This window comes from Alligator mississippiensis, chromosome 4, assembly GCF_030867095.1.
Source record: "Alligator mississippiensis isolate rAllMis1 chromosome 4, rAllMis1, whole genome shotgun sequence".
In the NCBI taxonomy this organism is placed as follows: domain Eukaryota; kingdom Metazoa; phylum Chordata; order Crocodylia; family Alligatoridae; genus Alligator; species Alligator mississippiensis.
The window spans coordinates 148,558,834-148,630,597 of record NC_081827.1 but is presented as its reverse complement, the minus strand read 5'-3'; the positions used below and the strand labels follow the sequence as shown (position 1 = coordinate 148,630,597).

The 71,764-nt window shown below is 47.6% G+C and overlaps 1 protein-coding gene across 1 annotated transcript; it reads left to right on the top strand.

Moving 5' to 3' along the window:
* Positions 1 to 27,779: 27,779 nt before the first annotated feature.
* LOC106737846 (C-type lectin domain family 5 member A) lies at positions 27,780 to 59,728 on the top strand. The gene is made up of 9 exons (XM_059726787.1): positions 27,780 to 28,212; positions 33,262 to 33,330; positions 36,083 to 36,139; positions 38,238 to 38,327; positions 40,922 to 40,978; positions 42,418 to 42,474; positions 48,395 to 48,537; positions 49,104 to 49,213; positions 54,843 to 59,728. The coding sequence occupies exons 1-9, from the start codon at positions 28,122 to 28,124 to the stop codon at positions 54,964 to 54,966; spliced, it is 798 nt and encodes a 265-aa protein (XP_059582770.1). The 5' UTR covers positions 27,780 to 28,121; the 3' UTR covers positions 54,967 to 59,728.
* The last annotated feature ends 12,036 nt before the right edge of the window (positions 59,729 to 71,764 follow it).

Sequence of the window (71,764 nt, the reverse complement as noted above, 5' to 3'; positions counted from 1 at the left end):
CTGGAAGAGGGTGGGGCTTAGAGGGTATATAAACCCAGGGCCTGAGCTGGGCAGGTAGTCTGGCCCTAGAGGACATGGAGGGAAGAGTCTTTGAGCAGGAGGATTGTAAAGGACCACCTGACTCACACCAAGGATACACTTGAGCCTGGGAGCAGGGCAGGCAGGTAGAACATTGTGGACTTCTCTGGAAAACACTGGAGGTTTGGGATTGGGACTAATGGGAGAGTTTGGAAGCCCCAGCAGGCCTGGGAGCAAGGCCAGAGCCTGGGAGTAGGGCAGAGGTAGAATTAGAGATGGGGCTAGGGAGAGCACCCAGTGCTCAGAGAGGGGCAGAGGCAGGGCTACAGAGCCTATTTAATTGACTAAGGCCAGGAGCAGGGTATGAATTAATTGATTGGTAACATTTGTGAGGGCTGGGTATGGCTAGAAGAGGAGACCAAGAGGCTACAAAATTAGTCCTTAAGGCAATGAGCCATTAGACCATAGATCACAAGTGCATGAGATCTCACTCGGGGATCTCTAGGGCACCTTCCCATCTTTAAATACATATTTATATCAAGGAATGGCAGCTGAGCATAAGGTGAGGTGGATTCAATACAGTAGAACAGGCTAAGGGGCTACTAAGGGGTATCACATCTGCCCCTAGGGCAGGGCTTTTTTTACACATAGACAAAAGCCCCTGAGCACCAGATGACCTGTCTCAGGGGGGCTGGATCTAGCCCATTGGTGTATATTTGTTACCCTTGATACTTATGCAACCCCCTTTAGGTTCTGTATTTCTCAGAACCAAGGTGAGGATTTATAATATTTTGCAAACTGAAGGGACCATTCCAGAAGCCAGCAAACTGCTTCTATTGGAGTTTCAAGCTCTGGTCTGGGGCTGGGAAAGACTGAAAGTGACTGGGATGAAGAGTTACCCCAACAGCAAAATATAGTCTGTTCCCTGAAGACATGCAGCAGAACAGGGGAGAGTGGCTTAAGGCTGAGAAGCAAGGTTCCCTCTAAGGTGCGCGCGTGCGTGGATGTGTGCAACTTGAAGTGTGGCTGCGCACAGCCTCTTCAAGGCCGCGCACCAGGAGAGGCTTGGGCAGGAGCCTGGCACGGGCTCCGCCGGCTCTGGGGAAGTGCTCCACTTCCTTGTGTCAGGGCCGGGGAGTGGAGAACTTCCCTGGAGCTGGCGGAGCCCACGCCAGTCCCCCACCCCAGCCTCCCTCCCTGCCTTGCCTCACCTCAGGGAGAAGCCACTGCCTGCCCCGGGTGAGGCTCTGCCAGCTCAGGGACACTACTCCACTTCCCTGCGTGGTCTGGGAGGGCGTGTCTCGCAGTGTCCCAGAGCCAGCCGAGCCTCACTTGGGGCAGGCAGTGGCTCCTCCCTGAGGTGGGGAAAGGCAGGGATGGAGGATGGGGTGGGGGGCTGGTGCAGGCTCTGCCAGCTCCAGGGAAGTTCTCCACTCCCCGGCCCTGATGCAGGGGAGCGGAGCACTTCCCCAGAGACTGTGCCAGCCCCTGATTCCTGGCTCTGGCCCTCTGGCCCCCAGCCTCTCAGCTCCAGCCCCCAGGCTCCAGGCCCTGGGCCCCAGCCCTTGGCCTTCAGCTCCCAGCCACCTTCAATAAGTGTCCCATGCTGGACCGAGGCGGTGTGCTTATGGACTGCTACTCCTTAGAGGGAACATTGCTGAGGAGTCACTCAGACACAGCATAGTTTGTCACACAGTGGCTCCTGGCAAATGTTACGTTTATTGTTCAATCCATGCATTAATCACCCGATAAATGGAAATGTGACACATGTGCAAGATAATTAGGAAACAATAAAATGGCAAACCAGTAAAAAAGATATTCCACATTTTAAGTGGAACATCTTTGGGGCCAGTTTATATTGCACTTAATTTTGAATATGTGGCATTTATGCATCATTGAGGAGTACATGCAGCTTGGCTGTAGGCACACCCTTTGAATGTGCCAGTCTGTGGAGAGCATGTTCAAAGGCAGAGTGTAACTGGATGCATGGCTCTGGGGTGGGATCCAAGCTGAGCAGACTTAATGATTAATTGCCTGCCTGCCTAGGAATAAAGGCCAGCTCACAGAGATGGTTGGCTGGCCCTAGGGGAAATTAAAAGCCAGCAGGGAGGGCAGCTAAGGGAGAAAGGAAAGGTTACAGTGTTGAGGAGGCAGCATAGAGCTGGGGTTGCCCTCTCCAGGTGTATAGAAGGACTGCAGGGTTTCAATTAAACCTTTGTTGTTGTTATTTTATTGGTGATGCTGCTTTCTCTGGGGGCAAGTTTACCCCAGGGAAAATAAATTCTGAGTGATAACCCATTATAGGAGCAGTGCTGCTGGGCCACACTGTACTTTTTAAAAGCCTTTAGCTTGGAGAGCCTGAGATTGTGGAGGCTCTCCCCAGCATTAGGCTTCCAAGATCCAGGGGCTTCCTTTTTTTTTTTTTTCTTTTACATTTATTTATTTATAAATAAGTGTGCAGCTGGTCCTGGGGTGTGCAACTGTATCCCTGGCCTTCAGGACTCTGTTCACTCCCAAGGGAACTACAAGAGTAGTAAGCTTAAAACCTGGGCTGAGGGTCCAAAGGCTCCATCCAGTATCACAGAGGTTCATGCAGTAACATAACTGAGGTGGAGTAATCAGGCAGCAGGCCAGGTTGTTACCTTTGGGATCAAAAATGGGTGCTGCTGCAAAAACAGCTGGCCACACTGCCACCATTAGCATAGGCTGCCTCATGCATCACTGCTGCCCAGAGCACGAAGCTGCCCACCATATCTCTAGGCTCACAGCCTAGGCTACAGGGCATGGAGTGAATCCAAGTAAGCAGATCTCCAAGAGAATGACAGTCTTTGTTAATAAGGTGTACATCATACTTCCCCGATGGGAGCTACTGGAATCCACGAGCACTCACCGGAATGAGCTTTGTTGATCCTCCCTAAAGCTGAAATCTCCACAATACAGTTAGGTGATCCAAGTGCAGAGTGCACAGCCTACTGCTGTGCCTGTGCAGATGGGCTGGAACTAACTGAAGCCTCCCCAGGGATTTGCAGGTACTGGACAGGGTCTGGCTGGACCTTTTAAAGGTCTTCTGGGTGGGACCTGAGTGTTCATCTGAGACCTCCTGATGGTGAAAACCCACTCTGGGGGTGAAATAAGAAGCCCCATTTCAAGCCTTTCTTTTGTATTTGATTTGTACTTTTTCCAGCATGATATTTCACCTGGTCCTGGCCAGAAGTAGGACTGACAAAGTGCTCTTACATTGAATATGCCCTACCTGCTTGCTTCCAGGGCTGGGCTCCAATGCCTAGCTTCAGAGACAGCCTACATGTCTGACCTAGGGACAATCACAGCAGGAAGTGCTTTGAGTGGGAGAGAGAAACCTGTCTCTGAGATGTATAACTGCACAGACATTCCTGTCTGGATTCAGGAATGGCGTCCTTTACCATGCTGCAGTGTATGAGAGAAGACTTTCAGCAGTTACAAATATGCTAACTTGTTAGCTGTTCACTGGGGCTGTGTAAGTCTTTGGATCCTGCTTCAGATCCAGAGCAGCTTTGGATGTTTTGGCATCCGAAGCAGCACTTCCGGATCGAAGCGGGTTCCCAGCAAGGGTGTCCAGAGTGGGTCGGGGGCATCCGAAGTGCTTCGGATCTGCTTCAGAGCCTTTGGACCCGCTTCAGCCACTTTGAGGCAATTAGAAGAGGGAGGGGGAGCGAGGGAGGGACGGAAAGTGGGAGGGAGGGGAAACGGGGGTGGGGGGAGACTGACGTCTGTAGGCAGCCAGTGAGAAGGATTTCTTTACCTTTCCAATGGCAGCATCTGTGGGACTAAAAAAAGCATAAAAGCCTCTGTTTCCAGCCTTTCTCTGCCTTTTGCAGCTCATTCCCTGTCAGTGACTGCGAGAGAGGAACGCTGAAACTCAGACCAGCCAGCTCCTTTTTCTTGTTATAAAGGAGTGGTTAGGATTTAGTTTAGCTCAGCTTTTCTATTCAATTATTAGTAGTATTACAATTCATTTTATTTCTTTGAATTATTTTTTTGGAAACTTGTTTTGCAAACTTTGCGAAAAGAAAGTTGTGTTTTCCCAGCCAGTGTTATCCATCACTGTGCAGGGAGGCACAGATTGCTTGCATGCATACACACATGAATGCAAAGACCCAGAATATAGAATAAAAATCACAGTGGAAGAAGACAAACAGATATATACAGAAGAACAAGACACAGACAATATATTGAGACCCACAAACACACACAAATAATTTTATTCAGAGCAGAAGACAGACAATATATTGAGACACAGAAAGACACGCAAATAATTTTATTCACAGGAGAACAAGACAGACAGATATACAAAAGGATGTACACGCACACGCACGCAGCTTCTGCAGCACAGGAAAGATCAATATGAAACGTGCTGGAAAGGCAGGTGCCAGGTCTTCTGGCAGGGAACGGAGAGGGGGTATGGGGAGAGCTAGATCTGCAAGCCCGCCCCCCGTCCCAAACAGATGTATTCTATTCCTGAGCAACCATGAGATCAGTGCTACCAGTGGAAGCCAGGCGGTGGGAGCAGTGTCTGCACCTAATGTCCCTGCACCTGCACCACCTCCACTCAGTCCAGAAGTGGGCATCAGCAGTGGAATCACTGCCTCTTCCACCCCAATTTCAGCTCTGTGAGCCTTCCACTGTCAGAGGAGGAGCTGGAGCTGGAACCAGGGACACTGAGCACGCTGGCTCAAGCAATTTTGGGAACTGAGGGGGAATCAGAGTTTGTGCTTCACACCCCTCAAGTTTCCCCTAGACCCAGGTCTGTTCTACAAAGCAGCACCTCAGAGGAGGCTGGGGTTGTGGAGCCAAGTGGCTCATCTGGGGCAGCTCCTCCTGCTGTTCAGCCTCAGCCAGCTGAGAAGGGGGAAAAGGAAGGATCCTCACCCTCAACCCAGAAGCGGGGGAGCAGTGTAACGTGGGATCATTTTGAGGTGGCAGATGATCCCAGGTTTGCCATCTGCCAGCACTGCCGAAGGCACGTGAGCTATGGCAAGAATGTGAGACACTTCTCAGATGCAGCAGTATGGCTGTGGTGGAGGAGGCACTACCCCCTTGCCCTTCTTCCTGCTGCTAAGCCTGGTACCAGTGCGAGTGTGCCGAAAGCAAAGTCCCTCTCTTGCTCCAAAACCTCCTTACTCTCAAAACAGAGGTAGGCCACCCTAGACCAGTGGGGGAAAGGTGGACAGAAAGCAGGGCGCGTTCCCAAGACGAACCAGATCACACAGAGCATTGGGGAGATGCTTTCTCTGGAGCCAGCTCTTCTCCCTAGTTGAGTGACCAGGGTTCAGGCGTTTCGTAGCACTTCTGGCCCCATTTTACAAAGTGCCTGCACACACCACCTTTAGCAGAACAGTGGTGCCCTCTCTATAGGAGGCATGCACAGAGTACTTGAGGGAGGAGCTGCGCAAGGCAGGGCCATAGGTAGCCTTGCACATCACCTCTGACATCTGGAGCAACTGTGGTGGCGATCACACCTACCTCTCCCTCACGGGGCACTGGTGTGCTCAGTCAGGCCATTGGTGGGCTCTACTGCAAGCTCAGGTGCTGGATGAGTCCCACATGGCAAGGGAAATCATGGGGGCCAGGAACCGCATGGTGCAGGGGTGGCTCGTTGGGCAGACCAAGCTGACCCGCGGGTTCATGGTCACCGACAATGGGGCCAATATGGTGAAGGCTGTGTGTGATGCCAACTTTGTTGGCATCTGCTGTGTAGCACACAGGCTGCACCTAATAGTGAGGGATGCCTTGGAGGGGGACAGGGCTGCCGGTGACGGCACCACCACCGGTACTGCTACAAGCCAGCTGATTTCAAAATGCAGGAAGGTGGCAGGCTACTTCCACTGCAGCATCAAGGGGAACAAAATGCTGCAGGAGAAATAGGCAGAGCTCAGCATCCCACAGCACAGAATCATACAGGATGTGGAGACTCGGTGGAACTTCACATACCTGATGCTCGAGAGGCTGGTGGAGCAACAAAAGGCCATCCATGAGATGGCCTGGCTTGGGAAGATGAGGATCAGCGGCCCCCTGAACAGAGCTGAGTGGGGTACTGTTCCAGTCGCCTGTGGAGGGTTTCCGATTGAGAGTATGGTCGAGGGTAGAAAGATAAGAAAGATGTATTGGCTTAACAAAAACATAACTACATGTAGTAACAAAACAAACAATGACAGACAAAAGTAATTCGCGTTGGCAACTTATCGGGAGTCCCCTCTGATGCCTGATACACAGCAAGCTTCTCTTTCCGCAAAGTTCAGCGAAGTCAGGTGTCCCCGAACAACACTGTCCAAAGGGGTACTGGGAAGGACCCTGGAATGCAGTCCTTGGGCTCCTCGAGGTCCACGGGCCCACTGATCCAGGCAACAGCTGACTAATCCTTTTTACAGAGCTGTATCTTCCTTTTGAATGGTTTCCAGATATTCCAGCCAATGTAACAAACGATCACTCAGATTCCTTTTACTTTAACTGTCCTTAGACTGACCAATTAGCAGTACAAGCCTTGCATTCTTTTGATAAGGTAATTTTAACTGCGCCACAGGGCCTTACCTACTTCTAGGCTTTGCTAAATTGACTAGGCCTTACTTTATACAAGGCCTCACTACACTTAAACTTGAATTAGGCTTTTAGCAACAACATATAGCTTAATATCTAAACAAATACAGAAAAACACTTGGTCTAATCTTCATAGAGCCTTCAGCAAGCACCTTTATCACACAGGCTCACTTTTCAGCTGTCACAGGGTACCATCTCCCAGATCTTGGTGGTCCTCAAGCCCTTCCTCAAGGCCACCGAGACCCTTAGCAATGGTGATGCCCTCCTCAGCCAGGTGATCCCCCTAGTGAGGGAACTGGAGAACCAAATGGAGAGCTTCCAGGGGATCAATGTTCCTGGCTGGGGCAGGCTGCTGTCACCAGGCATGCAGGCACTTGTGAGGCGATTGAAGGAGGGCATCAAGAGATGGCTGGATCCCTTGCGGTCCACATGATGGCAGGCATGTGCGACCTGAGGGTGAAGGGAAGCATGTGCACTGGCTGCCCCCAAAACCGTTGATCACTGGATGGAGGTGCTGGTGAACAAAGTCAGGGAGGCCAAAGTGCAGGGGCGAGGGGATGTGGAAGAGGGTGATTCACTTTCCTGTGCCAGCATTCCCAGGAGCAGCACCGGTGCCAGCACCAGCCAGTCTCCTCTACGCCAGCTACTGCCAATGTGGGCCATGGGCATGGCTTCAATGCTGGGGTCCAAATGCAGCAGACCCCAGCCTCGGGTAGGTAGCGCTGAGGCTCTGGTGGCTGCCTATCTCGCTGAGGATGTGGAGCCACTGGACTATTACCTCTTGGCCTACTGGGCAAACTGCAGCCAGATGTAGCAGGATCTGGCCACAGTTGCCTGACAACACATGTCCTGTCCACCGACCAGTGTTCTAAACGAGAGGGTGTTCAGCATTGCTGGGGATGTTGTGACACCCCACCGCACCTGCTTGGATCCTACGTTGGTGGAGCAGTCGGTGTTCCTAAAGGTGAATGTCCCACTGCTGGGGTTCCCCAAGCTCCACCTGCAGATGGACTGAGTGCCACCCTCCTCACTCAGTCTGCACCAATTTCCTTTTTTGAGGTTTTTAAAAGCCAAGTCATGCCTCACTCTCAGCTTGAGGGGGCACTCACTGCATCACCAGCCAGCAGGGGAAGAACATGTCCCTGCTGAGCTCATTCCCCTGCCAGGATGAACTTGGAGGTATGGGATTGGGGCTATGGGGAAGGAGGAGGCCCCAGGTCCAGGGCAGGACCACTAAAATTGCACCCTGCCAGGGTAGGGAGAACTGGTGGGACTGCTGGTGGTGCAGCAGCCCCTTAAATGCCAGGACCAATGATCCCCATGTGAAAGGCAGATAGGAAGTGCCATAACCTCCAGCTAATGCACGCACGCACAAAGTACTGGGTGGGGAACGCCCAGACCTGTCACGTCTTTGACAGGCCTAAGGCTTGCTGGTTGCAGAGCAGTTGTGAGGCTCCCAGTGAGCTTAGCTTAGCTGCCTGGGATGCCAGTTTTAGGGTTGAAAATCCTTTGTCAGGCTGAGGAAGTATCTGCAGTTGGTCCTGGATGGAAGGAATAGTAAAGAAGCAAGAGGCTGGCCTGGCCCACAATGCAGGCAAGAAAGCCAGTCAGTGAAAATGGAAATGGTGGCATCAGGGGGTGAGGGACAGGCTGGGGTGGGGGGTAGGGGGCAAGGGGGATGTAGCAGCGCAGGTAAAAGTACAGAGGTGCCTGGGGTGTCAGTTGTTCGGCCGGTCGCAGTGTGCCAGAACTCCACTGTCTATATTAAGTCCTTGAGTTTCTGTACCTACTACCTAGGAGGCTGATGAAATGCAGTTCATAGGCCTAGCTCTGAAAAGTGGTTTGCATTGTAATTTGTTCCCTCTCGGTTATCAGGCCTGGGAGACTGGAGGCAGAGTGTTTTTTTGGTGAGGAATGTGCCCCCACAGGTAGCTGGGTTTTGCTGTGTTTGATAGATTCTGGTGTGCAGTTTGTGGGGGTACTGGAGATAGTTGGCAGGTTTTGTGTTTTGAGCTGTAGGAAGTTGGCTTCAGTTCTGGTGATGGGGTTAGGTGCTTGTGTGAATGTACAAACCACTTTTCAGAGCTGGGCCGATGAACTGCACTTCAGCCTCGTAGGTAGTAGGTACAGAAACTCATGGACTCCATATACACAGTGGAGTTCTGGCACGCTGTGACTGGCTGGACATCTGACACCCCAGGCACCTCTGCACTTTTACCTGCGCTGCTACATCCCCTTTTCTGCCGGGTTCTGCAGGGTGCCCCTGTTCTGCAGGGCTAGGATGGAGAGATTCTGTCCCAAAACTTGAGAGCACAGCTGGGGGGAGGAGGGGTTCTCATCCAAGCTGCATGGGGAAGGGGTGCTGCAGGGTGCATGGCCTGGCTTTGGATGGGTTGGAATGGGCACCCCCACTTTGGGCTCCAGGGTCCAAGCATCTGCCTCAGGCTAGATTTGGAAAGTACCTCCCCACTAAGGATCTGGGCCCAGAGTGCAGTCCTGAATGATGGGGATCTATATTCACCTCCATATCCAAGGGTTGCTTTTGTGAGGCATAAGACAGGGCTCCATGATTATCAGCTCCCCACAGACCATGATGGTTACAGCTGGGAGGAAAATAGCAACAGTACGTTTCGTTCAAACGCCCTTGCTATGAATTGTTTCCGGGGTTTCAGTGACTGTGTGTTTTGGGATTTGAAAGCTCTTTTAATCCAATCACATTTCTGCAGATTCTTTTTTTTAATGATGAATTTTGAAAGTTTCAGAAAAAAAAATTAGGCCATTTTGTCATTTTGAAAAACAGGGAAAAGTCAGAATAAAATCAAGATGGGAAAATAGAATGGCTGAAACATTTCCCAGGAAAAAAAGAAAATGAAAAACAAATGTATTAGACGGCCTCAGGAAATCAAGCAAACTACCCAGAAAAATAAATTAAATAATAATTAATATATGCTTCAAGAAAGGAAGGTAGTAAAAAACAAAATATTAACAATCTTCAAAAATATAAATAAATATTCTACCAAAAAGCCAACCCCATTCCCTCACCAAAAAAACACATATTTAAAAAAATAAAAAGCTGATGGTTTGGGGGAAAAATGAAAAGCTGAGAAATTTACAACATGGAAAACAGTTCAAAAACTTTAAAAATTAGTACTTCCCAAAAAAGTACATCAATCAAAACAAAGAAACACGGACACTTGGAAAAAATGATGAAGTAAACATCACTTGAGAAATGAAGGAAGCAGTGGAAACAAAGATGAAGAGATGAAGATGATCCCAGATTATGGTATTTGAGTCCAAACTAGGATTATTATATAAGACTGTCAGAAGCTAGAACTTCTCTTGTATAAGAAATGTCAGACTTTCAGGCTTGGTTTTTATTCCCAAAGGGAACAAACAACGTTTGCAATTTCCCGTAAGATGAAACATTCAAAATAAAAAAAGGATTTGGGGGCTGATGGAATTATTTTGTTTTTTAGATAAAATGGTGTTTCAATTCCAATATTTTCATTTCTTGCTTTAACTCATCATTGTATAAAATAGGTCCATTTGCAAAGGAAAAATAGTTTTGAAATTGAAAATTGAAACCTTCTTTCCCAAGAAGGTTAAAATAGAAGTGTTTGACCTCAAATGTTTCTCTGTTGTTTCTGTAGACTTTTGGCCAGAGGGAAATTTCTCTGGAAATGCTTCAATTTGGCCAAATGACATTTTCTAACCAAAAAATGTTGTGTCAGAAAACCCCAACTGAGACTGAGCATCTCTTAAGCCAGGAGCTCAGCTCCTGTGAGATTTGGGTCCACATGAGCCCCTTAGACAAAAATAAATCTTTTTTGGGGACTGTAAACATTTCGTTCTTAGTTATAAAGCTGCAAACTCCAGAGTTGGGGAGGGGTTTGTAAAGCTGCCACATGCAATGATGGCCTTGAAATGACTCAGGCCTCATGGTAATGGGGCAGAATGACAACCCTCCCTCCCCCACATCTCTGGTCCTGACTGTTGGAATGGACCTGGAAGCTAGGGGTGTGCAAAATGGGCCTGGTTTGATTTAGATTCAGATTTGGCCCAAATCTGGGATAGTGATTTGATTAATTGATTCGGATCGTTGTTCCTGATTCAATTCGGCTGAATCCAAATCTGGAGATTCGATGCTGATTGAGAGAGAATCAGCTATTCGACCATAGACACAGCTGTAAATGTTTTTTTTCTACATACCTTGAGGTACCAAGCATGGCCCGTGAATGCTGTGATGCTGGGGCAGATGATACATATATATTCATTATAATATATCTGATGTAATATATATGACAGGATAGCACTCTGGAGAGGTCCCTGAGGACTGGAAGAGGGCCAGTGTTGTACCCATCATGGCTTTGTCATGGGCAGGTCTTGCCTTACCAACCTCACTTCCTTTCATGACCAGGTAACTTGCCACCTAGACAAGAGAGAGGAGTTTGACATTGTATAACTTGACTTCCAAAATGCCTTTGATCTGGTATCCCACGATGTCCTCGCGAGAAAATTGGAGGATTATGGGCTTGACTGAGATAGTCAGGTGGGTGGGAAACTGGCTGTGGGATAGGACCCAGAGAGTCCTAATAAACGGATCTGTGTTGTCCTGGTGAGAAGTAGCCAGTGGTGTTCCACAGGGGTCGGTGCTTGGTCTAGAATTCTTCAATGATTTAAATGTGGGGGTGAAGAGATCACTGGCTAAGTTTGTGGACGACACCAAGTTATGGGGGGAGCATGGTCATGCTTGAAGATAGGCTACAGATAAGGTGGACCTAGACAGTCTAGCAAGCTGGGTGGATCAGAACCAGATGAAGTTCAATGTTGAGAAATGTAAAGTGCTCCACCTGGGGACAAATAACCTCTTGCACACCTACAGGCTTGGCGGTGCCAAACTCACTAGCACCACAAATGAAAGGGACCTGGGGGTTATAATAGACCACAGTATGAATATGAGCCAGCATTGCAACACTGTAGCTAGCAGGGCAAATAATACATTGGCATGCATCAATCGATGCATCTCCAGCACAGCCAAGGAGGTGATTCTTCCACTCTACTCAGCACTGATGAGACCACAGCTGAAGTACTGTGTCTAGTTCTGGGCACCATACTTTAACAAGGACATGGCCAATCTTGAGAGAGTCCAGAGAAGGGCTACCCATATGATCAGAGACTTGCATGGCAAGCTATACAAGGAAAGGCTGAGGGACCTGGGACTCTCAGCCTGAAAAAGAGAAGGCTGAGAAGGGACTTGGTAACAGCTTACTGCTACATCAGGGGAATATATCAAGGGCTCGATGAACAGCTGTTCACCAGGGCACCATTGGGGAAAACCAGGAGTAATGGGGACAAACTCCAGGAAGACCATTTCAGACTCAACATTAGGAAAAATGTCTTCACAGTCAGGGTGTCCAGACTGGATTAAGCTCCCTCCAGAGGTAGTGCAATGACCTACTCTGGAAATCTTCAAGAGGAGACTGGATGGTCACCTTGCCTGGGTCACTTGACCAGTTGTCTTTCCTGGTTGGTGCAGGGGACTGGACCTGATGATCTTCTGAGGTCCCTTCCAGCATTACGATCCATGAATCAATCTATGGATATATAATTAGATATAATAAGTCATGCCATATATATTATATATTTAGTGTTTATTTGTTATAATTCTTACATAAGATATATTAATATACTATGCTATGCACATAATTGCATCATAGTGCCATTATATATTTCTCAGTTGCTTTATATGATTATGATACTGTATATGACCGTAAATAGGCATTTAGTGTACATATAAATATGAACAATATGCATACAAATTGTAAAAATCTGGCATTATTTCAGAATGGAAAATCAAAATATTTGGTTCTGAAAATGTTAAAAAAGAATGTTTCAGTCTTATAAAAGTGCTTACATTTGATTCTCTTAATCAAGTTTTCAGCGTTGTTCATATGGGATTATGTCAAGAGGCATATGTCTATGGAAATGATTCAGTTTGGCCAAATGGCATTTTCTAACCAAAAATATGTTGTGGCACAGGGTTTTTGCCCAATTCTAATGGTAGCACTTCATGAGACCAGTAGAGACCAAGGCCCTTTTCTGCCAGGCTCTGCACAGACACCTATAGAGAGACAGGCCCTATGGCCTAGGCTGTTGATTTTATAACCTCAGTGGAAAGGGCAGACTTGTACACATGGGGAACTGAGGCCCAGGGATGTGCAATGACTGGTCCAGGGTTCCCCTGAAAGTCTGTGGCAGAGATGAGACCAGATGCTAGGTCTCCCTTCCCCTCAAAGCCTTTCTGCTGTGCCACCAAAACCCACCCAGCATAGCTCAGGGGGATTTGACCTGAGAATCAGGACCTGAGATTGCTTCCCTGTCACGTTCTGGAACTGTCCCCAGGCTCCTTTCTCCCACATCACACACAACTCTGCAAGAGCTGCACAAAGTTTTCAGTTTCTAGGCTGCAGTCACGTCTGAGCTCTGCAGCTAGGACAATGCTGCACTAAGGCAGCATTCCCTCATCCCCACTGCTCCAGGAGTCCCTAATATGAACTTCATGTCTCCCTGGACTTTCTAGACTTGAACCCTGGCTAATGTTAATCCCACACACCTCTCGCCGAAATCAATAATGGGCACGTCTACATGTGTTGGGGAAAACTAGTCCCCGGGTTCATTTGGCGGAGGCTCAGACGAACGACAACATAAGTTTAAAGACTTGATTTATTAAAGAATGCATTCTGAACAGACAACTGCCCCGAGAGGAAACTGTCTGTTGTTCTACTTTGCACGCAACTTGATTATATAGGAAGTATGACATCATACGCATAGTAACAGATACACCAATCCATTAATAGCCACACACTTCCTATACTAGTATCCTGTTTTTACTAAACTAGAATAAGATTGTTCCAGTTTGTGCTTAGCCTAGCAGTTTGGGGTCATGCCCTTTGACTTCCTCATAGCTTAAGCTGGGTAAATGATCTGCTCGCTTACACATAATGGGGATTCGACTCTGCTCTGTTCCCCTTCACATGTGCTCTTTAATGTGTAGTAGCCTATTTTACTGTGCATTAAAGCATCAAGTAAAAATCCATGCTAGTATGTCAATGGGCAGTAAAACAGGCTACTGCACATTAACAGTCACTTAAAAACCATGCACATTCATTACTGCACATTAAGGCAGCCTAACACACATTTGTTTAGTACCTCACATTGGAAGTATTCAAATTAATGTGCATTAGGTAGTGTGCCTTAATGCACGTGTCGATGTGCACAATGAGGGCCAAACACCCCAACTGGTGTAAGCCAATGCGATTTTGGGGATTCCTTGGGTTGTCTGTGATGGCAGGAGACTGGACTTAATGGCCACGGAGATCCCATCATGGTCTGTGCTCCTATGCTGAGGGTGCTGCATATCTGATCTGAGTGACCATGATGTAAATCTGGAGTGACCCCACTTTAGTCAATGGATTTAGGGCCAGATACTGATCTTGGCAACCCCTGATGTAATTCTGGTATAAGGCAGGAGTGACTCCACTTCAATCTACAGAGTTAGAGTTGGATTGTGATCTCAGAGAACCCTGATGTAAATCCTTAGGGGTCCCTCCCTTAATCAGCAGAGTCAGGGGCAAATTTTGGTCTTAGAGCAATCTCTGTTTTCACCAGCTGTGGATCGACCCTACCCCCTGACTCCAATACAGTGACATCACTTTGCCCCCCCTCTAGTTCCAACAGCTGTGCCTCCCTGTGGCAGATGCACCTGCTATGCATGGGGGCTTGATGCCTTCCCCTCAAGTTCAGTGGAGTGCTATCTGATTTATGCCTGCTGGGAATCCTCTGGGGAGATGTAAATGGAACACATGAGCTCCCTAGTGCTGAGATGCCAACGGCACAGTATGGATGGGGAAGAACAGATCACTCCCTCCACAGAACTGCTCTGGCAGCTCAGCCCAAGTGTGCTGCATGGCATAGACTGACGGGCTGCGGCTAGGGATTGAGGTTTGCCAGATGAGATCTCCCTGCCACTGGCAGGGTGCTGAGCATTGCAGGTGTGTGTCTGTCTGCAAAAGGCATATCAAACCTGTTATTTTCCACCCTGACCTCCATAACACCAAGCAGATGTACTTATGGCCTGAGGTGTGAAAAGCTGATGAGATCTGCAGGACAAATTGGAGAAAAGGCCACTTACGACCTAGATTTGTTATACTCTTACTTTCAGGGTTCATTTCAAAGGATAGTTTTCATATCTAACTGCCAAGCTTCAGCATGTTGTATTTTGATGCTCACCTCTTGCTCTGTAGGGTTATTGGTTCTTTCTTTCTTTCCTTCCATTCTTTTCCCAGCTTTGTTTTTGGGGGGTGGGGGGGGTGGAGAGGGAGCAAGGTTCCCCCCATGTTTTCAATGTTTTAGGTTTATTGAAGGGGGGGGGGGGGGAGTTGTTCAGATTTTAAGTTTGTTCTCATATTTTCCAGTTTCTCAAGATTTTTTATCCCTTTTCCTCATGTTTTCCCTTTCTTTACATTTTTAGGTCCACTTTTTTCTTTTTTATTAGTTCTTTAATTTTCTTAAACCGTCTATCTTTTTAAGTTTTTGTTTATTTCACATTTTTGACAATGTATTTTTCCTTGTATTTCCTTTTGGCATTTTTAGCATTCATCTTTTTGTCATCTTTTTGTCATCTTTTCCTGCGTTTAATGTTGGCATTTGCTTGGGTCATTCCCCACCCCATTGCCACATCACTACCTTTTTCTGCTTATTGCTTTTCCTTTCTCTTTCATTTCCCCTGACACAGTTCCCTTCCTAGAAAATGAAAAAAACTCTTTTTTTTCTCTTCCTTGCATTTCCAAACATCCTCATTCTTTTAAAAAACAAAGTGAAAAGCTAACTGAAAAATTTCTTTAAAAGAGGTCAATAATACATACATTTCTGAAGTATGTGAAATAAGAAAAAAAAAATAAAAGTGAAAATTTGGCTTTATATTTTTCACCTAGCTCTAGTCATGACAAGGTGCTACAGTCTGGAGGAATGGTTCTACTCTGGAAAATGAAGCCCATGGAGCCTCCATCCTGCAGTCTAGGCAGGTGTTGACACCAAGGCTTTTAACAAGTCTTAAGAACCATTAAATCTGGATATCAAGTACACACCATAGTCTTTGTGGCAACATTACTGGTAATAAGTGCACTCTACAGATTAATATAGTTAATGTGTTGCTTAATTAATAATAATTATTCTGCCCAAATTTCCCAGGATCCCCTGGGACAGGTGCTTAAGAGCTAATACATTTTGTAGGGGAGCCCCGTATTAATTCTTATAATATAATTAAATTCAACATGCTTCTAGTCAAAAAATGCCTAGAGGCAACCACATTAGTGTCACTTGAAAGGCATGAACCAACACTACTGCACAGTGGTGCCGGTTACAGTGCATTGAGTAAGTACCTGTTATTACAGGTACTAACCTTAATGTGCCATAACTATGGCACATTAATGTACATTCAGATGTGCCCAATCTGATTTTCAGAGGTGCTAGGCACCTGACAGCTCCTCTGTCCTCCTCACCTTTGCAGAGGTAGCAGTGCCTTTTTGAATAGACCACATTCTGTGGCCTTGCACAAAAGGCCAGGAGTATCACTGCTATAACCCTTGTCCAACCACTCCCAGACACTCCCTGTAATTGTTTTCTGCTATCCACTTTGCAATCAGACAGTCATATCAGGGTTACAATCTATCAGATACTTGTGAAATCATTTATTCTTCACTTTTTTCTGTGATTTGTAAGGGAAAAAATACACAGCAAGTAAAAGAAAAATTACAATACAAGAGCAGAATATATGTATGTGTATATATATATGCAGGGACATAAGGCCTGGAATCCTTCCTAACAGTAGGAAACCTCTATGCATATGATTCCATGTGTAAGCACATCTTCTTCTTGTTCATGATTACAAAATGCTCTACTGCAATTAGAAAGATCAAGGTTTTCAAGATTTAGCTGGGGGGGGGGGGGGTTGTGTTTTGTTTTGGTATCGGTCTTTTAAAAATGTCTACCACTACATTTTATACACATTTAAAAAAGGGGAGTTTCAGAAACATGGATCTCTGGGCCAGATTTTTCCAAAGGGGGTTGCTAAAGGGTGCAGCTCAGTTTCCGGTGGGATTTTCAAAAATGCCCAAGCAAATTAAGATGTTAAAATGTGTGATCACTGGCTATGAGGTAAAACTACCATTAGGAGACCAAATGTTGGTCCTAGGTCCAACATTTTCCCAGGATCAGAAGGCACTGAGAGATGTTACCCATACTGAGACCACAAAACACAAAAAACATGGTAGTTCTAATGCATGAAAGTAAGAGACATTGCATTTAACAACAGATTTTGAATAGTTAAGGGTTTACCCTTAGTGCAGGTAAAGCAGGGAAGACCCAGGAGTTAAAGATTTCAGTAGAGGATAGAGGGAGGGAAGGGTTAGGGAAGGGGAACAGAAATAGGGCAGCAGGCTTGTGTCAAGACCATCTCTTTGGCCAGCCGTTGTGTGCATTTGTCTTTTTATGTCCAGAGCTCTTCAGACTGGGGATCCACCTTCCAGGGTTGTAATGAGTCACAAAAATTGGGACTCAAGTCAAGCCATTTGGGAGTAAAGACTCGTTGATTCAAGTCATTGACATGCCAAGCTCAAGTAGAGTTAAGTTGCTAAATTTCCTTGAGTTGAGTCCAAGTCACTTATCTGGCTTGAGTCAATTCTAGTAATTAGTCCTGACAGATTAACATGGTTTGATTTATTCAGATGCTGCTCTCTGATTAAAGTTGCTTTGCTTCTTTTCCCTGTGCTCTTGAAGCCTACCAGTGCCTCAGTCACTATAATAAAATAAGTTCTAAATACCTATATATTTTGGCATTAGATTTTTGGGGTTTTTTATCATGGAAAATCAGACTTTTCCCTGCCAGCTTCACTCACTAGGATGCAGGTCCAGCTGCAGCTGTCCCCCTGCTACATTGTGGCACACATCAACTGTGATATCCCTGCCCCTGGCATTGCTGGTGCCCCTCACCCCCAAGCCACAGCCCCTTGGATCCTGCTGGTGCCCTTCACCCCTGCCACAACCTCCTGGCATTGCTGGTGCCCCTAAACCCCAAACCACAGTCCCTTGTCCCTCCAGGCCATGCTGGTGCCCCTTGCTGCTAATCCACAGTCCCCTGCCTGCATCCCCCCACCCCAACCCCCAGCCCTGCCAGAGCGGGCCTCCAGCTGCCCCTGTCCTGTTTGGGCTGGAGCAGTAGCAGCGAGTGTGAGCCCCTGTGTGTATACATTCTGGCTCTGTGCTGCTGGGGCACACATGCAGCTCCCCATCAAGAAGGACCAGACACTAGGGCTGTGCAAGGCTTCGGACTGTGCTTCAGATCTGGAGAAGCTTTGGATGCTTTGGTGTCTGAAGCAGCATGTCCATATTGAAGCATTGGCTTTGTTAGGCTTTCCAAAGAGCTTCAGAGCCGCTTCGGAGATCCCTCCATAAGATATAATGGAGAATTTATGAAATTTCTATAACTTTGTTTTTTGTCTGATTTGGATGAAACATGCAGGGGTGGTAGCCTCTGCTGAGAGCATGAAGCCTTACAAGTTTCAAGAAGATCAGTGCAGGGGTTTGGGGGGAACTGCACCTCAATTCTTGAAAGCAAAACTCATGTCACATCTATGTATTATAACACAGGGGAATGGAAGTTGCAGGGATGGTGGCCCCTGGTGAGGCCACAAAGCTTGCCAAGTTTCAAGAAGATCGGTGCAGGGGCTTGGCAGGAACTGCACCTCAAGCTGCTGACAAGCAAAACTCATGACATGGGTGACCCTGTGTGTGTCACCCCTGCACTGATCCTCTTGAAACTTGGTAGGCTTCATGCTCTCAGCAGAGGCTACCACCCCTGCAAGTTTCATCCAAATCAGACAAAAAAAAACCCAACAATGTTAAAGATATTTAATTGAATCCCCATTATACCCTATAGCCAGATCTCTGAGGCGGCTCCATAGCTGTTTTGGCCGGATTGAAGCAGAAACCTGGTCCGTTGCTCCAGATCGGATCCCTGGCATCCGAAGCAGCTGGATCCAAAGCCAGATTGAATAGCTACCTACTCATACAGGCCTACCAGACATCTTCTGCCCCAGCTCCCCATGCCCTGGTGCAGCCCCAGGCCGGGCCACTGTTCCCAGAATGTGCAGGCATGTGCAGTCACACATACTCATGCCCACGCATCCCCTAGCCCTCTGGACAGTTCCCCAGACCTCCATTCCCCCTCTCCCCACACTTACCTATGTCCAGTGATTGGGGCTTCTCCCATGACCCAGCCTTGCTCTATGCTGGCCACGTGCATCTGTATGCATAGACTTGCATATGCCAGCTGCCTCCAATTATCCCAAGCAGCCACTTGCAGGCTGAAAGCTGCAAGCCTGTGAGGGGAAACCTGTGCTTTCATGTTTTTTTTCTGGGGACCTGCTTGTGACCCTTTCAACTATTCTTGTGACCCACCTTTGGGTCGCGACCCACTGGTTGAGAAATGCTATAATAAATTACTTGAATCAAGTGTACACTTCTGATCAGGACTTGAGTCAAGTCACAAAATTTTGAATTAATGACTCAAGTCTAGTCTTTTCTTGCAGGGACTCAAGTAGAAACTTAAATCGAAGAAATATTACTTTTCCCGCATCATTCTCTGTTGGACTTTCCTTCTAATTCCACCCAGAAAAACAGTAGTGAAACTGAATGGAAGAACGTTTGGAAGCAGTGGACCAAGGAAGGGTTTGGATGAGACCTTCTTTTGGGGCTCCAACCTCCCCTATATTCCACCCATGTGCAACCCTGATGTTATGGCACAGATCACACCCTTTGATCTTAACAGGCAACTTTTTTCTTTCTGTTTTACTTTATAGGCTCGTGGTTGTCTTGAGCCTCTTAAGTTTGTTATGAGGGACCTCAGGGCCCAAATAGTCCCCTGGCTGAGGGTTGCAGTTAGTCAACAAAACCAAAAAAGAAGATTGGATGTTTAAGTGACACCCAATTAAGTCTCTCTGAGTTTTATGCCTTGCAGCTTATAGTCGGAATTTATCCGTAGCTACCTCCCTAGACAAAAGGGCGGAGACACCTTTTCCCTCTTCCTGGGGCCTGTCCTCGGTAGATTAAATGGAAAAAAAAAGGAACCCCTCCTGCGTTGTTTGCAGAGATGCACAATTCCTTTCAGCGCTGAAGAGTTCAGTGCTACAGTGATGTGCCCCAGCTGAGCCCTTGCCCTTGCCCTTGCGTGGAACTTTTTCTTGTTCCTGTCAGGCTAAGCGTACCTGGGCACTTGAGCTTCTCACCCCACCCACTCAGCCGTATTTCTCTCTTGGCTTGCAGCTGAATTTTATTAAGTCCCAGGGTCGGAGTCAAGCCTTACTGGCAGTCCTCCAAGTAAACACCCCTTAAGTCTCCAGTAAAGAATAATAAAAAGTAAACAACTGAACCTTTTGGAGTCTGTCCGCTGCTCCCGCGGTCAACTCATCTTCCAATGAGGCTCCCCACTGTTTGCACTGCTTTTCCCCATGGCTGCTCTCATGCCGGCATCTCCTGGCTCCTCTGAGTTCTTTCGCTAGCAGCCATCCAGCTTCCCAAGCTCCGGAGCTTCTCCTCCCGCATCTCGGGGCTCAGGACACACTCCTCCCCTTCTTAATTCTTCTCTTTCTTCCTCAGATCCTTCTGGCCACGCTGCAGGAACTACACAGCTGTGGGGCTGCTCTGGTTGGACCAAGCAGCTGCTCCAGAACTGAGGCTCCCATGGTGCCCTTTTCTCTTTCTGTGATGCTGACTCCCACAAGGCAAGTGGATCTCCTCCTGCTGCAAGTTTAAATACTTTTTTCTCTTCCCTTCACATACCTTTAATCCAAGGGTTTTCAGCCTTTTTAAATAAGTGTACCCCCAAGCAGGGGGTGGGGGGGGGTGGAAAGTAGCTGGATGCTGAGCGGGGGGTCAAGGAGGCAGGGTGGCAACTGGTGGCAGCATGGTGTCTGTGCAGCCCTGCTCTCATCCTGCCCCAGCATTGCTCCTATGAGGCAGTGGTGCGGGGTGGCAGTGCTTGGTCCCCACTCACCCTCGCATACCCGCTGGCACCTTTCAAAGTACCCCCAGGGGTATGCATACCCCTGGTTGGCAACCCCTGCTCTAATCAACAACATTCACAAAGCTGATGCTAACTACCCCCCCAGTTGATCAATGGGACCATTCTAGTCACAACTCAAAAGCTTTATTAGGATACACAATAGCAAAGACTTATTGGTGTTAATAAAGAAAAAGCATACCCAGCCTTGGATTCAGGAATAAAAGGTCTGTTGGCCAGGTATCTCTGCTTTCCTGAGGACTCTTGCTGAGTTGCCTTTTTCTGCTGAGCTTTGGAAAAGTTCCAATTTGTTGCTTGTCCCAGGCCCAATACTTATAGATGGTTGATTTGACATGCTACTAATTGATCTCTGATTAGTTATATGTAAATTTCTTCGTTTCACTGAAACTTTTGGAACTGGATGGAACCAGATTTTAATGGTCCTGGGAAAGGAATCTAGGGATCAAATTATCTAAGGCTCCTTATTTTTAGGTGTCTGACCCCAGTCTGTTAATCATCTGGTAATTGCTTTAATCAAGATCTTGTTAATCAGTTGAAATTTATATAGAGCTCTGGTGAAAGCTGGCAGATTTTTGGTTTTAGCCCTGGGATCACACTAAGCTAGTTTAAGACTCTAGTGTGGTTCCAGGGCTGAGACTGAAAAAAATTATCATTAACATGCAACTGCTCAGAAAAATGTTAAAGCTGTATTAATGTTTTCTATGATCTAAATATAATGTGCTAAATGTAATGTGTAGCAGTACCTTTAGCTGCAGAACATGAACAGAAGTTTCCTATTATGCATATTCTAGTATTTTGTCTAGTTTTAAACAGATTAAGCAACAAGGATTCAGTATTCCTGGGTGTGGTGTATTCAGTCTAGTCCATGGGTGTATATAAATCACAGTCTCCCAGATTGGGCCTCAAATTACATGGTTATTCCCCGTGATTTTCCCCGTGGTTTTTCCTCAGTGATGACCCAAATCTTTCCTGCCATGTCTTGATGTTAAAAGGTTTATAGTGGGAGGGTGTAACTTAAACATCACTGGGTGATGGGACACTGATTAATTCCCTTGAGGTTTTGAACTTTTTCATAAAATGATCTAGTAGACCATAAAAGATGAAACTCACAGTGTGTTCTCTATGATAAGGTTCTTTTTATTAGGTATCTATCTCCCTTTTTACATTGTTTTCTCTAGTTTCTTAGTTTTCGTGTATCCAGGGATGAAAAAAATGACAGAAGCCTGCTCCTCAAGCTACTGATTGAAGACTTTTCCAGTGGCGGTAAGAATAATGTCCAATACCTCTCTCAAAGCATCCCAAAATAAAGTCAGGTAAGCTCAACAAAGATAAGTTTCAGTCCTTTGGGCTGAATTAGCCTAATTTTTTTTTTTAAAGGTATAAGTCCAACAAAAAAAGGGCATCTTTCCCTTTAAGCACACTAAACAGTGTCGGACATATTGTCTTTGTTTCAGCTTTCTAATGATGCTCCAGCCTGGTCCAATCTAGTTATAATAATAATAAAAAATAAGAGTTTTCCTTGTCACTGTGAGGCTCAGCAGCCTCTTCCTGGCTAGCCCGCTGTTTTCTGGAGTTGTGTCATTTCCCGGATCATGCTTCTAGCAATGCTTTTTCAGTTGGTATCTCTTAGCTCGACACCGATCTCTCTCTTTCCCAGCCAGCTGACAGCCAACTCCTCCTCTCCTCCGCCACCCCAATCAGCTCTCCTCATGTTCCTCTGCATCCTGTCCCTCCCTTGTTTTCATCGGGGTCTCTCCCCTCCTCACTCTCCCTCCAGGGCCACTCTATCTTCATCGAGCTTCTGCTCCAGAAATGCGGCTCCCTCTTTTCCTTCACTGGTTCCTGCTGGTTTTCACTTCATGCTGTCGCTGGCTCTTTCTCATCTTGACACTGGGAAAGAGAATTTTACTTCATGTCTCACTAGTCATCTCCTTCCTTGATATTCACTTTTCAGGAAGGCATAATTTAGAAAAGCTGAACATTTTTTCTTGAAGTAGAGTTCCTATTTAGGGGACTAGCTAATATCATCATACTTTATTATTAGCCTTATACAAACAGTTTAGGAACACTAAATAATGCTAACCTTGATAGAAACAATTCATGTTAGTTGTTAAACGCTAACATGCAGCATCCGCTGGCAGTTGCAGCTGACATCCTCTATCTCTTCGGTGTGAACACTTGTCTATACATTGAGGTGGCATGTTCTACATCCACTGAATTGGTTGAAATCTTAAGGCGTTGTTTTGCCAAGTTGTAGAGATGTGAAAACTGATCAGAAACAGAGTTCCAAAAAAGTCACAGTCAAAGGCATCTGGCACTCTTTGACAAAGTTTACATAGGCAACACGTTCCTTGTCATGCTCCTTCTGCCAACCAGGGATAGATTTCAGTAGCCGAGGGTCAAAATTCAGAAAAGACACCTCATTTGGTCAAAAATGTGAACAGCATTAAAAAGGAGGCAGCAGGTTGTTTAAACTATGGTAATAGTGACTGATCATACTTGTACTAATTCAACTTTGCAACTGTTGCCTGGAACACTTCTTGTCTCCACTGCTTTTTATGTTGACAGTTTGAAAGTTGTTGTGCTGTTCAACCCAGTTTAACAAATCCATCAGCTTGTTCTGTGCTTTGTGGATCAAAACCTTCCAACTTTCAAACCATGTTAGAAGCTCCATGAACTTGATTGCATATTTCAACTGCAAACTTAACTTGATCTTCAATGTCACCCCGTCTTAAGAGATCACATCATTTAAGCATGCACTGTCTGTCAAGTGTGACTTCACGCTCCTTGCACACAAATTGCTCATGATACGTTCTATTCTTTACACGGGAACAAACTGAGTTAAACTACAAATTCCACCTTGTAAGCACTGGTTCCAGTGGAAGTGATGTAGTCAAATGCAGATCCTCTCTTTAATTAATGATAGACTCCCTGTATCAAAGCTTATGGCCTGCTCAATGTTTGAACACCTTTTAAAAAAGAGGAAACCAGACTATCCACATCAGGAAAACTTGTGCTTCAGATGTCACTTGCTAAAGAAATGATGTGTGCAGGTGACATGAATTGCATTGGGCATCACTCCATGAACCATATCAGAGAAAGCTTTGCACGTATAAAATGCATTATCAGACACAAATGCTGAGATCTTGTTAAATTCTAAGTCACAGTTTATAACAGCCTTCATTACATCTTGTGCCATGGAAGAAAAATGGATAGACACAAAATGAACTGGCTCTGTTTGAAAAACTGGAAGGTGGTGGTCTCTCCTAGTTCCCAGGAATGAAAAAAATGCAAACAAGCAGAACATAAATATCTTGGGCATCTGTTTTGTTTGCTACAATTAATATTTATTAATGTTCTGCCAATACAGATTTTGTAGACTGAACATAAAAGCAGTTACTCCTGGTAGATGCTCTTGACAAAGCTTGTTTGCACTTGGGAAACTGCCAGCATTTGGCACTTGTTTGTTCAAGTAGTCCCTTAACTTAGGGATATTAATTGTCTCCAAGGGAATGTTGGCACCTGTGAATGCCTCCACTAGCAGCCTTTTCTTTATATGTGATTTGGACTCTAAATGCTGATCAGTGCTGTTTTTCCTCAACATATCCAGAGTCACAATGCACAATGAACAAGACAATTTACCACGATATGCATGCAAAGCTCCTACAGGGAACTGCCTTATACAATCCTGAGCTGAAATGTATTTGGCTTTCTTGGATTTATTTTCACTCATCATCTTCAGACTGCAGCATTGGTGCATCATTGCATCTGGCTTCTGAGAAGATGGCTCTGAAACCCTTTTGCTTTCCAGACTGGTGCCTTCACTAAATATATGTCGCTTAGCCTCTTAGAAGCTCTCTTGCAACCCACCTGTTCTGTGGCTGCAGGGATTGCCTTTCTTTCTTTCTATTCTGGTAAGCTTTTTTTTTTTTCTCAGGTGATTATGCACAAAATTGCCAGAAATACCATTTTACATGGTGACTGCAGGAACCACCAGTTGTTGTGGTTTGTGGTTTCCGTGAAAATCATAAAAAAGCAATTTAAGTAGGTCCCTATATGTCATGAGTATCTGCTCACATCTCTATAATTTGATATCACTTTTGAGTCGTTCTGCAGGAATTACATTGCAGCTGCTTCTACAGTCAAACTGGAATCTGACTGATTGCTGCTTTATTAGCACAGCTGCAAATATAGCTGATGACTATAAATGGGGGAGGGGTGGTGCAAGAGAAGCTTGAGCTCTACTGACAGCACAGCTGTAGGCTAGAACCCATGCTCCCCGTCTTTTCCAGCCTCACCCTCCTGGCTGATGCTCTATATCAGTAGTTTTCAACCTGTGGGAGGGTCCACAGACTATGTGTAAGGGGTCTGTGAAAGATGACTATGACCTTGGAAAGCTTGGACTGGACAGGGGTTACCTTTATAAGCCTGATTTTTTTAATTTTTTTTTTTTACCTGCCCATTTTCCTGTGCCTTTAAAACCTAGAGCTATTGGAAGGTGCTAAACTTATAGATCTTTGTTCCCAGAGCAGTGAGGATGGGACTAAATCAGCCCACATGCTTCCTGTTCACACATGCACACTCAACCCATGAGTGAAACACAGGTCTGCAGGTACTCCCTCATAAGGGAAAGACACTCCAGAAAGGCTTTGCCACTCCTGGCTCTGGCAAGGTTCTCAGTTTTACCTACCAATCAATGACACTGTGCTAGGCAGTTCGTGCTGAATGGTAGAGATGGATAAAGTAGGAAAGCGTGAATCTGAACCAAGTCTCCCACCAAATATTTCTAGATTTTGAGGCATTCTGAGACAGATCATGGCTTGGGTCAGTCAAAGAAATGGACTCAAATATGTAGTAGATCATCTTGAATCTTGTTATCTGTGTTGCATCAACCTAAAGTCCAGAACATGGCCCCTGAATGATGGTTATTAACTCATGCCACTGAGCAGGTAGGAAGAAAAATGGGGACGAGTGAACATCCATGTGGTAACTCCCCCAGGGCAGAAGTGAGCACCACTTCCCTACAATTTTGTAGGAAGCCCTACAGTTTTCTAATGGTAAGAGTAGTAAGAAGCCAAGGTGGTAGCTCCTAGCTCCAAGTAGCATCTATCAGGGCTGCTTGGGGAGGGATGGATGGGGGGGGCAACTGGGGCAATTTGTCCCAGGCCCATGCAAAGTGAGGGCCCCCTGCCTCAGCTCCTGTGTGTACCGCTGGCCCCATGCCCTGTGACATTGCTCAGCAGAATTCTTGGTATTTTCTTTTCGTAAAAAAGGGAAATTGGTGTAGTAGAGTGTAAGATGACACTGAGTCATTCTCAATTTGTCATTGTGACATTATGGGACCCGTCCCTGACCATGAAGTAAATATTACACATAGTTGTGTGTGAAACAGATGTTAATTTGAGGCTGAAGTGATTGTTGCATTGATGTCAAAGGGGGAGTCTAAACCAATCATGGTGAGGTAACATCTTTCTTTATTTCTGGGCAGCAATAGACACAAGATTGATCAGGAAGGCTTCTGATTGGCCTCACCAAGGGCCTAGGCCAAGGAGCCCTGGTTACAGAGACTGCTGAGAGGAGAGAAGGAACAGGGAAGGTTTAAGGAGGGATCTGTGGCAGAGCCGGCCTGTTGTCACAGAAAGACCTCCAGGGGAAAGAGTTCAATTGTGAGTGAATGTCAGCTCTGTGGGTTCTTAAGGGCCAAAGTCAGAAATGTATTTGCAAGGATATAATAATTAAAATGATATACATTGTTTTCTTTATATTTGACAAGCAAAATAACAACATTGGACATGACACATATTCAGGTTCACATATTTCCCCACTTCAAAAAGTACTTAAATGGAAAGTGTGTATATGTCTCTTGGGGGAAAAAAATATTAAAGTCCTTCTTGATTGAAGAAGCCTGTGCTCCAAACCGCAAATCTTGCTTTCAGTATTGCAGAGATTACTTGCTCCCTTTTTGTCCTTCAAACAGCAGCATTTGCTTACTAAGGCCCATAAGAATATGAACAGTCTCACAATGCCCTTAATCAAGGGGTTAAAGGCTAAATATACAAGTTTATTCTCCAGCAACAGAACCAAGTACAGCCCAGCTTATGGGGGTTACATGAGCACCAGCTAAGATTTCCAGGCAAGGTCCCACTGGACAATTTTTTGTGGCAGTTACCACAGGGAAAAGGCCTAGGAGTGGTGTGAGGCCAGGACTTAAGGGAGGCATCCTTCCTTCCTAAGTAGTGGAGGAGGCCAGCCAACAGGCCACCTGTGGGACTGAGCAGGGCCCCAGGAAACTGGTAGGAGAGTGAAGCTCTGTCAGAAGTGGTTTGGAATTTGGAGATGCTGAGAAGAAGTACAACCCTATTCCTATCCCCTTATCCCCATGTAAGAAAAAATGAAGCACACCTATCAATCCAGGGCATCAAAAAGAAAGGAGACAAAGGAGAAAAAAGCTCAGGATGAAAAGGGGAGGCAGACACTGGATCAGTTTGGATGAGTGGTGAAAATAAATAAGGAAGTTGGAAGTGGAACAGGTGATGCAGGTGGCACATCACTTGCAGGAGATGAAGAATATTCTGATTGTGAAAACATCACAAGGGAAGCAAGCAGTGATGTGGTAGGAGAATGTGAAAATGAGTCAGGTTTGGTGGTGCAAGCTGAAGCAGATATAGTATCAAATGAGAAAAATGAGACAATTGATCTGGTTTCCGGATCTGCGCCTGAGCTTCACCAATTCTGGTCATCTTCAATATTATTTACAGTGGAAAGATCTTGCAAATGCTCTTTGTGGAAAAGGAGCCATTGATAGTGCCCTTGAAAAAGGTATACATTCAGAGAAGGAAAAGTGGCATAAAGTGTTGCAAGGTCTGGTTGACGTTACTGTGTTTCTGACAGAGCGAAATTTGCCATTCCGAGGATCACATTCTACCCTAGAGCATGACGACTGCAGGTTCTTCCTTTCTACTCTACAGTTCATCAGGAAATACAATCAAGTTCTGATCTGTGACCTGGAAACTGTTACAGAACATCCAACGGCTGGGGTGTATCCATTGAATAGGAGACCAAGTGGAAGTGGGGAGTCTAAATGAGAGATAACACCATATTTTTTTTCCCAATGCATTCAAGAAAAAACAATGCCAGAAAAGAGGCTTGTGAACCAAAGATGAGACTTCGTTTCTAACTACCCTGTTTTTGGTTATGTTCTATTACAAGATCAGTATGAAGCTAGATTTCCTCTTTCTGCTGCTACTCAACTGACAGAGCATAAAAAGGACACCACTTCCTCCCTGAGGACAGAAAATCATGACAGTTTTAGCTGAAAGTATTTTGAGTTATATCTGGCCAGGAGTCACATTCTGGCATAGCCAAGAGATTTAAGAAGGGAGAAAGAAGGAAGATGTCAGAAAATATCATGTATGCTGACCTGAACTTTCCTGCAGTAGCGGGGTTGGGTTCAAGGCTGCCAAAGGACAATGACACTCAGGCAGGTAAGTCAATGCTTGGTGTACTGTGTACTGTACCTGGGTCACATTTTGGGATGCTACAAGTGTAGTGGAGAGACAAAACCACAGCTCGTGGGATAACAGGAAAGGGAAGAAAAGGGACCCTGATGAAGGGAGGAAAAATGAGGCACCATGCAAACTTGCTCCCAAATACATAATGTTGTTTTAATTCATGCGGCTAGTAATATCTGTTCAAGTCTGAAAGTGAAATAATCTTATTTCAGATTAAAGATGCATTATATTCAGTTAGCAGAAACAGATTTTGAAAAAGTACAATGCATTACAGTAAGATCTTGTTAATTCTTCACTGGGCTTGGTAATGATGACTACTTATCCTTAGGAGCCTGATTGTCAGTAGTTAGCCATTTTTTAACTTTTTGTGATCTGTATTATGCATGCCATTTCAAGGCACAGCAGATTTTTCACATGTATAGTGATAAAAATACATATCACAAACATTCCAGATATAAATTGCAGATATTCTGATTTTCTATATGAGAACTGAATAAATATAAAGGCACAATATATAATGTCTTATCATAAAAATGTAGTTGTTTACTACATAAGAATTACATGATTATGATCGGTGCAAATTTTGCTTTGCACCCTTACATAGACTCATCACCAAAACATAAAAATAATTCTGCAGTATGGAACAATTGATCATTAATGCTTTTTGTGCCATAAATTGGTGGGGGAGGGGGCGATTTATAAGGTGCTCTGAAGGACAAGGTCGGCACTTTTTAAGATGACTAATAGTAAGAATCAAACTCCATGATACGTGTGTACATTTGGAAGTGTCTAATTAACAGATGATGAATTATCCAAAGGGTTTTGTGTACTAATCAGTATGATGCTGGTGAGTGTTTGAGGGATTTTGGAGATGTGCTTTGGGAAGGATGGGGAGAAGACAATTTAATTAGCACAGAGCTGAGAACACTCAAGTCTGCTTTGATGTACTGTAATTACAGCGTAGCAGAGCAGCCTCCCTGCATGTCTATAAGACCCCTATGTACCCTGAGTAATAAGGCCATAATGACTAGTTATTCCAGTGACTAAAAAACACTGTATTCTGAAATAAATCATCCCCATACAAACCTTCACTGAACTGATAAACCATGGAGGGAATTCCAAACAATTCTATTCCTCACCAAGAATAGGTGGGGGTATAGCTCAGGGGTAGAGCATTTGACTGACCAGGTCACAAAATGCTTAGATGCAGGGGTCAAGGTAGATGTCATTTACTTGGATTTTAAGAAGGCCTTCAATATGGTATCTCATCCTATTTTCAGAAATAAACTGAGTGTCTGTGAAGTAGATGATCACACAATCAGGTGGGTGGCAAATCAACTTAGGGGTCACACCCAGAAAGTGGTGGTAGACGAGTCAGTATCAACCTGGAAAGATGTGGGCAGTGGGGTCCCCCAAGGCTTGGTCCTTGGACCAGTGCTGTTCATTGTTTTCATCAGTGACTTAAATGAAGATATGGAGAGCGCTCTGTCCAAATTAATGGATGATACCAAATTATGGGGTAAAGTTAACACACCAGAGGGTAGGGAATGAATCCAGGCAGATCTGAACAGGTTGGAAAAGTGGGCAGAACAAAATAGGATGCAGTTAAACAAAGGCAAGTGCAAAGTGCTGCACCTAGGGAGAAGGGGTCACCAGCACACTTACAGGCTGGGGGAAGACCTTCTCAGCAGCACAGCAGCAGAAAGGGATCTCGGAGTCCTTGTTGGCACCAGAATGAATATGAGTCGTCAATGTGACGAAATGAGCAGTAAATGTAACCGCACTTTATCATGTAGGTGCATGATAAACAGGTCCAGGGAGGTGATACTTCCCCTCTATGTGGCATTAGTCAGGCCTCAGTTGGAGTACTGCATCCCGTTCTGGGTGCCACACTTCAAGAGGGATGTGGACAACCTCAACACGATTCAGAGGAGGGTATGATTAGAGGCCTGCAGGCAAAGCCCTGTGAGGAGAGATTGAGGGACCTGGATCTCTTCAGCCTCCACAAGAGAAGGCTGAGAGGTGATCTTGTGGCTGCCTACAAATTAATCAAGGTGGGGGCAGGAGGCAGCAAGGAATAGGAGATGCTGTGTTTAGCAGGGCACCCCTTAGAGTAACTAGGAACAATGGCCACAAACTGACGGAGAGCAGATTTATGTTAGACATCAGGAAGCACTTCTTTACAGTGAGGGTTGCCAGAATCTGGAATGGGCTTCCAAGGGAGGTGGTGCTCTCACCTACCTTGGGGGTCTTTAAAAGGAGGATAGACATGCACCTAGCTGGGGTCATCTAACCCCAGCACTCTTTCCTGCCCAGGGCAGGGGGTCGGACTCGATGATCTACTGAGGTCCCTTCCAACACAAACATCTATGAATCTATGAATGCTTTAGTACATCTTTCTATAATGATCTACCTACCTGAGAGAGTAGTAGAGACTGCCAGCTTTGTTCTCTGCTGTTGTCTACCAAAATTGAAGTTTTTTTAAAAAGAAAGTTAGAAAAAACATTTGTCCAGAAGGGTTTCCACATTCTGGTTTACATCACTTAGCAGAGGGTTGGGCTAGATTTGAACAATCTCCTAATGTCCTTTCTACCCCCTACTCTTCTTCGATTCTGTGATTCTACCTCAGTTAGTTTGACTATATTCCTAATCATTTAGGAACTGAACCCTACTTAGGTTTAAATGGAAACAGGAACATCTTCCCAGCTTTCTGTGTCAACGTAACTACCTCATTTTAAAATCGTGCCTTAGACTGGCCCCAGTGAAGCTCTACTCAGACAAACTTCTTTTGCCTCTCTTTCATTTCCTACTTCTTTCTTCTCTTGACAGATAAGTTAGTTCAGTTTCCATCACACCCTCACTCTTCACCTTGCCTGACCCATGACTCTTCACAGCCCATTCTGAAGGGTGTTGTTCAGTTTAGTGTTAAATGACTCAGGAAACTGGGGTCTCCATTGCTGCACCAGATTATTCTAGAGTCTAATAGACAAACTAGTCTACATTCCTCTGCTTTTGCTTTTCATGTGCTAACAGCCCATCATTATGAAGTTTCCTCTTTGTGGTCCTGAAGCTAATCTATAAATAGCCCACTTCTCACCATTTTGTTTAAGAGGAGAGCAGAATAGGTGCAAAACACAGCCCTTCTGGATTTGTTTGTGCTTTGCACAGGTCTGTAACTAACTATACTGGGTGCAGGGAGAGAAGAAGCAGACGCTACATTTCTTTGTACTTTCTGGACATGAGGAAAATCAGGCAACATGAGGAATTTCACAAAGCATCTAGATTTCTACTTTTTTGATTTGTTTTCATGACATTTTCCCCTTTCAATTAAATTATTTGTTCTTCTCAAAGGGAATCTAGTAATTGAAATGCCAGAAAGCAATGTAGCCGTTAGATAAATAGAAGACCTTCCTGAATACTGCAGAGTGTAGCCAGTGGCTTGGAGATGCAGCAAAGTAGGTTTAAATTGGGTATCAGGACGTCTTGCTGGTAGGTCTTGCTGCTTCTCTCAGGGTCACGCCAGTCCCCACACTTGGGGTCAGGAATTGATTTTATCCTAGAGCCAGATTGGTGTAGATTGTAGGGGAGGGGGGTCTTTTGTAGCTGTGGACGTGCCCTCTTAGATCTCTTACATGGATTTTAATTCCCTGTCACAATGGAACACTACCTGCTATTATTCCCCTGCTTTACTTACTGCATGTGAAGGTGTAATTCTTGTGGTTGTGTGTCAGAGCCAGCTGTGTAGGTTTACTAATACATTAGATGACGCTGTATGTAGGAAGGTTTGGGTCAGGAAAATCCTTCCTTGGGCAGGGGATTGAACTAGATATGACCCGTTGAGGAACCTTCCTCTGCTTTTCTATTATTCAAAATATCTTTTTTTATGTCTTTTTTAAAACATCTCCCCCTCCCCCCCACTTATGTTAGTCAATATTCGCCCAGAACTGACCACTGCATTCTTAACTGGATGAAATTTGACCCTGTGCAGCAGGCCACCAGCAGGCCCATGTCTTAAACCCATGTAAGAAGGCAATGCCACCTGGTCATAACAGTAAAAACCTGTCACTCTGCTTTACAGCATGATTGCTTGAAATATGCTACCAAAACCTGTGCTCACCTTTTACATGCCTCCAGTGAGTAAAATAAAACAATACAAAACTCCTGCTGTCCAGTTCTCTGTTTCTCTCTCTCTCTCTCTCTCTCTTTCTCACTCACACACACACACACACACACACACACACACACACACACACACACACACACACACACACACCCTTTCCCTTATGTACAGTACTAGTCTCTATTCACTTCTCCCCTTACTTATAACCTCCAAACATCCTTTCAGGTTCATTCTCTTGCCTTTCTATTGCTGATGACAATCCCAAATCTAGTGTAATCTTCAGATTTAGGGACCAGTTATCTTTTGTAGGCAGGCACACATAGGTAGCAACTTCTTAGAGAGCCAAAAGAAGAATAATTATGTTTTGCGCTGCCCCCGTGCAGGGGTTAAAGGTGATACAAAGGGCTGGAGAATTAGTTCCTTTTCAGACCAGCAGTGATGCTGGTTATACCAAGTGCCAGAAGTGGATGCATCATTACGAAGTTCAGGACTAGCCCTGCCTTCTGTAGCACTCCACGAGGCACCTCCCTCAAGCTTTCCCTTTACAAGAAGCGAATGCGGTATATTTAAGACTTCAGGGAGAATATTAGTAAGGTCTCTGTATGAAGCAATGTATGCACGTGCACAATTGCATATATCTCCTCTGTTGATGTCTGCACTGAACAGAAGCTGAAATGGATGCCTTTCTGCTTGTAGCCAGTACTTCAGAGACATAGTGCCGCGAACATGGAAAACAACAACCTAACTGGGATGCTGCTGAGAGCAATTCAAAGATGTTGCAGTTATTGGTTACCCTTTGATTATGGTCCCTTAGTGAGTTTTTATTCCATTCCGGTTTCTTCTTCTCGCTCATTCACATCTGTATGTTTGTTTGTTTGTTTGCTTTTCTTTCCTGTTTTGAGGTCCTGTATATGCAGAAGTGAAATTGAAACCCCTGGACACAAGCAGCTTAAATACCTGTGCAGCAACTGGTGAGTCTTCTGAAGCAGTAGTGCTCAAACTTTTGGCCCTGTGGACCAGATGACTGTGGTGAGTCCAGTCTATCGTCAGTGTACTATGGGTCTCTGGCACCCAGGGGCCAATGCTTGCATTTGCACCCCCACCCCCGGCCTTTGCACCGGGAACTCCTTCCTTCCTGCCCTGGCCCTGTTTGGTTACCTGTTTCGGTTAAGAAGAAAATGAAAGTCCCAGCACACCGAATGCAGGAATTTCTGGTTGGAACAAATAAGTAAACACCCAACCCATGGCGTGGGCGGCCAGTTTAAACAACAAACTCATCTGCAACCCATGCAATAAGAACTCTGAAGGGCCTGGCCGGCGCTCCCCCCCAGGCCGGCGCTCCCCCTATGGCTCCCTCTCCACCACATCAGTACACTACTGTCTGTGGGTTGTATCAAGTTCCATTTGCCAGGATCAGATCCTGGGGCCTGCCACCACCCTGTGCTGCCCACATGTGCTGGGACTGATCCCTAGAGGGCAGATTAGCATTGCCCCTGCCTAGCCATGCACATGGGGTTTGGGTGCCTGATTCATCATGCAGGACCTGGATGTCTCCATTGATACAGGAATTTGTCAGTGTAGAAGTTGTGCTACCACTCTTCCACCACCAAATTTCCAGATGAGTGGGGAGACCTATGGACTAGATGACATAGGGCTGTGGGACAGATCTGTCCTGTGGGATGGGGGTTGAGCACCCTAGTTATAAAGTGGATGGTGTTTAAGCAAGAAGTAGTGGGTATCAGGTCTTTCTTATGTTCCCAGCACACAGCTAGTGAAGCGAGACAGTGCGGGTGCATACCTATTTCATCCACAAGTGCGGGGCAGGCAGGAAGGTTGCAGCTCAGACACTATTGAACTACATTAATTGTAACTGGTCTTGTCTGAGGAAGTCCCAAAGTGATTAGAAAAATACTGTTATATCTGTACTGTACACAGGACCTCAGGCACTTAATGAAATGCATACCATGGATGAATGTAAGATTTTTACTTGTGCTGAGGTGCATCATATTTTCATAGTTGTTTTATAGTTGGTAGGGCTGGAAGGGACCTGAGCAGATCATCAAGTCCAACCCCCCTGCCATGGGCAGGAAAGAATTCTGGGATCAAACGACCCCGGCAAGGTGTCTATCTAGCCTCCTCTTAAAGACCCCCAGGGTAGAAGTGAGCACCACTTCCCTTGGAAGTTGGTTCCAGATCCTAGCCGCCCTGACTGTGAAGTAGTGCTTCCTGATGTCTAGCCTGAATCTATTCTCAGTAAACTTGTGGCTATTATTCCTAGTTACTCCTGGTAGTGCTCAGAGGAACAGGGATTCTCCCCTTCCCTGCTGATCCACCCTGATAAGTTTATAGGCGGCCACCAGATCCCCTCTCAGCCTTCTCTTGTGAAGGCTGAACAGGTTCAGGTCCCGTAGCCTGTCCTCGTAGGGCCTGCCCTCTTGCCCCCTGACCATGCGAGTGGCCCTCCTTTGGACCCTCTCAATGCTGTCCACATCCCTCTTGAAGTGCAGCGCCCAGAACTGGACACAGTACTCCAACTGCGGCCTGACCAATGTCACATAGAAAGGGAGAATCACCTCCTTCGACTTGCTTGTGGTGCATCTGTGGATGCATGACAAGGTGCGGTTAGCCTTAGTGACCATGTCCTCACATTGGCAGCCCATGTTCATCTTGGAATCAGTAATGACTCCAGGATCCTTTTCTGCCTCTGTGCTGATGAGAAGGGAATTCCCTAGCCTATAGGTATCATCATATAAAAAACAACACCCATTTTTTCTCAAGTTAAAGAGAAAGTAAAATCTTTCCTAATATGCTAGCAAAGCAAAAAACAAATGTAACTTTATAGGAGTGCATACTAATTTGCTTGTTCATATGTACAGTTTTAAAAAAACACAACTAGTCACACTAGTTAAAATACTTTGTATTATTAGTCCCATAATCATTATAATTAAATGTATCTCTCTTATTCATATTCCTCATAGTGCAGCCAACACTTCACTTTTGGTCATTCCACGCCTCAATTAATGTTCATCCGAGCTAATATTACCACATCTTAGTTTAGTTTTCAGATACATGTGAAAAACAGTCTACTGGGCTGTGAAATAGAAGACAGAGATTGCCAGGCATAGCTAACAGACAGCACACTTTCAGAAGAAAAGTAGTTTGATTAGTGGTACATTAAGACCATTAAGAAGTAGAGAGAGTGATTAACACCTGTGCAGTGAAGATAGATTTGCAGGAATCAGGTAGATTACAGTGATCCATAAGTCAATCACTTCCAAAGCAGCCAGGTGTAACCACAGCAGAAGTGTGTTTTAGTTAATAAACCCAATACATTGTACTTGGAATGCATTGATGGAGCTGGTCTGTTGACTTTCTGAATAAAAGGGGATATTTTTCCAAGCTGTCTTTCAGGGGAAAATCACCTGCAAACTAAGCTTCCTTTGGGCACTAAACTTTGCAAAGATATTTTTATTTCTGGGAGATTTCCTCCAACTTCCTAATTCTGGTTAAAGTACAAAAAAATTAGAGGTAACAGCCTTTCGGTGCATCAGCCTTTCTAGAATAAGTTGAAGAGAGAAGCTGAGAATGATAATGAGGAAGAAGAAAATTAGCTTGGTCATCCAAGGTGTGTCAAAACAGGCCACAGTGTGGGTTAGAGGCAGGAGGAAGAGTTAGAATGTCTTTATATAGAGCCATAGCAAATAATGACAATTTCTTCCCCAGGTCTCATGAGCCAAGAAGTAAATACATTTACCAAAGAACCAAGTCAGCATAAGCCAGGTAAATAAATATACCAGTAGAGGGTTGAAGTAGGAAGAGATGGAGAAGCCTCCTTGACCCGTTAGTGTCATGGCTGCCTAGTTCACATAGTCCCTGAACATCCAGGTGGCCTCCCTCCAAATCTCCCATGGCTCTCTGCTACTTGGTCAGCTCTGTGCTGATTTAACAGGCTCCCTGTAATGTTGGGATTACATTGAAATAAACCTAGGAAGAAACCCCAAAATGGGACAGTCACAGACAGGATGGGGGAAGGAGAAAAGAGAAAGAGAGCACATCTCCACTGTGAGATTTACAGTGACTGGGCACTCTCTAATAGATTTACAGTGACTGGGCACTCTCTAATAGACTGGGCACTCTCTAATAGCCTCATTTGATATGGCAAGGTTTGTCTTGGTCCTGCATTTCCAAACCCTCCTGAATAACTTCTGAGCAGTAGTGTGGGGTCCAGCCAGTGGTGCAAAGGTTACAGCTGTCCTCACAAGGAGAGAGCCCCATTGGGACTGGAAGATATTCAGGTCTCAGATGAGTCCACAGGGTGCAGGTCTACACCTGCACCCTTAATGGTAAGGTAATTAACCTTCAGATCCCTAAGGAGGGTCTACACATGTCCACTCTTAATGCACCTTAATTATATCAATTTAGGGTGATCTGAGAGTAAATTTGATACCTGCACAAAGCAGCTATACAATTTACACTGGAGTAGTTAAGGCGCCTTAAGCCATGTGTAGACTTGACATGGCGCCTTAACGCTCTGTCCACTCCTCCAGGCTCAGTCAAACCCAGGAGGCTGGGTGCTGCTGGAGCCGCCATCAGGAAGAAGGGTAGCTGAAGACAGAGTGTGTCTCTGCCTCAGCACGGGATTGCTGGCCAGGCAATGCTGAGCCTGGAGGAGCTGACACTGCTTGCTTCCTTGCTGGACACTCCTGGGAGAGAGGCAGCCTGGGCATGCTGAGCACAGTGTGGGGTGGGGGAGTCCTGCCCAGTGCTAGAGCAGCACTGGAGAAAGCCCCGCTGGGCTGGAGCTCCACTGCACTGGAGCCGCGCTGGCTGGAAAAAGCAATGCAGCGCCAGGCACTGGGGTAGATTCAGCCCCAGCCTTCCTGCTCTCTGCAGGAGAACTGCAGCACCAGCTTCTAAGGCTAAGGGCACCTGAATTGAGGGGGGAAGGGCAGTAAGACATTGCCGGGCCAGGCAGACAGTAGTGGTAGCAACACCCCTGCTTCCCCCTGCTCTCCTCTGCTGCAGAGGGACTTAGAGCCTGGCCGTGTGGGGAGCAGCCTTGGGTGCTGACCAGGGCAGCCTGCAAAGGCATTCACCCAGCAAGCTGCGTTAAGGCACCTTAAGGCATCCGCATGTAGGCTTACTCCGCATTAATGCAGTTGTAGCCATGCCCAGTGTATCACAGAGGGTGCATCTACACTAGATGTTTACGACACAGCTGACTAATTAACTGCACAGTAAATATCTGCCCATCTACGCATCTACTCCTAGTAGGGTGCATAAAACTAACTCCACAGCAGGATAGTTTTGTAAAATACTCCCCACATGGCCTGCTGTGTCTTTTTTTGTTTTGTGCCCAGCAGTGCATGTGTAGACTCTGCCCCTGCTGGCTGGGTCACATTGTGGGGAGTTAGTTGGTAGGTAACCCCTGTGCTGAGGCACACTGCCCCAGCCACCCACACAGGAACACATGGAGGCCGGTTGGAGTACCACTGGGCTGGCAGGATGGGTCTCCTACCAGCCAGGACTGCTCTGACTGGGTTCAATGTGCTGTGCATGAATAAACTCTGAAGCTATACGCTCAGGAGTGTTTTGTTCCTGGATGCACCATTTGAACAAACACCGAGGAGCAAAAAAACTCCAGAGCAATTAGCCCCTGTGTTTATTCCTGCACTGTAATTGCATGTCTAGACATGCCCAGAGAGAGGAAACAGGAAGCAGTTCAGTGCTGTGGGGCTTAGTGTAGCTTAACAAGATTTCATTCAGCTGCTGAGCTCAGAGAGTGGAAGGGAAAGGAATATAATATGGGCATAGATTGAGAAGGGGAAGGGTTTCTTTCCCAGTTTTTCCTTCCTCAGATTTGTCCTCCTCTCTGCAGGTGGGAGGCATTGCTCCAGGGTCTGTGCCCTTGCAGTGGGAGCTGTGACAATCCTCCTCCTGGTTACAGGTGTGACGCTGATAATTGTATGTAAGTATTGCTGAAAATGCCACAAATGCTTTGATTTGTCATGTCCTTGTGGCTGGCATATGCCATTTAGGATTCCTTGTCCCCAGGTGGGATCTAATTCATGATACCCACAGCCCAGAGCAGCAGCTAGCTGATTTAATGATAAGTCCATCACTGTAAGACTCCATTACACAGCCCCTGGGTCTCATGCCTACCAACACACAGAGATAAATATCATAACTGATGTGAGACTTACAGGCTAAAAAAGTCATCAGGACAGCAAGCCCCCTCTGCAACTGCCACAGGTAAGCCAAGGACATGTCAGTCTGCTTCAAAAACAGGTCAGACAGCCTGTCTAATTTTGGTTTGGGGGAGACCCTGGTAGTAAATCAGCCCCTGCTGGGGAGATGGATTTATCAGGCTCAAATGTCTCACTCAGGTTGCTGCAGGCAGGAGCAGACTGTAGCAGCGACACCCAGACAAATGGTAACACACTTAGGGGTACAGATTGACCACAAGTCCAGGGCCAGACCTTTGTCTGCTCATCACTGTCTACCTGGCCAGGTGTTTAGGTATGCTCTGTACCCAGCTTGCTGAGGTGCATTAAAAAGCTAGCTACTCATTTTGGTGAGTCTTGGAAATGAGCTATTTGGAAAACTTGGCCCATTTTGTATCAATATATTAATCAGGGGCTAGGCTAGGGATGAGGGAGGCAAAGGTGAGGAGACCACATACCACCGGGATTTTCCCTGAAAGCAAATGCCCTCCGTGAACAGAACAGAACCTTCGGAAACATGAGCAGCCATTCAACATGGAGATTAAAGGCAGAATATTATTGACTTTACAAAGCCATGTGTCTTGGCACTTATACACGAATAGCGATTTTACTTCCTCTGCATTATGAACCAGTAGGGTGTACTCAAAGACTGAGCATATGCAGTAAATTACCATATTTACTCAAATATAAGATGAGGTCCCCCACAATCTTCACGGGAGGAAAAGTCCCTCATCTCACATTCACATGCAATGTGGAGGGGGCAGCAAGCCTCTGTTCTGGTTCCGACTCTAGTCCTGAGCCTGGGTTAGGGCCGACTCAGACTCACAGAAGCCTCTTGCCACTCCCCTCCAAGCCTTCCCTCCCACTCCTGGCAGGCACAGCTGGGCTCTGTCTCAGGCTGAAGTCACTCCTGGCACAGAGCACATGGAAACTTCTTCTCCTGCCCGGCCAATCAGCAGAGTGGACACTGCTGATACATAACCTGGCAGAGGCTAAGCTTCCACATGGTTTGCTCCTGGATGGAGCAGCCTGACCACCATCTGACAGTAAGAGAGGGGCGGCGGGGGGGGGGGACAGAAGAATCAGAAACTGAAGGGACCATGAGGAGAAGGCCATGGGATGGGGGAAGTCGTGGGGTGGTAGATGCAGAGAGTGGGGACAGCTGGGGGAGATGCGTGGTTGTGGGGCAATGGGGGTAGGGGGTGGTGCAGGTGGCATGGGGAAAGGAAGGCTACAGAGGAAAGAAGTGGGTGGGGCAGAGGGCAGGTTGGCCATCTGGTCACCCCCCAACACTTTTCCATGCTGTGGCAAGGCGTGGTGGGGATTCAAAAGCATCCTCCAAATCTTAGATTCTATATCTGCAAAATTATAATGAATGTATAAATGTTCCATGTTTAGAACCCAGCTACAGTTATCTCATACTTAAGAAATACAGTATCAGTTGCCTGAGCATGTATGAATGCCCATTGTAGATACATACTTGTGTGTAAGAATAAGCACATAGCCTAAGAATACGCACATAGCCAGCCATAAACCCATGACTAAGAGGTGTAGAGAGCCCTCACATGTTTTTGCCTCAATAGCTGAGTAATTAGGGCATGCATCCATTTGGACATGGACAAAGGCTCTAGGATCCTTTCACCTAGAGGAGGTTTGAAGATACATCTTTCTCTGACTTTCCAACGCAGTACTCTAAATACCATACCACAGGTCAGGCATGATTGAGATGCTTGTCCACTGCTCTTTGTTGTAGCTGGCCACTTGGACAACCAAGACTGTGAGATATGTGGAGGCAAGGGGAAATGAGCACCCAACAAGCTGTGTGCCAAAGTAAGGCATATGGCAATCTGGGAGAGAGCACACCCTGTGTTCTAGCCTGGAGTCTTGTTCCCACTGGGGAAGAGAAATTCCCATTTCACTGGTCTTATTCCAGGTTATCCAATGAGTAGTAAAAGCAGGGATTAGTGCCTCAGTTTTAAGCAGAGCAGGGGGGGCAAGGGACTAGCCGTTGCATAACTTATGGTATGGTTGCTGGAAAACTGTGCTAAGAAATCAAAAAAATGCAGATTCAAGTCACCTCAGCGGGGGCCTGGAGAGCCTGGGGTTGCTGCTTCCAGGACAAGTGTGCCAGTTATGGCTGAAACATGGGAGAGCTGGCATTCTCTCGTGTATCATATTTCTGGGACTTCAAATCAGGTGTGTGCCTACATAGCCAGAAATGGAGCCAGCTGGTGTGTTTCCAAACCATAAAACTGGGGCCAAAGTTAGCCAGGTAGATGGCCATGTCAATGTGCAAAGGGAAATAGAATTTTACCCTATGTGTGCTTGTTATTTCCAGGTCTCCCAATGGCACAGGACCCATCTGAGCTACAAACAGATTCCAAAACCACCAAAGGTAAAGCAGATAAGTTTGCATTATTGGAAATTCAGTTTTCATGCTCAGGTGAAAACAGGTAATCAGCAGTGTGGACACTGCTGCATGGCCAAGCAATGGCTGAACCTCCCCATGCTATGTTCTGGGATGCAGTAGCCCAAGTAGCATCTGAAGGTAAGGGCCGGGGGGCGGGGAAGAAGAATCAGAAATTGAAGGGAGCATGAGGAGAAGGCCATGGGATGGGGGAAGTCGCAGGGTGGTAGATGCAGAGAGTGGGGACAGCTGGGGGAGAGGCATGGTTGTGGGGAGATGGGGGTAGGGGGTGGTTCAGGTGGCAGGGGGAAAGGAAGGCTACAGGGGAAAGAAGTGGGTGGGGCAGAGGGCAGGTTGGCCATCTGGTCACCCTCTAACACTGTTTTCCATGCTGTAGCAAGGCGTGGTGGGGATTCAAGACCATCCTCCAAATCTTAGATTCTATATCTGCAAAATTATAATGAATGTATGAATGTTCCATGTTTAGAACCCAGCTACAGTTATCTCATATTTAAGAAATACAGTAACAGTTGCCTGAGCATGTATGAATGCCCATTGTAGATACATACTTGTGTGTAAGAATAAGCACATAGACTAAGAATAAGCACATAGCCAGCCATAAACCCATGACTAAGAGGTGTAGAGAGCCCTCACATGTTTTTGCCTCAATAGCTGAGTAATTAGGGCATGCATCCATAACGACATGGACAAAGGCTCTAGGATCCCTTCACCTAGAGGAGGTTTGAAGCTGCATCTTTCTCTGACTTGCCAATGTAGTACTTTAAATACCATACTAAAGGTCAGGCATGATTGAGATACTTGTCCAGTGCTCCTTGTTGTAGCTGGCCACTTGGACAACCAAGACTGTGAGATATGTGGAGGCAAGGGGAAATGAGCACCCAACAAGCTGTGCGCCAAAGTAAGGCAGATGGCAATCTGGGAGAAAGCACAACTTGTGTTCTAGCCTAGAGATTTGTTCCCATTTGGGAAAAGAAATTCCCATTTCACTGGTCTTATTCCAGGTTATCCAATGAGTAGTAAAAGCAGGGAGTAGTGCCTCAGTTTCAAGCAGCGCAGAGTGGGGCAGGGACTAGCCATTGCATAACTTATGGTATGGTTGCTGGAGAACTGTGCTAAGAAATCCAAAAAATGCAGGTTCAAGTCACTTCAGCAGGAGCCTGGAGAACCTGGGGTTGTTGCTTCCAGGACAAGTGTACCAGTTATGGCTGAAACATGGGAGAGCTGGCATTCTCCCATGTATCAAGTTTCTGGAACTTCAAATCAGGTGCGTGCCTACATAGCCACAACTAGAACCAGCTGGTGTGTTTCCAAAGCATAAATCTGGGGCCAAAGTTAGCCAGGTAGATGGCCATGTCAATGTGCAAAGGGAAATAGAATTTTACCCTATGTGTGCTTGTTATTTCCAGATCTCTCAATGGCACATGACCCGTCTGAGCTACAAACAGTTTCCAAAACCACCAAAGGTAAAACAGATAAGTTTGCATTATTGCAAATTCAGTTTTCATGCTCAGGTGAAAACAGGTAATCAGCAGTGTGGACACTGCTGCATGGCCAAGCAAGGGCAGAGCTTCCCCATGCTGTGTTCTGGGTTGGAATAGCCCAAGTAGCATCTGACAGTAAGGGGTGAGGGGAGGCAAAAATTGCATGGTGCCTGAGGAGAATGAGAAGAAGCTTGGGGAGTTGGGGGAGGAGTAGAGCCTGTGGGGAGCTGGGGGTTGGAGGGTGCAGGTGGCAGTGAGGAAGGAAGTCTGTAGGGGGAAGAAGTGGGGAGGGGCAGAAGGCAAGGGGCCACCTGACTATCCTCCAACCACTGCTTTCTCTGTTGTAGAAGTGGGGAGGGCAGGATTCAAGACAACTTTCCAAATCTTAGTGCATCTATACAAGTGCTGGACATCTGCTTCAACATGTGCTAATTAGTTTGCATCAGAGCGGACTCTGTTGACTGAGTCCGCCAGAGAGTGCTCATTCTCACACTCCAGCAGCCTCTGTGTCACATGTATTCAACATCCCTGAGCTTAAAGATAGTGGTGGGAACACTTTAACTAAAACTCATTGAACAACCTTTAGTTAAAGTGCCCCCACCCCACCCTTTTGAAGCTTGGGGTATGAATACACATGATACTGTAGCCCAGGGCCATGGCGGGGAGTTATTTTGGCTGGAGGGTTGCTTAACGAGTTTTGGTGAGCTGCTGAGGGCTGCAAGGGTAGCCTGCCCCTTGACACCCTTGACAGCCCTGCAACCCTGACAAGTGCCACACCCCATGGCCGCAATCTTGGGCCCAGAAGTCCCATCCCCTAAACCCTGACTTTTGCCACCAGAAGTCCCTCCCCTTCCCCTGGCAGTACTCTGTTTGGTAAGGGGATTCGTTATCTTGGACCTTGAAAAAAACAAATTATATATTAAAAATAAAAAATCCACAATACATATTTTAATTTTATTTTTAAAATCTTTTGTCCTGATTTGTGCATGTTTGTGTTGTGTATATACAGGTGATTGCATAATAGTTGAAAATGAAGTCTTATTTTTGCATACTGTGGGTGGTGTGGAGGGGTGTGTGGGGGCATGTGTGGCTGTGTGTATATGTGGGATGTGGGGGTATGTGTAAATGTGGGTGAGTGGATATGGGGGATTGTGGGCAGTGTGTTTGTGGGGATGTGTGTGTGTGGGTATGGGGTTTGTGGGGTGTCTGGAGGAGAAGGTGGCTGGGTATGTGTGTGGGGGAGTGGGGGTGGGGTGTGCATGGGGTGGTGTGGGTGCTTGTAGCGGTGAGTGGGGCTCCCTCTAGAGGCACGCAGGTATGTGTGTGCGGGGGGCGGAGAGTGTGGGTGGGTGCAGCATTTGTGGGGTGTGTGACTGTGTGTGGGAGAGTGGGGTTTGTCGGGGAGGGTTTGTAGGCATGGTGGGGTGTGCATGGGAGTTCCCCTAGACATGCCCCCTGAGCTGGTTAGCACAGCCCCCGTCCCACAACATCCTGGAGCCTGTGCACCCTGTGGTGCCTCCCTACCACTGCCAGCAGCGGGCAGCCCAGCCGTGCCCCACACCTTCTCCAAACTTACTCCGGTGGGAACAGATCAACAGGAACCCGTGGCATAGCTCCGACCCAGCACACCCCGTACCTGCTGCAGACTCACCTGCTCATGCTGAACAGCAGCTGCAGCCTTGCTGGTCAGGCAGAAACTGTGGTTCAGCATGGAGGAAAAGCAGCCTCTCCCCCTCAGCACTGCCCGGCACTCCCAGCTACAGCCACATGGAGCCCGTGCTGCAGCTCCATCACTACCACCACCCCAGAAGCAGTGCAGAGGTAGCAGTGCACAGGAGCCGCAGGAAAGCCTGGGGCGGGCTCTGGCTGGCTGCAGCAGAGAGTGCTGGGCAGTGGTGATGGGGAGGGCTTACAGAAGCTGGGCTTGCTGCTTCCAGGACAAGTGTGCCAGTTATGGCTAAAACATGAGAGGGCTGTCATCCTCTTATGTATCAGTTTTCTGGAACATAAAATCGTGTGTGTCTGTGCATAGCTACTGCAGAGTAGGAGTTTTGAAGGGATGGAAGCCCAAGAAGGGTGGCTGTGCCTTAAGGAAACGATCCTTCGGGCACAAAGCAAGACGATCCCTGAGCGAGGCAAAAGAGGGAATGGGGCCAGGAGGCTTCCCTGGCTGACCAGAGAAATCCAGGGCAGCCTAAGGGACAAAAGAAGAGCACATAAAAAGTGGAAACAGGGAGAGATCACCAAAGATGAATATACCTCCTCTGCTCGTGCCTGTAGGGAGGCAGTTAGACAGGCCAAAGCTACCATGGAGCTGAGAATGGCAACCCAAGTAAAAGAAAACAAGAAATTGTTTTTTAGATATATAGGGAGTAAAAGGAAGACCCAGGGAGGAATAGGACCCCTGCTAAATGGGCAGAAACAATTGGTGACAGACAGGGGGGACAAGGCTGAACTCCTCAACGAGTTCTTTGCCTCAGTGTTCCTAAGCGAGGGGCACGACAAGTCTCTCACTGGGTTTGTAGAGAGGCAGCAGCAAGGTGCCAGACTACCATGCGTAGACCCTGAGATGGTGCAGAGTCACTTGGAAGAACTGGATGCCTTTAAGTCGGCAGGCCCGGATGAGCTCCATCCGAGGGTGCTGAAGGCACTGGCTGACATCATTGCAGAGCCACTGGCGGGAATATTTGAACGCTCGTGGTGCACGGGCCAAGTCCCAGAGGACTGGAAAAGGGCCAATGTGGTCCCCATTTTCAAAAAGGGGAGGAAGGAGGACCCGGGCAACTATAGGCCAGTCAGTCTCACCTCCATCCTTGGCAAAGTCTTTGAAAAAATTATCAAGGCTCACATTTGTGAGAGCCCGGCAGGGCAAATTATGCTGAGGGGAAACCAGCACGGGTTCGTGGCAGGCAGATCGTGCCTGACCAATCTAGTTTCTTTTTATGACCAGGTTACGAAACGCCTGGACACAGGAGGAGGGGTGGATGTCATATACTTAGACTTCAGGAAGGCCTTCGATACGGTATCCCACCCCATATTGGTGAACAAGTTAAGAGGCTGTGACTTGGATGACTACACAGTCCGGTGGGTGGCGAATTGGCTGGAGGGTCGCATCCAGAGAGTCGTGGTGGATGGGTCAGTTTCGACCTGGAAGGCTGTGGGCAGTAGGGTCCCGCAGGGTTCGGTCCTTGGACCGATACTCTTCAATGTCTTCATCAGTGACTTGGACGAGGGAGTGAAATGTACTCTGTCCAAGTTTGCAGATGACACAAAGCTATGGGGGGATGTAGACACGCCGGAGGGCAGGGAACAGCTGCAAGCAGATCTGGACAGGTTGGACAAGTGGGCAGAAAGCAACAGAATGCAGTTCAACAAGGAGAAATGCAAAGTGCTGCACCTAGGGAGGAAAAATGTCCAGCACACCTACAGCCTAGGAAATGACCTGCTGGGTGGCACAGAAGTGGAAAGGGATCTTGGAGTCCTAGTGGACTCCAAGATGAACATGAGTCGGCAGTGTGACGAAGCCATCAGAAAAGCCAATGGCACTTTATCGTGCATCAGCAGATGCATGACGAATAGGTCCAAGGAGGTGATACTTCCCCTCTATCGGGCGCTGGTCAGACCGCAGTTGGAGTACTGCGTGCAATTCTGGGCACCGCAATTCAAGAGGGATGTGGATAACCTGGAGAGGGTCCAGAGAAGGGCCACTCGTATGGTTAAGGGCCTACAGACCAAGCCCTACGAGGAGAAACTAGAGAAACTGGATCTTTTCAGCCTCCGCAAGAGAAGGTTGAGAGGCGACCTCGTGGCTGACTATAAGTTCATCACGGGGGCACAGAAGGGAATTGGTGAGTATTTATTCACCAAGGCGCCCCCGGGGGTTACAAGAAATAATGGCCACAAGCTAGCAGAGAGCAGATTTAGACTGGACATTAGGAAGAACTTCTTCACAGTTCGAGTGGCCAAGGTCTGGAACGGGCTCCCAAGGGAGGTGGTGCTCTCCCCTACCCTGGGGGTCTTCAAGAGGAGGTTAGATGAGCATCTAGCTGGGGTCATCTAGACCCAGCACTCTTTCCTGCTTATGCAGGGGGTCGGACTCGATGATCTTTTGAAGTCCCTTCCAACCCTAACATCTATGAATCTATGAAATGTACCCACCGCGTGTCCATCCAGAGCATAAAGTCTTGGCTAAGAATGGCCAGGTACATGCTTAGAAGACATGCCCCAAAACTGCCATTTTTATGTGCAAAGAGAAATTAAATTCCACCCTATATGTTTTCGTTATTTTCAAGCCTCCCAACTTCACAAGGGACATCTGAGGTAAAAACAGTCTCCAAAACCTCCAAAGGTAAAACAAATAAGCCCATGTCACTGAAAATTCAGTTTCCGTGCTCATATAAGAGTCTGCTTAGTTTAAGGAAAAAATGGCTAGGACAAGATCTCTGATCCCTGGTTCTGCTGGCCCAGCCTGGAGGTCCCCAGTGCCTGATGAACAGACTCTGCAGTTCTGTCTTCTCTAGGGCTTCTGCTGGGACCAGAAATGGGAGCCTGGTCTGCTCACCCGACTTGCGGGTACCAGAGTCAGTGGCTGAAAGACATTTGTATCTGTGAATGTGAAGAAAACCTTCCCATTTGTCTTTTGTAGACTGAGACAGCATCGTTAGACTTGCAGATATCATTACAATAACCCCTACATTCAGGGGCACATCACTTCTCAATACACGACCCATGAACTGGATGTTTTTGTGATTCTTAATTTCTTTTCATTTGGGCAATTTCAGAAAAGGTCCTTTGCCATTTTCAAATATCTGAATAGAGCAAGAAAAAGGGATTTTTTCCTGCTATGGCTTTTTCCAGATATGCATTTGTTCTCAAAACAGCTGCTTACTGAAAGAGTGGACATGGTGTCTCATTGGTCAAGCCCCAGAGCGTTGGCTCCATGGAACAGACTAATACTATGACATAGCCCTGATGGTTTGAACTGGAGCTATACAGTAACCAATGATACTGTGTCCCATGGCCCTTGAGCCACTGTCCCATATTTCCTCCATCTCAGGTTCGCACCCAGTACCTAGCAAAGGCAGGAAATGTTCCTTTTGGTGCACTGCAGCTATCAGTGGCCTCTGTATGGCCATATCATGCCCCTGGTGCTCACTGCATCTGCACACTTAGAAAGACTCCAGCTACCAAACCTTCCTCCCCAACCTCCCAAGCAGTTGCCTGGGGACTATGCAGAGAAGCAGCTGGCTCTAAGGGCCACTTCAGTCCAGCCACAACTGTCATGCTGGTCTTTGGTTCCTCCACAGAACATCCTCTGCTGGTGTTAGCCACCCTGGCCCCTGGAGATCCCTGCTGCTCCACTGAGGGTGGAAACAGACATTGTCTGAAATTTTTATGGCAGCACAGATGCTGAGCAAATAGACATCAGTACCCTTTGTTGCACCACACAACTGGAAATCAGTGGTGAAACAATAGGCAGTAATAGACTCTCCCACTTTACTGTGGCAGATGTGTATTACCTTGTGGTGCATTACCTGCTCAGCCAGCCCTGCAGATCTGGCTGGGCAGGGAAATCTCTGCTTTCCCTACCTGCCTAGACCCACACCATTGGTCTGCCACAGTGGAGAAAACTGGGGAATGCAGGGAGATCACATTTCCCCTTGTCCTGCACCATCAAGGGACAAGAGGCAGTGCATGTTTCACCCAGTGACGTGGATCAGCTGTGCATGGACATATTGCAGCACAGCTGATCTGCTCCATTCTGCAAGGTCTGTTTCTTGCCTGCGAGTCCAGACAGGTGTCAGCTGTGTCTTCCACTCTTGTCTGAGAGATCTGCAAAGGGCACTGTCCTCACTGCTGTGTGATACAAGTGATTTTTCTGTACTTGTGTCCCCTCCTGCAGGCTGCCCCTCAGGGTGGACAGAAAACAGAAAGAGTTGCTACTTCTTTTCTGGAGATAAGGACAAGAAGACCTGGAATGCCAGCATGGAGGAATGTAAAAAGAATGGCTCCAAACTTGTAATTATCAACAGCAAAGATGAACTGGTAAGATGGTCACCCCATCCCTAATGCCTGGTGAGATAAATGGTAATGATCCGTTTTTTGCACTGGCATCTTCCAGTGCCCTCAGGTGTCTAACTCACAGCCAGACATGCTCATTCAGCTCTGGGTGGAGATCTGGGTGAGGGGGACACTACCACACCACAGTAAGAGCACTGTTGGCGGGGGGGCTCTGCTAAAGCAAGAAAATGGTTCTCATCCCAAAAGAGGAAGGTCCATGTAGGGATTCAGAGGATCTTTGCTGGACTAACAAACCTGGGATAATTACATAGGTATAACTAATAACACTTTCCTGTCTCAACAACCCCTAAGCCAGAGGCCCTGGGGACAGATCTTCTGGAAATGGGGATAGGACCAGTGAGAGGCTCTGCCAGTGCTCTTTGAGCCACAAACCTTTACAGACCCCTTTAGCTCCAGCCTGACCCCACTCCCATATTGGCCCTTACTCCCTGATTGGTGGTGTGGTACCCTCCACCCCAAAACGGGGAGGGACTGTCTCTGGGGAAGGGAGAATTTTCTGGCCATGACATCTGTTTTCATTTCCCTTCTAGGACTTTCTCAAAGGAATGTCAAAGGGTGGCTACTATTTCCTTGGCCTGACATACTCCAACACCAAAGGGAAATGGAATTGGATAGATGACACAGAGCTCAATACAGACATGTAGGTGCATTTCTGCTTATCCTTAGCTGCAGGGAACATCAAGGAGCCTGTATGTGAAGATTGCAGAGCCAGCCACAGCTGTACAGCCCCCAGGCTGGGATTCCCCTGCTAGTGCTGGCTTAAGAGCATCTTGCCTATCTTCAGGCAAGGAGAGGAGTCCATGTGGGGCATAACTCTGAGACTGTTCTTGTGGAGTGGTGGGAGTCTGTAGCAGACAGGTGGTGGCAGTGAGCAATTCAGTTATGAGGCACACTGGGTTTGTGATACCCAAGAGGACTGCATGGTGACCTGCCTTCTGGGTACAAAGGTAGTGGACCTTGCAGGACGTATAGGTAGGCTGCTAGGGCTGGGAAGAAGCTGATGATTGTAGTCCATGTGGATACCAATGATGTGGGTAAGGGAAGCAGAGAGGTCTTGGAAGCTAAATTTATGCTGCTAGGTTGGAAGTTGAAGCCCATGTTCCCTATGGAAGCATTCTCTGAAATGCCTCCAGTGCCCCGTGCAGGGCCATGTAGACAGGCAGAGCTCCAGCGCATCAATGCGTAGCTGAGACACTGGTGTAAAGAGGAAGGGTTTAGGTCTATTAGGAACTGGGGGACCTTTTGAAACAGGAGGATTGTGTACAGAAGGGATGGTTTCCACCTGAGCCACAATGGTACTAAACTGCTAGTATGTAACGTTTAAAAAGTGGTAGGGCATGCTTTAAAGGAAAAGCAGGGGGTGAGGGGGAAGTTGACAGGTGCAGAACAGCACACGGTTCAGACTGAAACACCCTATAGGGATAAGAAACACTGTGAAGACAACACAAGAAAACAGCTCTAATGAGTAAAAAGTTACACGGAAGTACCTAGGGTTACCATACATCGGACTTTTCCCAGACATGTCCTCTTTTTCAGTCCTCCCATCTCCATCCAGTCATTAAAAAAAAAAAAATCAACAAATGTCCAGGATTTTGGTCACTTCAACATTCAAGTTTTTTCCCAACACTTCCCAATCTGCCCTAGCAAGGAACTGCTTGGGGCTGGAGGGAGCAGGGAGAGAGAGAGAGAGAGAGAGAGAGAGAGAGAAAGAGAGAGAGAGCAGAGGTTGGTGCTGCCAATGCTAGGGGAAGGCGTCTGGATGCTGGGTCTGCAGCAGGGTGGGGGAGGTGTCTGCCCCTCCTGCAGGGGACAGTTAGAGAAAGCAGTTGTGGGGGGGCACTTCAGGGCCATCAGGGAGCTTCATTGGCCAGCTGGCAGCACCAGAACCAGTGCCCTTCCTCACAGGGGCATGGCAGCTTGGAGATGCTGCGGGGCTAGGAGGAGCAGGGGGCTGCAGGTCAGGAGTGAAGGGCACTGGCAGGCTGGGGGTGCTGTGGCTTGGGAGTGAGGGGTGCCAGGAGTGTGGGGGACTGTGCGTTGGGAGCACAGGGCACAGGCTGTGCCAGGGGGCTGCGGGTTGGGTGTGAGGGGCATCAGTGGAGACAGAGGGGCTGCAGGTTGGGAGCAAGGGGCAACAGCACGGTCTGGTGGATTGGGAGTGAGGGGCAGCAGCAGGGTGGGGGTGGGGGTGGGTCTATGGCTTGGGAGTGAGGGGCAGGGCACAGGCATATCACTGCCCCACCCCCAATCATATTTTGCTCCCCGCTTCTCCAACAGGTGTTGTCTTTTTGAAACTAGAAATATGGTAACCCTAAAAGTAACTAACCAGAGAACAAGAAAAACTACACATGCTTTTATACTAATGCTAGAAGTCTAGGAGGAAAGATGGGGAAGTTGAATGCTTAGCAGTAAATAACAATATTAACGTATTAGGTATCTCTGAAACATTGTAGAATGAGGAAAATCAATTGGATGCTGTAACAGCAGGATACAGATTATACAGGAACAAGAGAGTAGGTTGTACTGGTGGGGCACACTGAGACTGCATTGAATCAAATAGTGGAGGTTTTTCAATTGATAACTGAGGTACTGTAGAACCTTTGTGGACAGAAATCCTGGGTTTCAATAGAAAAAAGTACATCTAGGGATATACTATCCACCCCCCGCCCCCCAAACCAGGCTGACAGCAGAGAGCTAGAAATGCTAAGGGAGTTGAGAGAGGCTGTGACAGCAAAAAATGCAGTAAAAATGGGGGACTTTATTGGGGAGCAGTTAGTCCTGGAACCTACAGAAGGAAATGTCTTTAAGGACATTAGAAGCTGAAGACTTGCCAGGGAGCCTTAGAGCTCAGCTTCTCAGCTGAGCCTTTGGATGCTCAGGATGTAAAAGGGGCACTAGAGGATGACAAGACAGTTGCTGAAAAGCTAGAGCATTCGTTGCATCTGTTTCCACTGTGTAGCATGTTAGGAAAATTGCATCAACAGGTCCACTTTTCCCTAGGGACAAATCAGTGGAGTTCATCCTCACTGAGGTTTCAAGAAATGAGGTGCAAGAGAAAATTGATAAACTAACCAGTAGTAAATCACCAAGACCTGATAGCATTCGCCCTAGGGTCTTGAAGGAGCTCAGGTCGGAAATTGCCGAACTCCTAACTGTAGTATGCAACTTATCTCTAAAACAGACTCGGTACCAGAGGATTAAAGGATTGGCAATGTAACTCCCTTATTTAAGAAAGGCTCTAGAGGGAGTGCAGGGAACTGCAGGCCAGTGAACCTAACTTCTGTTCCTGGAAATAGGTAGAAACAATAATAAAATATAATTGTTCAGCACATGGATAAACGTGACTTGCTGGGGAGGAATCAATATGGCTTTGTCAAAGGGAAATCATGCCTCCCCAACTTGCTAGAATTTTTTGAGGGTGTCAATAAGCAGGTGAGGTGAGGTGATCTAGTTGACATAGTATAGTTGGACTTCCAAAAAGTCTTTGACCAGGTACCCCATCAGAAGCTGTAAACTAAGTTCAGTAGTTCAGGGATAACAGGGAACATCCACTAGAAGTTGGCTTCAAGATGAAAAACAAAGAGTGAGTATAAATTGCCAGTTTATAGGGTGGAAGGAAGGAAGCAGCAGGATCCCACAGGGATCTATACTGGGACCAGTGCTGTTTAATATATTCATAAATGATCTGGAAAAGGGAGTGAGCAGCAAGGTGCCCAAATCTGCAGATGACACAAAATGGTAAAGTGGTAAAGACCAAGGACTTACCACAAAGTGGTAAAGACCAAGGCTGACTGTGGATCTACAGAAGGATCTGACACTATTGAGCAAATGGGCAACCAAATGGCAGATGCAATGCAATGTAGATGGATATGAAGTGATGCACCTGGGCAAAAATAACCCAAACTATATGTACAGTATGATGGGCTCTCCATTAGCTGTTACCACACAAGAAAGAGATCTGAGAGTCATGGTGGACAATTCACTAAATCATCAGCTCAGTGCTCAGCACCTATCAAAAAGGCAAACAAAAAGTTAGGGATTTTTCAGGAGACAATTGTAAATTGAACAGGAAGTATCATCATGGCCCGTAACAGAGAACCCTAGCCCTGTTACCAGGAAGCAGGATGGACCCTTTAAATCCAGGACTTTCCAGGCGCAGTTGTCCAGTTGAGCAGGGGCTAAGGGTCGAGCCCTGCCAGCTGGTCAGTTGACCGGAAGGCAAAGGCCAAAGCCATATAAAGGTCAGGAGGAGAAGGCCAGGGGGCAGCAGAGAAGGGGAGTATGGAGAAGCTGTGGCAGCCTCCTCAGGAAGAATGTGACAAGCTGGGAGACAGAAGCACAATTGCATGTAAGCAGGCAGTATGCCTCTCCTACCTCTGTTTTCTTTATATGGCCACAGTGTCCTATTGTTTTCATGTAATGTTAAGTCCGGTTGTTGGAGAATGAGGCTGTAGGGGAGGAGGAGACCTCATTAGTGCCAAAGAGCACTGTAATAGAGGGCTGCACTAGGGGTGCGGTACTAGGACCACGAGCCCAGAGTCGCTTGAAGGGAAGCTAGGTGCCTTGGAGCCGGGTCCTAGTGGGTGGGCTTAGGTGAACAGCTCTAACTACAGAGAGAGGGGCAAAGCTGGGGGGGATGAGTCCCCAACAGCCTGGCACCACAGGGGCGCAATGTAGAAAGGCCAGTAGGCCTGGTGTCGTGGAAAGTATGAAATGGAGGGCTGTGAGCCCGAGCAGGTTAGAGAGCTGGAGTCTTGGAGTCAAGCCCTACCTAGTAGGTTTTGGCTGACAGGCCTAGCTAGAAAGAGAGGAAGTAAGCCCACACTGGCTGAGACCCCAACATAAGGAGAAAATTATGAAACATCTGAGTGGCATGGGGCACGTCCAGGGAAAATCGAAGTGTGCATCTTGCCTTTAAGGCAACAGCTCATTATGCTACAGGTGGTGAGCCTTAGGGCCCATCTTGAGAGCCTTTGGGTCAGCTTCCCCCTGTAAGAACCAAGTGGCATCAAGTCATGGCAGACGAGCAAAAGGGGGAAGCTGGTCCCCAGCGGAGGAGGAAAATATAGCAGGACTTCAAGGGTGCTCCACTCATCGACCTTTAAAAATGTCACCGGAGACGGCACCCTGTTACATGCCCCTTTATAAATCCATGCTATTTCTATACTGTGAAGACTATGCCCAGTTCTGGCCCCCACAATTGAAAAAGGTTATTGAAGAAGTAGGGAAGGCCCAGAGAAAGACAACAAGGATGATTAGTGGTAGGGAGGGGCTTCCATATGAGGAGAGACTAAAGAGGTTAGGTGTATACAGTTTAGAAAAAAGACACTTGAGGAGGAACATGATGAGGGTTTACAAAATACTGAAGGGTGAAAAAGATAGCAAATAGTGATTTATTATTTACTCTCCCTCACAACATAAGAACTAGGGGTCATATAATGAAATGGCTAGTAGTAAGTTTGAAACGAAAAGAAGGAAGTACTTTTTCACACAGCATGTAATTAAAATGTGGAGCACATTTGCACCAGATATTGTGGAAACTGTCAGTTTAACTAGATTCAAAAAGGGACTGGACAAATTATTTGAGGAAAGAGACATCAGTATCGGTTGAGCACGGGAGTTAGAGATACAGCCCCAGAGTCAAAACTTCCTAGACCTTAAAGTCTGGAGGCTGCAAGTCAAAGAAAAACAGTGGGAAAAACCTCTGATCATACACAGTTCACTCCTCCTTTCAGCATCCACTCTCTGCCATGGTATGACATAGGATCTTGGCAAGAAGGGCCTATGGTCTGACTCAGTAAATGCCAGTTCTTATGTCCTTATGTTCCTATGTCTGCTGGCAGTGACATTTGGCATTGGTCATCTTCAGTTTGGACAGGCCTGGAAATGGGGAGAAGACCCAGAATTTTCTGTAGATTGATTGAGGCAGAGGCATGTGTGCCTGGAGTGCATATCAGAATAGAGCTGGGTGCTGGGTAGTGGTTGTACAATGTGATCCTATCCCCTCATACAGAAAGGGCATCAGGCCAGGAATAGCTCTTGGAAGGGAAAGCCAGGGACTGTCAGGTGGGTTGGGACAATGGGGAAAGAGACCAATGAATGCTTCTGTGGAGCAGCTGGCCAGGACAAAAAAAAACAGTTGCACAGTGCCTGGGCCTATATCTCCCTGCAAGTGAACATCCATCACTTTGCATTGGACTTTAATACTGTAACACAGGAAAGAAATGGGACTAAAGAGAGGCTCTGTTTCTTTTCCTCTGCCTGTTCAGATTCAACATAGCGCAGGAGTACTCTGACTATTGCTGTGCTGTTGTGGGACACAACCGTGTAGCGAGTGCTGATTGCAATGGATCCTCATCAAGCAACTGTATGTGTGAGAAAGCTGTGGAATAATCCAGATGTTCCAGGAAGGGGAATATCCCCAGACAAAGGGAAAACTCACAAGGACTTCCCCCAGGCACATTCACTAATATACACGCAAACACACACATGCATAGGTGCCAGCTCCATCTCCTCCTCACATATTAGGATCAGAAACATGTGTAAACAGACTTTTCCACATTCACACATGTCATCCAAAGCAGCCCCTCCATGCACAGCCTCTCACAAGTGTATACACACAGACCTGTGGTCTCATCTGTGTGCAAGCACTATCATGCTTGCAAGTGTTTGAGCGTATTCTACAAAGGAGATGGCACAGCCACATGTGAGAGGGCTGTACACTTGTGCAGCCTATAGCCATGTTTTGCCTTAACCTAGAAGAAAGTATTCTTTGTGGTGTGTGGGAACATGAGTGTATATGCCCTTCTGCCCCATTGCCATGTTGGAATTACTGTGACCTCTCTCTCGTCCTCCCCACTCAGCTGTCACTCCATGATAGTAAAATGGTACTCAGGAGAATGGATGATTCTCTGAGCAGAGGTCATGCTGGCAGGGTCACCGGTCTTCTGCAGGGCTGCACCTGCCCTACACCATGCCCCTTTTCTCTCAGGCTGTTGGTTGTAAGTGTGAGATGCCCAGTACAGTCTCCTCTCAAGCTCAGCTGAGTTCTTTGCTCCACAGCTTCTCAGCATCTATTTCCTCTGGTCAAATCCCTCCTTAGCTTAACTAATCAGGTTACACTTTGCCCACCTTCTCTTCTCTCTCTTTCTCTCTTCGTTATCATCTCTATATCTTTCTTTGTGGAACTCAATGTTTCTGTAATTATTCCTGGATCAACTTATTTAATGCTTTCTTGTCTCTTCTAGTAGGGCTGTGCGAAGCTTAGGGTGGTGATTTGATTCAGAGGAGATTCAGCCAGATTCGGTGGCCGAATCTCCAAATCTGACTCAAATCAAGGGAGCAATTTAAAGGTCTGAATCGATTCAAGGCTCTTCAAATCTTGGGGAAAGATTCAGAGAGCTTTGATGATTCTGCAGTCCCTGATGTCTGCAGCCAGCTCTAAGCTAGTAAGTACTAGTGGAAGGGGAGGGCGGGCTGGGGGAGGGGTGAGGGGACCATGGGGGGACCCTTGCCAGCCCCCCCACTCCCCTAGATCTCCCAGCCCCCACTGACCCCCGCCCACTCCCCCAGCCCCCTGCATGGCTGCCCCCACCTGCCCCAGCTCCTGGTACTTTAAAAAAAAGCCCTGGATCACTGGGTGCTGCCGGGCGGGGGCCATCCTTGCTTCCCCCTACTAGCCCATGCTGCATGGGGGGCTCTGCCAAGGGGTTCCCCACCCAGGCCAGCTCCAGCCCTTTAAGAAAAAAACAAGGGAAGCCCCAGGACTCTGCTTCTGGTGCAGCCTCGGGGCTTCGGGGGCTTGTGGAAGAGCCCCCCATATGGTATGTGGCACCCATGGAGAGCTGGGGGAGTGGGGGGGGGTCATGGGGCTTGTGCAGAGCCCCCCATGCTGTGTGGGGCAGTTGGGGGCAGCAGCAATTGCCCCCCAACCTGGCAGCACCCACTGAGTTGGGGCTTTTTCTTTTTCCAAATTGCTGAGAGCTGGGGCAGGTGGGAGAGCCATTGTATCGCTGGGGGCGATGGGCCTGGCTGATTCGGAGACTCCGACATTCAGCAGCAGCCAAATCTCTGAATTAGATTTGGCCAGATCAAATCAGGACAGTGATTCGAATCACCAAATCGAATCCCTGGCCCCCGAATCGGCCGAATCTGAATCCAAAGCTAATACTAGCCTGTTCACACAAGCCTAACTTCTAGCCTTAATTCAGACCTTACAGACTGAATTGGTTTGAAGACCCCAGGTGCAGGGTATAAGGCCCTGTTTCACCATAAATCAAATACTAGTGGGATCCTACTCCCCAGGTGTCTCTCATTGACCGAGGAACAATAACTCAACAGGGGGATTTCCTATTCCCAGCCTCCACTGCTTCCAGTTCCTTAACAAAGAGGATTTGATCACTCTTGTTTCTTTAAGTTTGATGGCTCATTTAGGCTGTTACCATCTAGTTTTAGCTCTGCTTTTCTTTTCTTCAGCATGCTGTGTGAATCCCTTCTTTGCTCTAGCCACCTCAGTTTCCCTCTAGGCTCCACTCCTCTCAGTGGGTCCATCCTCTCCCTCATCCCAGTCTGTCCCTGCTAACTATCCCGTGAGGTATCCCCCACTCCATCCTGGCTCTGGGGGCAGTGGGGATGACCCACACTACCCCGCTGTCTGCAGGTACTTTTCTCTCTGGAAGAGCAGAGGTGTTCTTTGCTTGTGGCTTGCCTGGGTCTCAATGACTGATGAGGGATCAGCTGACTGAGCTTTCATCTCTGCTGGTCTTCACACCTCCTGGTCCAACTGAGCGGCCCCTGCTCTGGGAGATGTCAAACTCTGCGTCTCTCTTTGAGATCTTCCTTTAAACTGCCCAGTCTTCTTTCTGAGCCAATCAGTGCAGAATCCCTGGGGCACGTGCTCTCATGCCTCTGGGTCCTGCCTGTTTCCTGGGTTTTCCCCGGACCTTTTCCTCTAGCGTGCTGGGGACATGTTGCTCGCTCAGACCCATCTAAGTAAGTTTTCTGTTAGTGCAGCCAGCTGTCCAGGGGTATAGCAAGGGCTTGGTCCCAGCCTCAGCTACAGGGACTTGAAGACAAAGAGGTCCCTGAGAAGCAGAACCTGTTTCCCAGCCAGGCCCTGGGCATTTATCCTAGCAGGGACAGGAGGAATCAGGGCCAGTGACACTCAGCCCATCACCACCCAGCCACACTCCATACAAGCCCGCCAGCCTGCATCCACCAGCCCTGAAGATGTGCACAATGGCAGTAAGCGTGCATGCCTCACATAGGAAGTGTTCTAGCACATGGGTGTGATCCACTGGTATCTAATTATGCTTTTGCTCTGGGTGGCCACTGTTACAGACAGATGTGAGGAAATGCTAGCCCTGCCAGCCCCATCCCTTGCCCTGACAAGGCAGCAGAACCAAGGTTTGCATGAAAAACTACTGTCTGCTCATTCCTCTTGGACACATGTGCCTGCCTTCTGCCTTGCCAGACTCTGAAAGGAGAGGAACACCATGGAGCACCACCAGGATCAGAATGTGGAGTGTGGAGAAGGACATGATTCAGGGACTGGAAGAGGAGAATGTGATGGCCAGTGCCAAGGTGGGACTTGGCAATCAAGGGCCTGGTCTGAGGCAGTATCCCATGGGTGCAGCAAGCCCAAAGATTTTTTCCTGAAAACTGACCAGCAGTCAAGCATGGTGGAGTCAATTAACCTCATTGTAAGAGAGTCCCTAGCACTCATGGGCTCAGTGAGAAGAGTCGGACCCAGAACTCCCTCCACAGTGTGTTCCATGGACAAACGTGTAAGTGGATGCCCGTATATACAGGCCTCACTTGGGGTTTCAAGAGCATGATGGTACACTGTGCATCACTAGTGGCAGGCAGGTGCTCACAGCCTGGCAAAGTGTCTCCCCCCCATGGAAGCTCAGTGGCCAAGCATTAACACTGCCAGCAAAGACTTCATCCCCAAGAATCCTGTCCTCTTCCATTTCTGCAGGAACATTGTGAGCAGCGAAGAGCATCAACGGCAAGGTGCATCTGGTGGGATCCCTTTAGCATTTCTCACTGCCTGGCCACCAGATGGGCAGCCTCAAGTTCCACAACAGCATATTGCTGTGCTGCCTGCCTGCCTCCCTGCCCCGCCACCCCCCGCCCCGACCCCACACATACGTGGGGTACTGCAGTAAGCACTCCAAACACCCAGAACCCAGCACCCAACCTGAGCTGATAGCATCCACCTCTTCAGGGAGCCAGAACAACTTTGGGACAGGACCAGCTACCACCAGAATCTCCAAAACTGGGAAGAGGCTCTGACAAAGATATCCCAGGAGTCATGAAGGGGGCCAGGTACTCTCTGAATGTGGTGATGGAAAGGTGACCCCATGTTACATTTCTCACCCTCCAAGGTCAGTACATGCTACCTCAAAAACCGCAAGGTCAAGTGTTTTATCAGTTGTCATGTACCTTGTGAATATGAGGGCAGGCAGGGAAGGAGCAAGGAGGAGTTGTTGTGGGACTCCTCCAAGCAGCACACCTGGCTACAGCAGGCCTGGAGGGAGCTAGGATAGTACCACCACTAGGAACGTGGGCTTCTTTCTGGAAGCTCTGACCAGCCAGTCATGCATGGTGGAGTCAACAAATCAGCCCCATCACTCAGGTTTTGCCCACACTGCAGCTACCCCGCTTAACCTCTTATTGTGTTCCTCCCCACCCGTGCTGCTGAACACCTCATTCAGGGGATCCCGGTGTCCACACTGCAGCATCACCAGTCACAGCTACTCCTCCATGGACATAAAGCACAGCACCTCCTGGGAACCACACTGCTTTGACTTCTCCAACCCCCACATACACCTGAATCCCTTTCACTCCTTCCCTCTAAGGACCTGACCCTATAATGGACTGGAAGACATTCCCTGGCAGCTCCAACAGCAAGAAGAGAAGTGCTGAAGGGCCCCCAGGACCACTTCTTTAGCCTGATATGCGTAGATAGTTGCGAAAGTATGTACCGTTCCTCTCCATTTCCTTTGGACCTTAGGTATTTGGTGCAGTCTCTTACAACCATGCTGTTAAGCTCTACTATGTGGCAGTTTTCCTGCTGTTTCCTCTTGAAGGCTGCCTGTGATTGTATTGATCCACTTTCTCCTGTGACCAAAATAAAAGGTCTCTTAAAAAACAAAACACAACCAAAAAACCTGTTAATGTTTATTTTATGCAGCTCATGGCATTTATTGGATGAGTATTTCATCCTGATCTCTCATAAAATGGAAGGGAACAGACCAAAGATATCTGTAGTACCACATTCATAACAGAAGAATCCAAGTTTGAGCTGCTAGTAACTCTGGAAAGAGGCAGACACATGAAGACATCCGTTAAGTAAGGTCAGACTTGCTAGTAGTCAGGGCTGGGATGTAAGCAGTCAGTCTTGGGGGCCACTCCAAGATCCAGATTACTAGAATGGGAGGCGGGAATAGGCGGGAACCAGGTGAGAGAGAGCAAGCAGAGTCCAGGGACAAGCTGGGTCAGGAAACCAGGAGGTCAAGAGGTTTGCAAAGTTTATAAGCAAGTTGAGTCATGAAACCAGTAGCTCAGAAAGCAGGGGATGCTACCAGAGGTGCAGTCTTAGGTCAAGGAGAGTTCTGTTGCTGGGGCACTTCTCATGCCCTTCTCTGGTCTTATACGTAGGTGGTCTAGTGTCAGGTGTCAAGAGCTAGTTGCTTGAATACAGAGAGTGGGCGGGGATGTGAACACCAATTGAGGCTTTAGGCAGTCTCTGGGAGCAGCAGCAGGGTAGTGGGTTCGGGTAGATGCCTTTGTTGGTCAGACCAAGGCCTTGGTTCAAGGCTGCAGGCCTGACACTAGAAAGGCAGAGAAAAAAGCACAATGGTAGGATGTAGAACATTCCTGCCGCCCCCCGCCACCCCAGTTCTCCAGAGTAGATGCGATGCAAGTTGCTTTTCATGGGCCCAGCAGTGTACAGGTATATGCTTCATTGAGTCAGTGGCCCTGGCCTCCAGGAAGAGATGTCCCTGCCAGTAGTCACTATTCAGGGGTGCGGCCTCCACCACCCTGTCACTGGTAAATGAGCAGTTGTCTCCTAGGACCTGTGTGCCAGTGTTTGCAGTGTATGTCACTGTGTGCAGTGGGTTGCCCGGCATAAGGCAAGGGAAGCTTACACCTCTGACATCAGTGCTGGGACAAACATCCCCTGCCAATGAGGGCAAACAAGGGAAATGGGTGTAGGTTCATGAGCTGGGCACCATGATAGACTATCCCACTTCAGCATGCATGAATCCCTTGTCAGGGTCTCTCACACCTGGTAGCATGGCAGAAAAAAAAACATTTTCTTCACCTAGGGTGAGGCCTGACAGGATTTATGCTCCTGGGTGTAATCCTATTTCACCCTGCTCAATCCCATGCCAAACCATGAATGCAGAAGGTGTGTGGGTCCTTCTGCTTTCAGTGGTGTAGTCTTAAAGCTAAGATGACAGTAAGTTACAAATGCAGATGTATGCATAGCATCCTACAGGAGTAAGGCTCAAAGGGACCACCATAGGTCATCCAGTGCAACCCCCTGCCTAAGGAAGGATCATCCTTATCTTAAATATCCTATACATCTCCATTGTCTAACCTATCAGCCACACTGACAAAAACCGAAGACACAATTCCCTAACCTACTTCAGGTAAAGAAGGGGGGCCATGGTGCACAATGTTCTACTGCTGCAAAGGTTATTCAAATACTCTCAAGAGACCCCAAGAAGCATCTCACCCAGTTACACAGGAAAGTGCAAACCCCCACAGTCCATAACAATCTGGCTCTGGGGTATTTCCTTTCTGACTACAAAGACTGTGATCAGTCTGACCATGAACAGAAAGGCATCATCCTGTAGCCAGGAACCTCTGGGTTTAAGTTCTAACAAAAGCACTGATGCAACACAGTCATAATTCCTAGCCTTAGCTGAAGCCAGCACCCAGCGGTTCTGAGGAAAGCTTTGGAAAAAAATGAAAAGAAACCTCTGGCACAGTAGCAGAAAGGGGGGACATTTCATCCCAGCTCCATATGACAAAAGGTTTGAGACAATATCATGGTCAGGAAGGAAAGTAAATCAGAGCCAGGAGGCCCTAATACAGCAGTAGCAGGGACTGTTGCCAGGCTGGGAGGAGGCAGGAGAAGGGGGAACAAAGCAAGAATGCACACACAAGCCATGCTGCTAGGACAAGCCCATGGCAAGTAGGAGGGGTTTTATAGCCCTGTTAGGGGCTTGTGGTGCTTATAGGTTCCCTCTGGTCACCTGAATATTTTTCAGTATTCTCATGGGAGAAACCAGGCTGAGCTGGGGCTAGTGTCTGACCATTTGTGGGGTGGCACTGAGGATCCAGCCTCCATCTGCTGGCCTGGCTGCCCCAGATTCAAATCCCTGTGGACCTAACAACAGCACAGCACTTGCCCATTATGACCTTGGGCCCACTGAGTATACTCTTCTTTGCACACTTGCTAAATAGTGGACATGCATGTCATCTTAGTGCAATGGTGCCTACTTCTACCAAGCCTGTGATCCCTGGGAAGCAGATTTTCTGGCAAAACAAGAAGATATGACTGACACTTAACATTCAAAAGACTACAGTCCTCCATCAACAAGCTCTCAAAGAGTAGTCTCCAGCTCCAGTAATTCAGATTCATGGAGAACTTTGGGGAACATTATTTCCTAAACTTCAGAAGCCATCTACCACAGAAGGCCAACACTGATGAAGAAACTAAACATTACCTAAATGTGCAAGTGCAGCCTTTGTACAGTCATGGAAACAGGTGTTCAAAAATTATGACATCAGATCCAAAACCAAGCTCATGGTTTATCAAGCAGTTGTAAAGTCTATTTTACTGTATGGTGGTGAAACATTGACAACATATAGGAGACAACTCAAGTTGCTGGAGAAGTACCATCATAGAATAAAAGAAAATTAGGTTTGGAAGGGACTGCAGGAGGTCATCTAGTCCTATCCCCTGCTCAAAGAAGAACCATCCCCAAAGTTTTCATCTCACCCAAGGTTTTGTCTAGCCAGGTTTTGAAAACCATCAAGGATGGAGATTCCACCACTTCTCTGGGTAACTTGCTCCAGTGCTTGGCTACCCTCCGGCCATGTCTACAAGTGTAAATAAGCATAATTCAATTTACAGCACATTAAGTTATTGTGCATTAAGCAATTTTTGGCAGGTGTCTACCCATGCAGGGACTTGGCAATAAAGTTAGTCCCAGGTCCCTCCAGTCCTGCCATGTGCCCCTGTGGCCCCCAGATGGAGATCCAGGCTCTAGACGCATGGCTACCAACAACTGGAAGCCATATTGAAGCCAGACCCAGCTGTCAGCACTTCATAGCCAGCTTGGGAACTGATCCATGGTCAGCCCCTTCTTTGCCCATGAGCCATATGCCCAACACAGGGGGAGCATGTGCCAGCTCCCTCCTTGCCCACCCTGCCTCCCGTCACCAGGGCTGCCCCTGATCCAGCACTTGCTAGCAATGACCAGTGACCTGCACTTCTTCTGGCCATGGTGCTGGTCCTGCTGGCCCCGTAGGTGCCCCACGCCCAAGCGCCAGGACAGCCGTGCAACCACAAGCAAAGGCCAGGGCACAGGCAGTGGGGGTCCCTGCCCAACACCCTCCTTCTAATTCCTTTCTTCAGCTTGACTGCTCCTCCACCAGTGGGCCCCCTACCCACCCCAGCACCACTCTCAGCACATGCACAAGGTTGAATGAAACTGCTTTATTCCCCTCATAACCCCCTTGCTCATCCCTCTGCCCTTCCTGCTCAACAAACAGAACTCCCTTCCCCCTCCCTCACCAACACACAGAGCCACCTTCCCCGCTCCCCCATCAACCAACAGAGCTCTCTCCCTACTTCCTCCTGTACCTGCTCTCCCACCTCCTGCTCCTTCATCACTGCCACCGGTCACTGGAGCAGGGGAGTCCAGTCTTGGGCCCACTGCTGGTGACTCTGATGTAGCATCTCCATTGGGGCTGGTGGGCTGTCTACCACAACCAGATATTGACCCTGCAAAGGCAAGGGACAGAAAGCTCTTGTGAGAGTTTTCAATATTTCAGACATAATATGCTCTGCACCAGGGGCCATGCACTACCTGGCCTCAGATCAGGGGTTGGCCATGCATGGGTGCCCAGGGGCCATGGTAAGCCATTTGGGCAGGTTCGGACCCAGGCGGCTGGTGACCAAGCCCCACATCCCCATGCGCTCACACCCCTAAGTCTATCAGCCCACTGGGTGCTGGCCACAATCACCATGTCTCCTCTGCCCCCTTCTCAGGGCAGGACATGCCTGGCTGCTGGCAGCACCTGCTGCCATGGCTCCGGACCATGTTCCCCACCTCTCTGCAAGTCAACTATGCTTCACTGCCACCCAGTACATGGTGTCTGGGTCTGGGATGCATGCAGCTCCCAGGCAACTGTGGCAAGGGGCTGGCTGTGGCCCTGCCCACCCCACAGGGGGCCTGTCCAGGGAGTTGACAGGGGGCAGACCCCCAATCCCTATGCTGTCTCCATGCCCCAAGCAGGCCGTGCTGTGTATGCCCTGGGCGGTGCACAATGAGCTGTTTGTGCAGGCAAATGGGCACTCGAGCCACTACACCCTTCTGCTGATGATCCCCCTGGTGCTCCAGGCACACCTTCGCTCTTATTTTGGGGCCATGTTGCAGGGGGCAAGCCTGGACTGCCCCAAAACCTCTGCCACCACCTGAAGGGTTACCTGTGGCAGCACTATATGCCCCTGCTCCCCACTGCCAAGGAGGACATTGCTGCCAGTATCGACACCTTCCTCAGTGTGTGAGAGGCTGTGCCAACCCAGCTACAGGGACATGGGACGCTCAGTAGAGTTCTGAACTGTGTCATGCCTCTCTGCAATATGTGGGTGGGGAACCCGGGGCTGGGGCAGTGTGGTTGGGCTGGGCAGGGAGGAGTGGGGCTGGGGCAGGGGCGGGGCAGGGGCCAGGGCCAGGGCCAGTGGGAGAGGCGGGAATGGGGAGGGCCCTCCCCTTCATGCATAACTTATCATGTATCTAGTGCTGGCAAGGATGGTGATGACCATGAACGACTCATGCCCTCAGTGGCTGGGGGTGCATGGTGGCTGCGAGAATGTGGTGGCAGCAGTATGCAGTGGTGGTAATAGGCGACCACACACAGTAGCAGTGGTAGTGGTGCCTAGTGGCAATTGCTGACAGCCCACAGACACCGCCAGCAATGTCAGGGGTGGGAGGTGGGGTGGCAAGTGTTGACTGCCTGCAGTGGTGCCAGCAGCACATTTTTATAGGGGTGTACTGCCATGCTTGGGGGGTGCATGTGCACCTGCATGCACCCCCTATGCATCACCAGTGGTGATGACGAGCTGTGCCCAGTGTTCTCACCCATGGTGTTTGGTGAGCCAGCACCTGGCCAGAGCACCCTCCCCAGGGAGGGGTTGGCGCTAATGGCAACTGGCAGTGTCTTGGCAGCCTGCTCCTTGTGGCAGGGGCTAGGAATGTGGAACTGGTGAGGCAACAGTTGGCCAAGGCTCCTCAAGCTGTTAGTGGGTGCAGGAGCCAGGGAGGAGGGAAGGGTGGGGTGCTGAACACCCTAGGGCCCCTCCTCTGGTGAGGTGTTTCCAATGGAAGGATCAGGGTGGGGCAGGGATTTGGCCAGGCCACCCCTGATGGTATAAACTGCAGGGCTTTGGCCTGGGTCCCAGGGCACCAAAATCTAGATCAGTTCCCACATGAAGGGCATGATCTTGGAGGCACAAACGGACTGACAATTGTGGTTGGTTATGACCATCCACTGTGCCTGCAAGGTCTAGATCTTGATGTGGCACTGCTACATTGACTTTGCCGGACCTCCAGTTTAGAGGCTGGACCTCACTTGTGCATCCCACCCATGAGGGCCTCATACATGTGGGTTTTGGAGCGTCCATGCAAACTGCCTCTGGACCTCTGCATCCCATCTTGGGATATGAGGTCACCAACTTCCTCAGGCCTCCAGCTGGGACCTCAGATGGAAGGCTCCGGCATGCGCACAAGAGCAGGGCCAGTCCTTGATGGGTCAGACAGGGAGGACATGGTGTCCTGTGCCAGCTCCCTGGGCCCCTGCACAGCTGTCCCTGTGAAATGGGCCCTGGAGAGCTGGTAACAGTGCCCAGCACAGGGGCACAACCAGAGACTGGGAGCCATGCAGCAGAGGCAAAAGTGGCACAGGACCTGCAAACACAGGGGACACTGCTAGGGGTGAACTGAAGCAGGAAGCATGTGCTGGCCCCCATGCCAGACACAGCCCGGCAGCAGGCCTGGGGAGATCTCAGGGTTGGGCAGGGGGAGCAGCAGGCTGCAACACTCGTCTGTGGCCAAGCAGGAGCTCTGCTGGAGGGTAGGACTAACAGCGGTAACCTGGGTCCTGTCTAGGGGGTACATAGGGTCTACAGTCCTCAAGAGTCCTGGCGTGTGGGCCCAAGGATACAAAATGTCTGCTGGCTTTTATAGCTTGCAGGTAGGGAGTACCACAGAGCAGCCCAGGCTGGGACAGGAGAAGCTCCCAGCCAGTGAGAACAGTTACCTCTTTGGAACCACTCTTCAGGTAGTTGAAGGTTGGTAATAAATCCCACCTCAGTCATCTCTTCTCCCAACTGGAGTCATGCGCCCCAGCTCCCTCATCATTTTCGTTGCCCTCCCCTGAACTTGTTCCAATTTCTCTACATCCTTTCTGTAGTGGGGAGCCCAAAACTGGACACAGTACTCCAGATGAGGCTTCAACAGTGCTGAATAGAAGGGAAGAATCTCTTCTCTTGACCTGCAGGCAACAAACCTACTAATGCAGCCCAGTATGCTATTAGCTCTCCTCACTACAAGGACACACTGTTATTTCATACTCAGGTTATTGTCCACTGTAACACACAGGTACCAACGATTATAAGTCCAGTTTAAGGTTAGTTAACCAGTTGAATGCAGTTGAGGAAAGGGAATGTATCTCTGCAATGTCACCATCAGGTTTCTATAGAGGGAATAATGTCATTATGCGGTCCATAGTTTGATCAGAGTTGCCACAGTCACATTCTGCAGAACTCCTAATACGCCCTCTGTGCAGCAGGTGACCACAGCAGCCAGGTGCAGTTCAGAGCCAATTTAGATCCTTCCATGTTTTTGCTGGAACGTCAAAACCAGGAGGCTTTATTGGTGGGTTGGAAATTAGATGTTTATTCTGAATAGTGGTTTTATTCCATGTTTTCCTCCAGGCTGCTGCACAGTTGTGTCCTATAAGGGCTTGTACACGTGTCCACAAAGGTTTCTGGAAGACCAAGTGATGAGCTGGGAGGTTCTTTAAATCTCTATGGAGGGGAAGGTCTGGGTTGTCATTCATGCAGACAACCTCTCTGTATGTAGCTTTGTCACGGTGAATGTCTGGTAACAGGTAACCACTGAATTGGTGTACATTTCAGGGTTCCAGTGATAACACACATGATGCTAGATCTGTCAAAAAGGGCTGAATATTTCTGCAAGTGAAGGCTGGGACCAAATCCAACTAAGTCCATCATCTCAGCGTTTCACCTCAAAACGCACAAAACACATATTCATCTCAAAATCACCTTTTGCGGAGAAAAATATGATCCAACTCCATCCTACGTAGGTGTGACACTTGAGTGCACCTTAACCTTTCAAAATCATATTCTAAAAATAGCTGAGAAGATCAAGAGTCAGGTGAGCACTGGAACAAATTGGGGTGGCTCCATGGGAGTACTCCACACCTCTGCTATGGCATTAATCTTCTTAATGGCCGAGTACTGTGCACCTGTCTGGGCTACTAGTACTCACACCAAATGCACCTCTCCTTAAAGAACCTCGTGGGATTTCTTTTGGTTCAATCCTCTAATTTGTGAAGGTGTCTCTGAATCCTAGCTCTACACTCATCATATCCAGTTCCCCCAGTTTTGTGTTGTTTGCGATCTTGCTAAGGGTGCACTCCATCCCATCTTCCAGGTAACCAATGTAGCTATTCAACAAAACTGGACCCAGGACTGACCCCTGGGGCACTCCATTTGACACTGGCTGCCAACTACACAACAAGTCATTGATTACTACCCTTTAAGCCTGTTGATCCAGCCAGTTTTCTATCCACTGTGCATTCCATTCATCCAACCCATACTTCTTTAGCTTGCTTGAAAGAATTTTGTGGGAGACCATATCAAAAAAGCCTTGCTAAAATAAAGGTTTATCACATCCAGTGCTCTCCATGCATCCATAGAGCCCGTCATCTGATCATAGAAGGCAGACAGGTTGGTCAGGCATGACTTGCCCGTTGTGAATCCATGCTGACTGATGCTAATTACCTTCTCCTCTCCCCAGTGGTTAGAAATGGATTCCTTGAGGACCTGCTCCATGATTTTTCTAAGGACCAAGGAGGGGCTGACTGGTTTGTAGTTCCCTGGATCCTTTTTCTTCCCTTTCTTAAAGATGGGCACTATATTTGCCCTTTTCCAATTGTCTGGGACTTCTGATTGCCATGAGTATTCAAAGATGATGATTGATCACAGAGTGTTGATTGCGGATAGATGCTGGTTGCATTCTGTCATTCCTTTGCAGCCTCCTCAGTGCCATGTAGGCTCTTGAGTAGGGGATGGGGCTGCTGATTGCTCACTGAAGGCTGATTCTGATTCTTAATGCTAAATCAGTGATTGCTGATCTGTACAGATTGCTGATCCTGACTGTTGCTGATCAATGACTGCTGATTCATTGCTGATCTCTGTGGATTGCTGATTGTGAATTTCCAATTGCTGATTGATTGCTGATCACTGAGTGTTAACTGCTGATTGATCTCAGATTGATTACTGCAGGGGTTTTCAACCTTTTTGAACAAGTGTACCCCTTCCGTCTCAACGTTTCAGCTCATGTACTCCTTCATATTTTTTTTCTTGTTTTTAAGTGATGGGGGAAGGAAGGGGTGGAGATTGAGGCCACTGAGGTGAGGGTGAGAGTGGGAGTGGGGCTGGGGCTGGGGCAGATGCTGCACAGCCAGTGTGGAGAATGGGATGGAGCCATGAGAATACCATCCAAGGGTAATGGGGATTCAGGCAGCTCCCACCACTGCATGCACCCTGGGAGAGCATGGGTGGTGTCTGGCCCCGGATCAGCGCGCCGGGTAAGGGCAGGCTGCCACTGTCGGCTGGGGCCTGGGATGCACCTGGCTCTTCCCCATTGGGGCTGAGCTGGGCTGGGCTGAGCTTGGGGAGGATGATGCCAGTGCTGGAAGGGGGGCTGTGGGATGGGATTCAGCCACTCCAAAGTTCACCGTAGCCCCCCAACCTCCCTCCCAGCACCACCGCTTGCCCGCCCTGAGTGCAACCTGGCATGACACCCCCACCAGGAATAGCCTGGCACTGCTATGGCCCCAGTCTGCATTGGCAGCCCTTCCTCACCCTGTGCGCAGATCTGGAGGCACACACTCCCCATGCTCTCCTGGAGTGTGCACAGTGGCAGGAGCTGCCCACGCTGCATGCGGCTCAGCCCCTGCCTCTGCCCCAGCTCCACTCCCTCCCTCACTGCTGGGGCATGTACAGGCTGACATCCTCATCTGCCAGGAATCAGTTCATTAAGGTAACAAGAAAATGCAGTCAGACACAAGCATGCAGGTGAACAGATTACCTCTGAATCTGGCTGGGTGTCCAACTGACACCCTCATGGGCCAGCATTCAGTTCATTAGGGCACGTCTGAGCTAAAGTGGGTCAATCACTCTACACAAGCTGATCCCCTTATGTGTCTCAAACTCAGCACATCCCAATCTTTTGCCCTAACTGTCCTAGTAGTGGTAGCCTCTTGATGAGCAGACCCCACAGTATTTTGGGGCTTCACAGGGATCTATGGCTTCGGTAAAAGAAGTGTTGCTGCAGAGCACGTGGGGAAGGGAAGTAGAGAAGGAAAGATACACCCAGTTACCACCAGTTTGACTATAAAAGATATTTATTGCTAAGTATATGAAATTTATAATGGTACTAGTAGTAGTAGACATGGAAGGAAAACAAACACAAACATTTACAATATTATCCTGGTTTCATTGAGTATTTGGGGAAACCTAGCTCAAGCTTACTAATAAAACTCAGTTTCAAAAAGCTATACCTAGAGAGAGAGAGAGAGAATGGGAGCTGGGATATCACTATTCCAAGGCATTTACAGTATAACTCAGTCTCCCTGCCAACCAGTTTCTTTCTTCCATGTCATCCCTCTGCTTAGACCAGCTGCCCTGCTTTGTGCTAGAGTACACCTGCTCTCTTTCAGATGCCATCTTAACATCCATGTTTTCACAGAAGGCTTCAGGCTGAGGACAAGACCTCTTCTTTTTCCCTTTGAACTATTTGTCTCAGGTTGTAGGGCATGAATACTCTTCTGTACACGTTTATAAACTGTGATACACACCTACGGTGCTCTCTAAATAGCATAGACCAGTTCACGTCATTCAAAATACCAGTGTGTTGCATGCCTTTCCTTTCTTCACTGAGAGACATGCCACATGTCACATAGCGCTCTTGGTGGTCCCCTCTTAGTTTGTCTGATCCATTTCCCATCTGTGCCTCCACACAGGCTGTCCTGAAATATGATGCAGAAAATTTTAGTCTTCTATTTAGTGATAAAACGTATGGGGTTATGTTTAAATGAATTAAATGAAGGCTGTTGCCCAGAAACCACTCTGTATGCTGGGTAAAATAATACACAGAATGAATATAATATTCATTCTTTGATTAGTGGTAGAAATATCTCCAACTATGTTATAAATATATATATATGTTTCTGAGTGCTGAATCTCTGAATGGACTGCAAGGTCTGTAAAACTGTAGGTCATTCAGATGCACATTTTTTGTGTATTCTTCTCCCATCAAGCACATATGTACACTCAGGAAACATGAATTGGTGTTACTTTTGAGCAGAACCATGTGAACATCAAGTATATAGGATACGAACTGTTCAGTGTTGTTCAGGCTGACATGGGGAAAAACCCCATCAAGTCTGGTGCTTCATTCAGGATTCTTCTTGCAATGTCTGGTAGTGTGACAGCCACCAAGGGGCCCTTAAACCTCTCTTCTCCAGGCAGCCTGTACCTCCTGAATAGGCCTCACAGCTTTACAGGGTACTAAACACTTCCCTCCAGGGCTTTGTTTCCCCACCCTGCTGTACTTATCTATGTGAAGGGAGGTCTAGGGGACCATTAAGTCCTTTTGCAGTTTTTCTTCCTTTTCAAGAGCAGCACTGGATCCTGCTACCCCTGTGTTGTGGCTTTCTAATTAGAGTATGACCCAAGCCTTTTTCCCAGATTATTTGGTGATTTCAACTCTATTTCCTGCCCACCAAGCACTCTGTGACTCCCTTAACAGGCTCTTGAGGCCCCCCAGGGTGCTAAAGTGCTCCAGTTGGGAATCACTGTTGTTCTATCCTCTAAGGAGGGGTTTTTTCCCCTCTCTCTGTCTGACTAAAAAATTTGATCCTGAATCCGAGAAACCTCTCCTGATACAAATTTAATTGAAACTGATATATCTACAAAAAGTTTTAGTTTTGATGAATAAAATGTTTAGATGAAAAAATAATAAGTACTTACCCTGATGACTGATTGCCGTGACTCAGGAACATAGCAATCAATCACCGGCTGGACAGTCAACAAATGAGCACCAGTTACTTAGATGCTGTGAAATTCCTCTTATCATAAAAACCTCCCTGCTTTTCTTTCTTTTTCAACTTCCCTGATTCCTGTATCTATACTTTTTAAATATCTTTCTATATATTTGACTGTAGTGTTCTAAGAAGATGCCAAAGAATGTCATTCCATTTCTATTCAGAAACAACAGGACTCTGAGTAGGAAAGCTTCCGGACACTGTCCAACCAATGTACTTCAACCCCACAGGGATTTACCTCTAAGGGAGATGATAGATTAGAGTTCATGGTAGTAATTCTGGAACTGTCAGTAAGGATGACAAAAAGTATTAATGTGTATTTTGGGGGTGACTTTTGGACTGATTTAGCTGATCTGAGAGTGCATATACACATTCATTAATGCACAGTAGTTGCCGTGCATTTAGTTTAGTATGTGCTTAATGAAGTACTAACTAAATGCATAGTAAGTACAGTAACTGCACAGTAGTGCCAGTGCACGGTTTTTTTTTGTGATGCTTACCGTGTCGTACCCTAATAATACTGCTCAGT

Excerpts from the sequence above, each read along its gene's own strand:
- LOC106737846 (XM_059726787.1), top strand. The coding sequence starts at position 28,122 with ATGTCAGAAAATATCATGTATGCTGACCTGAACTTTCCTGCAGTAGCG. Across the intron at positions 40,979-42,417 it reads AGATTCCAAAACCACCAAAG|ATCTCTCAATGGCACATGAC; the intron begins GTAAAGCAGATA and ends TGTTATTTCCAG. Across the intron at positions 42,475-48,394 it reads AGTTTCCAAAACCACCAAAG|GCTGCCCCTCAGGGTGGACA; the intron begins GTAAAACAGATA and ends CCCCTCCTGCAG.